Raw genomic sequence first — 72,089 nt, forward strand, 5'->3', positions numbered from 1 at the left:
GGGACAGAACTGAAACCTAACGAGATGGTGGTAATTGCTTCTCAAACACCAACTGCCCCTGAAGAGGACTTGATTGATTTAGGGTCGGGAAACTGGATGCGCCATCCCCAGTAAGTGAGCCGGGGGATGGCGGGTGGGTCCACTTAAGGAGGCTCACAGAGAATACTAAAGGAGACTTGTTGATTACCTTTCCGCTCGGTCCCCTTAAAACTCCAGTTACATTTCTAGTAGATACGGGTGCTCAGATCTCAGCACTCCAAGCGGAGGTTGCCAAGCGGAATGGCATAATTGCTGACAAAAAGCAGATCTGGGTTACAGATGTTTTCGGGGACTCTAAGCCACAGCTGACTGCTCGGGTGAAATGCTGGTTACCTGGGAATGAAACTGCAACAGAGGCTATGATGATCCTGGGAAATTTCCCCACAAATATCCTGGGACTTGACCTATTGAAGGGACAAGCCTGGGTGGATTCAAAAGGAAGGGAATGGAAATTTGGGTCCCCAACTGCCTCTATCAGACTTTTACAGCAAGCGCCTGCGCTTCCTCCTTCTAAAACTGTTAATGTGAAACCTTACGCCTTACCGTTAGGTGCCAGGGAGGGGATCGCTCCGGTAATAGCAGAGCTGCGGCAGCAAGGGATAATCGTTCCAACTCACTCACCCTATAATTCCCCAGTGTGGCCAGTCCGTAAACCTAACGGCAAGTGGCGACTGACAATTGACTATCGGCGATTAAATGCCAATACAGGTCCTCTAACAGCTGCAGTGCCTAACATAGCTGAACTGGTTGCAACCATACAGGAACAAGCCCACCAGATCTTAGCAACTATTGATGTGAAAGATATGTTCTTTATGGTCCCCATACAGGAGGCAGACAGAGATGGCTTTGCCTTTACATGGGAAGGCGTGCAATTTACTTTTACACGTCTCCCCCAGGGATACCGCCATTCGCCGACCATCGCTCATTATGCACTAGCACAGGAGCTTGCTCAAATCCCTCCAAGGGAAGGGGTCAGGATATATCAATATATTGACGATGTTCTGATCGGTGGCTCTGATGCTGCTGCAGTGGGACAGACCCAGTCAGGAAATCACCCTGCCCACCTACTAAACAACCAGGTGGATTACATTGGCCCTTTCCAGCGCTCCGAGGGAAAACGCTCTGTATTGGTGGGGGTGGAAATAGTGTCGGGCCTAACCCAAGCAGAAGCTGTATCTCGAGCAACTGCAGAAAATACGGTGAAGGGGTTAAAACGCTGGTTTAGCTGCTTGCCTAAGCCCAAATCGATCCAATCAGACAACGGTAGTCACTTTACTGCCGGGGTGGTTCAGGAGTGGGCTCGAGATGAAGGAATTCAGTGGATTTTCCATACTCCATACTATCCCCAAGCAAATGGGATTGTGGAACGCACCAATGGACTGTTAAAGCAGGCCCTAAAACCCCTCGAACCAGGATGGCCACAACGGGTGCCAGACGCAGTAATGAAGATAAACAGCCGGTGGGGAATTAATGGGTGCCCACGACTTACCGCGTTCTGTCCTAAGCCTCCGTCCATACTCGCTGGGAAAAAAGAGACTAAAGACCCTGCAAACCTGCTCCATTATCCTGGGCAACCTGTTCTAGTAGACTTGCCCACCGTGGGGCAAGTACCCCTAACCCTAAAAACTCCCATCAATATTTGTTCATGGGTGGCTACTGATGCCCATGGGAAAGAATTCTGTATCAACACCAGGTGGATTGTCCCTTCTTTCTAACCACCATTGTTTTGTCATGTATATATGTGTTTTACAGGGCATTGATCCTGGACAACAGGAGACCTATGTTACTTTTAGCACTTTCAATGGTTGTAGGCATTATTGGCTAGTTATTATTTGTAATCTGCTTACATTATTATATAATGTGTGGAATCATACCTGCTGAGTGTGGAATAAATCATTGCCAATCAATTACAATCAACAATCCAGGAAATTTTACAGGTACATTTAATGAGTTCACTTATTGGAAGGCTAACCTGGAGTTGTGCCTTAAGTTTCCTTATTGGGAATCACCTCCAAAATAAAGGAAGCCTGTGAGTCACCTGTGACTGCAAACTGGTGCTTGCAAATACCAAACAGATCACAGTGCTAGCTCATATAACTGGATGTGCTCCTGACAACACCACATCCACCAACAGCAAGATGAAGTAATCAAAGACTGGCTGGAGGGGTCTGATCCCACAAATTAAGCATTAATGAATTGTACCTGAATATTAAATTGTATTCCCATTTAAATCCTTATAGACCTGCTAATGGGATTGTGTAACCTCAAATAGTTTTAGAAAATTTAATTTAGCAATTATATGTACTAACAAGGTATGCCTTTAAGGAATTAAAGGTGCAGACCCAACAAGCATCTAAGATGGCATTGCAGAATCCGGCTAGCATTGCTGAAGGCACATGGACTGTGCGGTGTGCTGAGTCTAACTGAGGAAGAACGCTGCATCCCCATCCACAATGCCACCACCTCTATAGAGGAGACCCGTGCCATGATGAAGAAGATCACCAACAGGAAGTGAGAACTTTTTCGACCGATGGACTGGTTTGATGGATGGAACCCTGGGTCATGGGTCACATCACTGGGATCCTCAGGACTCACGGGGTGGGGAAGATGGCTTGTAAATATTAGTATTGTGATATTATGCAAATTTTTGCTTTTAATAGTATGCCTTGCAGCAATTAGCTATATGCTCTCTCACCTTCTGTCTTCCTTTTCCCTATACCTTTTGGGATCACAACGGTCAAAGAAGAACTTGGAGTGTTTGAGTCACGGGGTGGGATGTGAGAGACGAGAAACCAGGCCTGTGAGAAACTAAGAAAAACAGCCTGAGAAAGCAAAAGTTGAGGCTGATCAAAGAAATGCCTCAAACACTCGCAAGACAAAACTATGAGTCACAGGGTGCATTCTGTGGAGGTCGAAGCTGATAAGGCTGCCCCAATAACACAAGATGGGACTGGAGGAGGGAGCCCTGTGGAGACAGGACGGCTCTGCTCTGGGGCACCTGGCCAAAACTTCAAGGGCCATCTGTCCGGTGAATGACCTTTGCTTCATTATCCACGGAATGCATATTAAAGTTAACACCCCTCAATATGCTAATGAGGGCCAACATGATCATGCTAATTACATCATCCCATGAAACACCTTACCCCTCGCCGTACATGGGATACGTAGGTATGTGGGTCAACCTAGGGGACAGACCCAAGGAAAGGGTGTATAAATCAAGGGGGCAGGGCAGAGAAAGGGGGGGGCCCTGGAGATTGCAGTGAAGCGAAGAAGATGGATGCAAGTAAAAAATATGGATGCCTCCTGGAACCCTCGGCAGCAGGATCAGCGCAGAAACCCAGACCGGTGATCTGTATTTCCCCATTCCCTCTATCTCCCTCTTTTCCCTTTCCCATTAAGAAATGCAAGGCATATTGTATTGCTTGCCACAACTTGCTATATACTTAGCCAACTATCGTGTGCTCAATTAGTACATTGTGGGTAGTTAATAAATGTTTGGACTTGGAGACTTGTTGTCCGCTCCATTGGGGATTTGCGAATCTGAGTCACTTGTCTCCCTCATCTGAGCAGGACCTGACAAAGGGATGATCATTGTGTCTGTTTTGACAAATTAAATTACCATGCCTGTGTATTTGGATTAATATGTTTTCAGCTGGTGACAACATACAAAGCCTGGCTGACTATAGATGCCCCTGAAGACTGTGGCCTAGAAGAGAAACTTGTATTTCATGTTGCCAACATTCAGACAAGATAGCAGAGGGGTTGGTTATAGCCAGTGTTGCTAACTTTTTATCTTTTACTAAGGTGCCTCATCTGATACAAGGAAATGATCACCTGCTTTGCAACTTATTTACTTATAGCAACTTATAATGATTTCTGAATATTGCTTAATAATCCTGTTTGCCCTGACTGTTCTGCGGAAGCTTACCAAGGGCTGCTGCTACTGTGTTCATCAAAACAAAGCAGTTTTCTGTGGAAACCTACCAAGAACTACAGTGTTCAGCAAAAATAAGAAACATGTCCTTGGAAAGCAGATGTGCTCTAACTAGTTTAGTCTTGGTAATGAATACAATAGCCATATATGGACGGTAGAAATGGATACACTGGCACTTTTAGATAAGAGAGAATGAGTAAACCGGCTGAAAACACTCTTGTTATTCAAGAAGTTGGCCAAGAGAATCTGCGCATGCTCCGAGGAAAAGTACAAGGTGAGGAGGACTGTGAGCCTTCCTCCCAAAGCCCCCCCCCCAAAGACGCCCCCCAGGAGGCAATGCGCAGGTGCAAAGAGAACATAAACTGCTGACATCAGCCTCTAGAACTAACCCAGCCTTACTCATGCATATGTATGTTTGTGTTATGTAATCCAATGAATATGTATAGCCACACTCGATAAGTTTTTGGTAAAATGTGCTGTGGGTGTGCAAGCTTTGTGGAGAAATCCCCTTGCACCCTGGCCAGAGTAAACATACCTGCTTTAGAACTCTATTCGAGTTGTAGAGTCTGTTTCCGCAAGTCATAGCCAAATAAACCAGCAGCTCTGTTTGAGCTGTTAGGTGTTGCTCAGCCGTTTTCTTCAGCTGTGGGGACTTGGAGCTACAGGAACAGAACTGGGCACCATGGAAAGGAATGCTTAGACTTGCTGAGTAGTATTTCAGTGCAGTTTTTGATGCCCCTTAGTGATACTTATTTCAAGTACCAGTCAATTTAAATTCTAAAAGAAGAACACATGTGGCAAGTGAGGCACAGACTCTCCATTGAAGTGCAGAAGGAAAGTCCTTTATTATTAAAATGGTACATACTTATGCTCTCGCTACTTTAGCTCTTACTTCATGATAAGCAAATCAGCAACTAGACAGTCATCAGCCCTCTTTCCCAAAAACAGTTCCATACTTTCTCTGAGCTGACTTTTCTTCCAAGGCCTGCTTCTCCTCCAAGCATTGCTGCTTCTCTGGGCCGGTACAGAGCAGAGCTAGCACTTCTCCAAGCCAGTGCAGGACAGAGCTCCTGCCTGGCTCACGAAGCAGAGTTCTCCACCTTCGTCAAACTCCCCAGCTGATGTCAATTTGGCTCTTAAGTATTGAATCTCCCACAGCTGTGCAGAGCTGACACTCCCACAAACACGGTGTGTGTGCCCTGCATATAAGAATGGTTATGTAACAAAAGGATGTTGGTTCAATGAGGGAAGCTAAAGATAATCATGTGTGTTGATTCATGCTGGTAAAGAGCTGGGGGTGTAAGCAGTTCCAGGCTCCCCGTCAGTCAAGCTTCCAGAATATTTTGGCAGATTACATTAAGTAACATAATCACTTGCACAAAATACAGCAACATAACTTTCCAAAGCACATCTGGTAGAGGAAACATAGGCATTTTCCTTCAGCAATCAGAACACACCCATGTATTTGTTTTGATCTCACAGTTGTGCAATTTGGTATACTACTTATATAGAACTTGTTTAGCATAACTTGCTTGGCATTAGTAGCTAAATTTGCTGAAGCCTTAGGCCACAAGCTGTGAACATTCACCTAGATATGTTGAACTTTTACCTAGTCGAGTAAAAGAACATCTCAGAGAGGGTTCAAGCCAGAAGATAAGGAAGCTGCATTAACAGAAGCTGCAACCTTAAATAAGTGTCATGGTTTGAGCCCAGAGGGCAACTGAGAGCCATGAAGCCACTCACTCACTCTTTCCCCCTCAGGCATGGGAAGGAGAAAATGAAGCAAAAGGCTCAGGGATCGAGATAAGGACAAAGAGGGATGATTCACCAATTATGGTCACAGGCAAAAGACAGACTCGTTAGGAGAAGAAAAAGAACATCAATTTAATTCAAACACCACCACCAACAACGCTTAAGAGAGTAGGACAGTGAGAAGCATTATCGCATCTTAAAAACACCTTCTCCCCACCCCTCCCTTCTTCCCAGGCTCAGCTTTGCTCCCGATTTCTCTACCTCCTCCCTCCAAGCGGTGCAGGGAATGAGGGTTATGGTCCCACCACTCCTTCCTCCTCAAGGGGAAGACTCCTCACACTCTTCCCCTGCTCCAGTGTGGGGTCCCTCTCACAGGAGACAGTCCTCCACAGATTTCCTCTGACGTGAGTCCTTCCCACAGGCTGCAGTTCTTCACAAACTGCTCTGGTGTGGGTCCCTACTGCGGGTTGTAATCCTCCCAGCGCCAAACTATAACAGCACGGGCTCCCCTCAGAGTCCCAGCCTTCTTTGGGTGCAGCCACCTGCTCTGGCGTGGGGTCCTCCATGGTGTGCAGGTGAGCATCTGCTCCACCAGTGATCTCTGTGGGCAGCAGGGGCACAGCCTGCCCTCTCACCACAGGCTGCAGGGAAGACTCTGCTCCAGTGCTGCTGCTGCTCAGTGTTTGCATAGGTGTCTCCCTCACAACTCCTCCTCATAACTTCAACTCCCCCTCTCAGGTTCCCCTTCTTAAATACGTTATCACAGAGGTGCAGCCACCATTGCTAATTGGCTTGGCCTTGGCCAGAGGCAGGTCCGACTTGGAGCCAAGGGGGAGCTTCGAGAAGCTTCTCACAGTGGCCGCTGCTATAGCCCCTTCCCCTGCTACCAAAATCCCACCACACACAAACTGAACGCAATAAGAAAAGAAACAGCCCACCTAGAGACAATGAAGGGACCCAATGAAGAACAGGAAGACCCTAGACCCTGATATTACTACTGGTCTGAACTGTCACATGAGGGGTGGGGAATTTAGATTGTAAGGGTATGATTGCCCAGGGACTTCTTCGTTTGAGGTCCCTCTTCAGAGGCAACTAGCTCAAGCTGTAGCACTATTAATAAAAAGGACTTTATAGAAGAACCTCCTTTTGGCTCATTGATTCAGCAGAAACCTAGAGTCTAACCCTGTTATGGTGGCTGGCATGCATAATTTCCATAACACAGTAAGGGCAGACAAATAATGCTGTCGCTTTGTTACAACAGTAATTTGCACGGACTTGTTGGTTCATTTATGAAACTGGTGAATGCACAGATGAGGTCTTGAAGGGAAGTTCCTACAAGTATACTTGAAATTGCTAATGTACAGGGACCTGTAAAGTAGGACATTTAGTTTTAATGTTAACCATCACTTGTGTTTTACTAGCTTTTATTTTTCCCATATTTTACCGTAATGTAATGAAGTGCTAAGGCTTGGACAACAGGCCCAAGCCAGAGTTGACCTATAGATGAATCCTGTATATTTTATAACTGATAACCATTGTGCTAGTGGGCACTGTACTAAGTTATAACAACCCACCTATGCGGATGTAAAAAGTGCTAAAGCATTGAAATACTGCAGCCTGAACAACAGGCCCCGAGACGAAGCTGCTAACTTAGCATGTAGTCATTAACAAAGTACGGAAGCTCACTAGGGAAAGATGCGGCCTAGAATATAATCAGTAGTGAGGACAAAATGCTGAGAGAATGTATCCAACTTCCCTTGTTTAGCCTTGTTCAAGGCTGAGAACTCACATATTTGGCTTTGTTAGAAACTCCCTTGGTTCCCCCCCCCGAGCCCTGGCCAGGCTTTGGGTGGAATCCAACAGGAGAATGAAACCAGAAACTTTCCGCTCAAAACAAAGGTGCCAGCTATTCTGGCTTGTCGATCTCTGGTATATAAGGCTGGGCCTGTTTGCAGTGACTTTGGAAGCCTCACCTACGGGTGGACGCACCGCGTAGGATTTCCCACTTGCCGGGACAGGCTCTCCAAATCCTCGCTGTAACCGGGGCTGCCCAGCGACTGCGGATCTGGGTGATGATGATAATATATGCAAGTGGTGATGTATTTCTCTTAATTACTATTCTCTCTCTCTCTCATGTAGTAATGATTTGATGCATTACCCTGTATTTTCCTGTTTGTTGCTTTAAGTGCACTATTCTGCCTTTTCTTCCTGCATGTTTTCTGTATTACGCTGTTACATTATTGGGTTATCACCAGTAAAATACGCCTGCTCTTTTCACTCTGGTGTCCGAGTTTAATTGGTATCCTTAATCAGCAAAACATGTATATAATTTCATTTATACTTTTTTCTAACTACCCTCTGTAGTTGTTACCCAGTTACCCACTTGTAAGATGTTTTGAAACCTGTAACTCCTTGCCTAGTGGAGATAAGGCAGGCCTTGGACAGTCTGAAAAACTCCCTGAGTACATCCCTAATAGCAGGAACCTAAAGAAAACAAGTGTCTAAGACGACGCCAGTGTCAAGATAAGCGACTGGAAGCTGGTCTAAACTAACCTCCTTGGAACAAACAGGAGCTGAAGGACGGATGAGGTAACTCCATGACCATGTGTGACACGGGAAACCTAAAGTTCAACTAACGACAGTGTGAGGAAGGCTATGTGGACCCCTAAGGTGGGGAGAAGACCCTCACTCTCTTTTTACTACGCATGCTCAGACTATGTAAATGAATTCTGAGAACCCATTAGCATAAGACTGCCTTTTCTAAGCAATCTGATGCATATGTATGCTTTTTGTGTATATTAGTCAGAGAGTTTTGTTAGTAAGTGCAGCACTTGTGGTGGAGCGATCCCCAGCGCTGCCAATAAAGAATCCCTGCTGAACAGTTATACTCAATTCTGGCTGTTGAGTGAAGCTCTTTGTTTCAGTCTGTGAAAATCGACAGTGTTTAATCACAGAATCACAGAATTGTCTAGGTTGGAAAAGACCTTGAAGATCATCCAGTCCAACCATCAACCCAACATTAACAGTTCCCAACTACACCATATCCCTCAGCGCTATGTCAACCTGACCCTTAAACACCTCCAGGGATGGGGACTCCACCACCTCCCTGGGCAGCCCATTCCAATGCCCAACAACCCGTTCTGGAAAGAAATGCTTCCTAATATCTAGTCTAAACCTTCCCTGGCGCAACTTGAGGCCATTACCTCTTGTCCTATCGCTTGCTACTTGGTTAAACAGGCTCATCCCCACCTCTCTGCAACCTCCTTTCAGGGAGTTGTAGAGGGCGATGAGGTCTCCCCTCAGCCTCCTCTTCTCCAGACTAAACAACCCCAGTTCCCTCAGCCGTTCCTCATAAGACCTGTGCTCCAGACCCTGCACCAGCTTCCTTGCCCTTCTCTGGACACGCTCGAGTCATTCAATGGCCTTTTTGGAGTGAGGGGCCCAAAACTGAACCCACTCATCGAGGTGCGGCCTCACCAGGGCCGAGTATAGGGGCAAGATTCCTTCCCTGTCCCTGCTGGCCACACGATTGCTGATACAAGCCAGGATACCATTGGCCTTCTTGGCCACCTGGGCACACTGCTGGCTCCTGTTCAGCCGGCTGTCAATCAACCCCCCCAGGTCCCTCTCTGACTGGCAGCTCTCCAGCCACTCCTCCCCAAGCCTGTAGCGCTGCTGGGGGTTGTTGTGGCCCAAGGGCAGCACCCGGCATTTGGCCTTATTGAAACTCCCCCAGTTGGCCTCAGCCCATCGCTCCAGCCTGGCCAGGTCTCTCTGCAGAGCCTCCCTACCCTCGAGCAGATCAACACTCCCACCCAACTTGGTGTCGTCTGCAAACTGACTGAGGGTGCACTCGATCCCCTCGTCTAGGTCATCAATAAAGATGTTAAACAGGAGTGGCCCCAAAACCGAGCCCTGGGGGACACCACTCGTGACCGGCCTCCAACCGGATTTAACTCCGTTCACCACAACTCTTTGGGCCCGGCCATCCGGCCAGTTTTTTACCCAGCAAAGCGTGTGCCCATCCAAGCCTCGAGCAGCCAGTTTCACCAGGAGAATGCTGTGGGAAACAGTGTCAAAGGCCTTACTGAAGTCGAGGTAAACTACCTCCACAGCCTTTCCCTCATCCAATAAGCAGGTCCCCCTGTCGTAGAAGGAGATCAGGTTTGTCAAGCAGGACCTGCCTTTCATAAACCCATGCTGACTGGGCCTGAGCATCTGGTTGTCCCGCATGTGTTGTGTGATGGTACTCTGGATGAGCTGCTCCATCAGCTTCCCGGGCACCGACGTCAAGCTGACAGGCCTGTAATTTCCCGGATCATCCTTCCAACCCTTCTTATAGATGGGCGTCACATTGGCCAGTTTCCAATCTGTCGGGACCTCCCCGGTCAGCCAGGACTGCTGGTAAATGCTGGAAAGCGGCTTGGCGAGCACCCCAGCCAGCTCCTTCAGCACCCTTGGGTGTATCCCATCCGGTCCCATAGACTTGTGTGTGTCTATGTGATGCAGCAGGTCACTGACTGTCTCCTCCTGGATTGTGGGGGGATCGTTCTCCCAGTCTCTGTTTTCTGGCTGAGGAGGCTGGATTCCCTCAATACAGCTAGTCTTGCTATTAAAGACTGAGGCAAAGAAGGCATTAAGCACCTGTGGCAGGTGCATCCGCCCAATGAAAGCAGAGCTTCTTGGCTGCTGAAGTGTAGCAGCCTCTGGCTGTCTTTGTTCTCAGGGCCTCGCGGTAGTTGGGCCTTTGGCCAATGGGAGCCGCTACTGACTACAGGTCAGATTCGGCCTGGGTATAAATGGAGTCCCCTGGGGGAGCCATTTTGAGCTTGTCCCCTGGAGCAGTATGCTGTGTTTGAGGACTTTCCCCTTAGGTCAGGATGCTGCCCAAGGAAACTTCTTGAGGTGCTGTTTTGCTGATTAAGGATACCAATTAAACTCGGACACCAGAGTGAAAAGAGTAGGCGTACTTTACTAGTGATAACCAAGTAATGTAACAGCGTAATACAGAGAACATGCAGTAAGAATAAGCAGAACAGTGCACTTAAAGCAACAAACAGAGTAATGCATCAAATCATTACTACACGAGAGAGAGAGAGAGAGAAGAGTAATTAAGAGAAATACATCACCACTTGCATATATAATCATCATCATCCAGACCCGCAGGCGCTGGGCAGCCCCGGTTACAGCGAGGATTTGGAGAGCCTGTCCCGGCACGTGGGAAATCCTACGCGGTGCGTCCACCCGTAGGTGAGGCATCCAAAGTCGCTGTGAGCGGGTCCAGCCTTATATACCAGAGATCGACAAGCCAGAATAGCTGGCACCTTTGTTTTGAGCGGAAAGTTTCTGGTTTCATTCTCCTGTTGGATTCCACCCAAAGCCTGGCCAGGGCTCGGGGGGGAGACCAAGGGAGTTTCTAACAAGGCCAAATACTTGGGTTCTCAGCCTTGAAGAAGGCTGCGAAAGGAAAGTCGGATACATTCTCTCCTCTCTACTGATTATATTTTGTCTTTCACTAGCGAGTTTACATATTTTATTAATGACTACATGCTAAGTTAGCAGCTTCAGCTTGGGGCCTGTTGTTCAGGCTGCAGTATTTCAATGCTTTAGCACTTTTTACACCAGCATAAGTGGGTTGTTATAACTTAGTACAATACCTACTAGCACAATGGTTATCAGTTATAAAATATACAGGATTCATCTATAGGTCAACTCAGGCTTGGGCCTGTTTTCCAAGCCTTAGCACTTCATTCGGTCCTTTGACCTATAGGTGTATCATGGCTCTCAAACCATTTCTATGATTAGTGACATTAGTTTTCATCCATCAGTTGATGTCCCGACCCACTATCAGGGAGGTTTCTTAAATGATCCTAGGAGTGAACTTAAGACACAAATGAGGTTAGATGCCATACATCCTCGTAAGCTCTATTTCCCATAACAAGCAATAATAGCGATAGGACAGAGAGAAGAAGAAAAAGTCAGAATACCTAAGCAAGCAAACGGAAAAGATACAGCAAGATCATTTACCACCACCACGAATCCAGTGACATTCCGTTGTCTCAGTCTCAGTACAGGTTATAAGGTTGCTCTAAGCTCCGCCAAGAGAGAGATGATGTCGAAATCCCGAAATTTCAGCTCTGAGTCCTGAGAGAGGAGTACGCAGTCCTTTTATTGTCCCAGTCCCCACAATTCCTCCAAAGAGTGTGCCCATTTCCACGGAGGTCATTGTACGTGCCACCCTGTGTTCTTCCACGTTCACAGGCCCAGGTGTTCACGGTGGTCTTCACTTGGCTCGCGTGCAAGCGCAGTTTGACAGGCACTGCCAAGGGTGGCATTGTTCTGGCTTCAGGCAAATATGGTGGTTTCTTCAGGGACAGTTCATCTCCTTCAGAGTGTACTCCTCCGTGGTGACAGGATGTTGAGGCCAGGTAGTGGTAGTGGAGCAGCAGCAATGGCGAGACAAGCACAGTCTAACACAGTCTTTTACACCATCCCGTGGCTCGACAGCGCTGTCCTCGTGGTGGCACGAAGGATAGATATATAAAGAGAGAGAGAAAGGATAGAAATAGCACGCAACATGATAACTAATAACATTTCTAATGGATATATAAATTTTCCATTAATAAACATGTAACTAATAATATCTTTAACAAATATGAATATCTTCAGTTAACAAGCATATATCTGACAACATCCCCAACAAATATGTCATGCTCAAAATTAACTAACTCTACAAAACCAAAACATTTTATAAGGCTATATAGTAAATTGGGATCACCACTAACATGTGATCCATTATTTTTCCGCGGTTCTGGCAATGTACCACTGAGTGTTTGTGGCCCTGGCAATCCACGCGGTCTGCTGCCCTGCTCTGCCGAAGTTGGGGTCAGCATACGCAGCAGGAAAATTGGTTTCCACGCCCCCTTATCCCAAAGCACATGCGTCATCTGGGCCTAGAAACGTCAATCCCAGATTTAAACAAAGGTAAATGAGCAATAACACTACAAATAACAAATAAAACAATATTAACACTGACAATGGTTAACAACATTTTAACCAAACATATAATAAAGGTAACAGTAACAACAACCGTGTCAATTAATAATATTTTAACTAAACATATTTAACCAAAATGTGTCTGAGGCTGGGCCTAAGGATGTGCTCCCGGTCCTTGGGGATTGGGGGAAGACGGTGGTTGTCTGCATGAATAAGCACAATTATAAGGCAGTTTACATGGACACTGACAAGATGAACACATACATACCACAAGAGAAAATATAGCAAGAGCTAACAGAGCAACCTCCACAAAATTAAGTATCAAAAGGGGATAAATTCTGGTTGTTGTTGTCAATTGTGGAGCTGAAGATGGTCTGGCTCACTGGAGCTGGGGTCTGCCTACGCAGCAGGAAAATGGATTTCCACGCCCCAGCCCAGAGTGCATGTGTAGTTTAGGCCTCGGTATTTCCATCTCGCCTTCATGGGCCCAGTAATGACCTTTTAAAGCCCAGGCCCCATTAGCAAAGGGACCTTCCCCTGATTTGGTGTCTGTTGTTTGCTCATAATACTGGTAACAGAATGACATAAAACCCCAAATTTGCTTTCCTCCCATTCTTGGTTAACATTTAGGAAGCTGGAGCTTCCCCCTGAATCAAGGGAGAGAGAACGGTCACCCAAAGCAATTTTGCAATGCTAGACAATACATCCTAAAAACATTAATAAGACAACATCAACACTATACAAAAATTTAAATTCACATAAGGATCCCCCGTCGTGACTCAGAATATCTTTCTCCAGGGGGTTTTACCTGCAAGAAAAAGGAAAGAAAAGCTTCTCGGTTCATTTTGAGAACCGGAAGTGGGTTATAATTAGAAAGATGGGATAATCCACCTTGTATTAATTTTGTGCTCCTTTCCATGAGCATCTTTGGCTTTCCAGGTGTACTTGCTTATTGGGGTATCCAATACCAATGGTACTGCTCCCACCGTGGGGAGTTCGACTAAGACAGGTTGTCCTGGCAAAGGAGATGGATTTCTGGGGTGGTCAGGGCCATGTGGGGCTGGCATGATGGTTGGAGCTTTTGGATAGAATGCTGTGATCTTTGGGCATCCATTTACTGACACATTTAACTCCACTTCTCCCTACTGCAGAGGCCATAAATCAAAAGCCTTTTGAATGGTTTCTTTAGCTAATTCAAAAGCAGCTTGCTGTTCATTTCCCCATTCAAATTCATATTTTTTCCTTGTCACCTTGTACCAAGGGGTTAAATTTTATCCCAAATGGGGAATATGTTGCTTCCAGAAGCCGAATAGCCCAATAAATCTTTGAGCTTCTTTTTGTCTTGCGGTACAGCAAAATCTAAAAAAATTTTTCTTTTGTTGGGCTTTAAACAGTATTTCTCGATGCCCACAGTGCCACTGAATTCCTAGAAACTTCACTGTCTGAGATGGTCCTTGGATTTTTTCAGGGTTAATTTCCCAAGCCTTCTGTTTCATGTGATCTACCACTAATTCAAGAGCTTGTTGTACCTCCTCCTCATCATTTCTTTGAATCAAAACCTCATCTATATAGTGACTTAATTGTGTGTGAGGAGGCAGCTGTATTTCATCTAAGTGTTCAGCTACAATTCTATGACAGACAGTGGGGCTATGCAACCACCCTTGTGGTAGTCTGGTAAAAGTGTATTGCCGGCCCTGCCATGTGAAGGCAGATAGATCCCAATGCTCTTCTGCAATCGGGATGGTAAGAAATGCATTAGCCAAATCTATTACAGCGTACCCAGTTCCTGGATGTTTCTGAACTTCTTCTATTAAAGTGACAGTGTCTGGCACAGCTGCTGCAAGCGGTGCAGTATGTTTGTTCAGTTCTCTAAAATCCACCGTCATTCTTCAGGATCCATCACTCTTCCTGACAGGCCAGATCGGATTGTTCCATGCTGTCGTGGTCGGCTTTAAAGCTCCTACATCTAATAAATCTCTAATTGTCTGTGATATCTCTTCATGTCCTCCCGGAATTCTATACTGCTTCATTGTGACTAACTTAGTTGCAGCTGGGATCTGCACAGGAGGCATTTTTACTTGACCGACGGTAACAGGTCTGGCACTAATACAGGGTTTAACTCCAAATTGATACTGACCATCAGAAAGATTTAAAGTTAGTCTTTTTAGAATCTCTATACCTTTTATATATCCAAGAACGGGGACAATCATGACTGAATATAATCATTTTGGGAGGTTTCTTATTTTCATTTCTATTTGTGTTTGTACAGCTTTAATCTATTTTCCTCCTAAACCTGTAATAATTACAAGTTGTCCTTTAAATTTCTTGGGATTCCAATATATTAAGGAGGCCTCCGCTCCAGTGTCAATCAGCGCATTTACAGTTTGTGGGGACTGCGTGTTCTAAAAAAAAAATTTAAGCTCCACATGGGGTTGTCAGTCCTTCTGCACCCACTACCCTGGAGCTTGGCCATTAATTCATTTGTACTGATCATAATATTGATTCACTTCCTCTGCCTCGTGCAAAGGGTACAAGTCAGAAAATGGTGCCTAATCGTCTTTCACCCCCGGAAGTGGTGATCCACTTATGGGGGGGGGGGGGGGGGGAAGGGGGCCTTCCGTGGGCAGATGCAGGGTCCCGTTGAGGTTCGAGAAGGGGCGCCGTAGGCTGAGTTGTCCCTGGATTCTTAGTTTTAGAACTCTGCACTCTCTTGCTAGGTTTATTCAGCCCTCTCTGTGTATATATTCACCACAGCCCGTTAGTTGGAACACTGTTGATTTTTTTTTTTTTTTTTTCCCCACGAGACATGCTGTCTTTTAGCAAAGCCATAAACATTTCCTTACGAGAAATCCTACTTTCACTGTCTTTAGGGCTGTCTCGAGTATCTCGATTCCCTGCACTCCTTCGGGGGTCCCACTCCCCAAGGTCACCCTACTGCTGTATTATCTATCGCATCAAAAAGGGGACCTCCTATCTCAGTAATCAAAAGAGTCATGATAACATTTTTACAGTAGTACCGCATCTCACACACTCACACACACTCTTAGATTAAACACATCGATCTGATATTACCACACAAGGAGCTCCCTTACACCATTTACACAAACAACACAGAATTACACTTATAACCACAAGTACCACTAGGACAATTATGACAAACGACAAATCCAAATTTAACACCATACGTACAATAAACAAGTTCCAAGTCTCAGAGTCAATATCGGTGCCAATGGTCAAAGTTCACAACAAATCCAGCCCTCTCCTTTTTCTATACTTATATTGTGCTACTCGCACTGTGGCTTTCTCTGCCACTGTCTGATAAGTATCCAGCTTATCAGCAAGCAACTTATTCCAGCATTGCAACATCACTATTTGACTCTGTAAATCACATATCTGTCGCTCCATCTGGGAGCGCTCCAACAACAGCCTCTCTTTACTCTGGTGTTTTCTATATGCAGTTAACGAAATCCATCCCCGTTTACTTGAATTTGTAGTCTCTTTTCCTTTTCCAATAGGTATCCTTTTCATATAATTTAGAACATCTAATGGTTCGGCTTCATGCAGCCAGCTCTCCCATTGTTCACACGGTCCTCCGACCTGAGCCCACTCCTGGGCCCAGGAACTACAGGGAGGATTTTTCAAACCGGGAGTATCTGGTGGACTTGACAAATCTCCTTTGAACTTAAATAATGGCATTTTTTTGTTGGATCCCACTTCTGACACCAATTTATGTTTTGCTGATTAAGGATACCAATTAAACTCGGACACCAAAGTGAAAAGAGCAGGCGTATTTTACTAGTGATAACCAAATAATGTAACAGCGTAATACAGAGAACATGCAGTAAGAAGCAGCAGAACAGTGCACTTAAAGCAACAAACAGAGTAATGCATCAAATCATTACTACACGAGAGAGAGAGAGAATAGTAATTAAGAGAAATACATCACCACTTGCATATATAATCATCATTATCCAGACCCGCAGCCTCTGGGCAGCCCCGGTTACAGCGAGGATTTGGAGAGCCTGTCCCGGCACGTGGGAAATCCTACGCGGTGCGTCCACCCGTAGGTGAGGCTTCCAAAGTCGCTGTGAGCGGGCCCAGCCTTATATACCAGAGATCGACAAGCCAGAATAGCTGGCACCTTTGTTTTGAGCGGAAAGTTTCTGGTTTCATCCTCCTGTTGGATTCCACCCAAAGTCTGGCCAGGGCTCGGGGGGGAACCAAGGGAGTTTCTAACAAGGCCAAATACTTGGGTTCTCAGCCTTGAAGAAGGCTGTGAAAGGAAAGTCGGATACATTCTCTCCTCACTACTGATTATATTTTGTCTTTCACTAGCGAGTTTACATATTTTATTAATGACTACATGCTAAGTTAGCAGCTTCAGCTTGGGGCCTGTTGTTCAGGCTGCAGTATTTCAATGCTTTAGCACTTTTTACACCAGCATAAGTGGGTTGTTATAACTTAGTACAATACCTACTAGCACAATGGTTATCAGTTATAAAATATACAGGACTCATCTATAGGTCAATTCAGGCTTGGGCCTGTTTTCCAAGCCTTAGCACTTCAGGTGCCTTGAGTTGGGATGCCTCATGAGCAGGTCCTCGAGGTTGAGAGCCCTCACTTATCAGGCGAGTGATAAAGCATTTTGGGTTGCCGTTAAACCCTAGGGAGTGAGGCTTTGTTCAGCGTTTTGGGTTGCCATTAAACCATATAGAGTTCTTTGTTATGCATTTTGGGTTGCTGTTAAACCCTAAAAAGTTGTTCTGTTCTCCTCTCACAGACATTTGAACCTGTAATTTATTGGGAGCTAGTTAACTGTGTTAATAATTAATTTTTTATTTTTAGTGGTTAGTTGTTTATTTGAGAGCCTCTGTAACAGCACCTCAGCCTTTTCCTCATCACTTGTTACCATGTTTCCTCCTGCATCTAGCAGGGGATGGAGACTCTCCCTGGTCTTTCTTTTGCTGTTGACATACTTATAGAAACATTTCTTGTTGTCCTCGATTGCTGAAGCCAGATTAATTTCCAGCTGGGCTTTGGACCTCCTGATTTCCACCCTGCATAGCCTCACAGCCTCTTTGTAATCACTGTGAGTGGCTAGTCCCTTCTTCCAAAGGCTGTAAACTCTCCTTTTCTCCCTGAGTTCCAGCCAAAGCCCCCTGTTCAGCCAGGGTGGTCTTCTCTGTTGCCGGCTTCTCTTACAGCACCTGTGGACTGCCTGCTCCTGAGCCATTAAGACTTCCTTCTTAAAGAGTGCCCAGCCTTCCTGGACCCCTATACCCTTCAGGACCGTCTCCCAAGGGATCCTGTCAAGCAGGTGCCTAAACAAGACAAAATCAGCCCTTTTGAAGTCCAGGATGTCAGCTCTGCTGCCCCCTCTCCTGGCCTCTCTAAGAATAGAGAACTCTATTATTTCATGATTGCTGTGCCCTAGTCATCCTCCGACCGCCACATCCTCCACCAGTCCTTCTCTGTTCACAAAGAGGAGATCCAGCAGGGCACCTTCTCTGGTCAGTTCACTCACCAGCTGCATCAGGAAATTCTCTCTCACACATTCCAGGAATCTCCGGGACTGGTCCCGCTCTGCTGTGCTGTATTTCCAGCAGATGTCTGGGAAGTTCAAGTCTCCCACAAGAACAAGGGCAAGCCATCGTGAGATTTCTCCTAAGTGCCTATAGAATATTTCATCCACCTCTCTGTCCTGGGTGGGTGGCCTATAGTAGACTCCTACTACAACATCTGCCCTGTTGGCCTTCCCCCTGATTCTAACACAAAGACACTCCACCCTGTCTTCACTACACTTGTACTCAAAGCAATCGTAACAGTCCCTAACATACAGGGCCACCCCACCACCTCTCCTTCCTTGTCTGTCCCTTCTAAAGAGCTTGTAGCCCTCAACAGGCGCACTCCAGTCATGGGAGACATCCCACTGTGTTTCTGTAATAGCCACGACATCATCATTTTCCTGTTTCATCACGGCTTCAAGCTCCTCCTGTTTGTTACCCATGCTGTGTGCATTGGTATACATGCACTTCAGATGGGCTGATGTTTTCCCCCCTTCCCCCTTCAGATCTAGTTTAAAGCTCAGTCAATGAGCCCAGCTAACTCCTGCCCCAAGATCCTCTTCCCCCTCTGGGACAGGTGCATTCCATCTAATGCCAAAAGGTCTGGTGCCCTGTATACTAACACATGATTGAAAAATCCAAAGCCCTGCTGGTAACACCAGTCTTAGAGCCACAAGTTCATCTGTTGAGTTCTCCGGTATTCTTCTTCATCCATCCCCACAACTGAAGGGCTGGAGGAGAACACTAGTTGTGCCCCCGACCCTTTAACCAATTTCCCCAAGGCCCTGAAATCTCTCTTCATTGCTTTAGGACTTCTCCTCGTAATATCGTCACTACCTACCTGAAAAACCAAGAGAGGGTAGTAGTCCTTACCTTAATAGTGAATTTAATTGCATTTTTGTTTCATGTTCGGCAGAACAGCCGAGGACACCTCCCCGCCCCCACACCGCCCTCCGGCGGGGCGCCAGACGGCGGCCGCGAACTGCTTCCCCCAGTCAACCGTCCTGCCGGGCAGTGTGACCGCCCGCCGCCGCCGGGGTCCCGGCGCAGCCCTAGGCCGGGACTGCACGAAGTGACCGCTGGAGCCGCCAGTTCCCGCAGCTGCGCCACACCGCGCGGACTTCGCCTGCTCCTCTATAGGGAGCACCGGCGTCACGGGGATGTGCTAGCCCTGGGGGAGGCAGCCTGCCCGTCCACTCCGCTCCTAGGCCCACCCCAGCTGAGGCTCATCACGGCGGCACCGTCCACCCTCAACAACCAGTCTCCGCCCGCAGCCGTGCATTGACACTGACATACACACACGCACACCCCCACCCACCCAGACTACAACTCCCAGAATGCACCGAGTAGTCGAACCGCGCCCCCCGTCACCTGCGCTCCCTGTCGTGCGAAAGGTGACTTTGTTGTCATTTCCGCTGTGTAGTGCAGGCCGGGAGTGTGAGTCGCGATTGCCTAGCGCCTGTCTCGCTTTTCAAAGTGTTGGGGAGCAGGAAGCGGTAACGGCGGAGTGAACGCGGCAGGGCGAGAGGCTCCTCGCGGTGAGTACCTAGCGAAACCACCTTCCCCCCTCCGCAGAGCGCTGCGCCACTAAGGTACACCCCAGCCGGGAATTGAAAAGGGATTGATTTAATGCGCGCTTTGATGACGTAAAAGCGACTAATGAGGCGGCGGTGCTGTTACACGCATAGTTTGGGCTGGCATTGTTAGGGTCCTCTACTTGGGAGTGCTCCCGTGGGATACTCGCGCCTGCTGGCGGTCATTCGCGCTGCTCTTAGAATACCCCTGTCTGGCGGGCACTCGGCGCTGGCTAGGCCTTCTGCCTTCTTCCGCTCCTGGGACTCGGCGGGCGCTCATTGGCTCTTCCGCCTGGGGCGGGCTCTGCCGCCACCTTCTGATTGGCGGATGTCGTGCTGATTGCCATCAGTGCCTGCTTGGCGTGTCTAGCTGTGGTTGGGGTGTGTGGGCTTGAAGCTCGGAGGCGGGGCCGCGAGGTGCTTGGACCTGGCCTGGACTGGGCTCTGAGAGCTCTGCAGAGTCTTGGACTGGCGGGGACTGCACGGGGCACCGATGGCAGCTCGTTCGTGGTGTTGTCTCGCAGCCGCTATGGGCAGTGAGGTCTCTCCCGCCCCTTGGCGCTGCGGCACCTGGTGCGTGACCTGCTCGGCTCGGTAGGGCATGAGTGCCTGGGTCGTATCTGCCTCAGTAGGAGTGAGGCCTTGTCTGTGGCTGAGGGGGGACCGGGGAGCTGGCTTGCATCCTTGCTCTGCGGTTGTTATTTTTGAATAAAAATATATGGGAAAGTGCGCAAGAAGTTCACATGTATGTGTTACCTTAAAGCAACCACTGCTGTTATCCACCAAACACCCCTTGTTCTCCTTTCCTGAGGTGGCCACAATGAGGTAGCAGTGGTTTGGCCAGCACTCAGTCTACTGATCCGTGTTGTTTGAATTGCCATAACTCTGCTCTGCCTGCCTGCATTTGTGTATGATTCATATAGGCAAAGAAAACAAATGTCTAGTGTATAAAATAAGAGGAGTTCCTGTTGAAGTCCAGGAGTATGGAAATAATAAGATGGCTTCATTGAGATAGATTTATAAGAACAGATCTGCAAATTGCATGCATATTGTGTGAGATGCATCCAGTGTCAGAAGTTGATAAGGTTAAGTCAGTAGTCAACTGGGTCTTCCAAGAAAATCCAGGTAAATAACTGAATTAGTCTAGTTTCCATCACTCATATATATGGGCCTGCATGTAAGTGTCAACTTGGATCATTTCTGTCTGCCTTCCTTGGCTTCTTGTTTTTTCTCTCTGAGGACTGTGCCTTTCACTTCTTGCTCCAAAGTAGTCATGTTCTCATTGAACATATGCTGTTCTGTTGGGCTTTCTTCTACAATATCAGGGTTTAAAATGACAATATTCAATTAATGCTGCAACTGTATTTAGATATGTGATAAATTCACATATTTTTACTAGTTTTGTGTTAATTCAGGACAATAAATTACCTATCATAAGTTTTTGTTTTCTTATTCATGACTTCCAGTGTTCTGAGAAAGTCTGAATCTTGTTAAAACTTTGATTTGGGGAGACTTGCTCTGTTATTTTGAGTGGGGTTTTTTTGTAAGATCTTCCTACAAACCCAATCGCACACAAATATGCACCAGAAGTTAGGGAGTACCTGCTATCTAGTTTCTTCTAGCGCTCTGAAGATACCTGCTTCTTTGCCACGTCAGAATTTTCCATCTTTATGTTCAATGCTTGGTTCGATACTAGCTGCTCTCCTGACTTTCTTCATTTTGTCCATAGTAAGTATAACAATATAGTGAAGAGTATGTCTCAAATTCCTTTAAGACTCATTCAAGCCTAATAACTGTCTTCTCTCAGAAACCATATGTTCTTCAAAGTGAGTTAGACTATGAAAAGAAACAAAGTTTCTGCATTAATGTGACTTTGAAATGATTTTGCCTTTTCTGTGGCATTCTCAGTGTGAGAACTGTGTGAATGTGGGAGTTGAAGATGAGTGCTGCTGCACAGATCTGAAGCCATTTTGCCTGAAGTTTATTTGTGAAATGCTTTAATTGAAGCACTTGGACTCTCTCCAGAGATTATTTTGCATAAGCAGCACACTAACATCAGTGTCTCATCCACAGGCACAGAATTCTGCTAAACCTCTTCAGGTTTGAGAACCTCTGCAACCCACCCCCAGCTATGTTTGTTGTATAAGTAAGGGAGAAGGAGCCATCAGATTACAAGCCTACATGTCTCCTTCAAAAGGTTGGCAAATAATATATTACCTTGCAGGGGGAGAAGCATAAGAAGGCTGGGTGAATAAGCAGCTCTTTGTTCTTGGGTGTGACTGCACATTAAATCTCTGACAACTCCTATGTACTCAGAAGCTGAAAAGTACTGCTCTATTACATCCTTATTGAAAGGAAGTAAACATCTTGTGTCCACTAGATACAAAATATGACTTAAGTATTGAAGATTTTCAGAACTGTTCTTCTACCAAGTGGATTGGTAGAATTGCAAGAAGTAACTTCATAAGGATTCTGACATTATACTGCTGAGATGTTGTAGAATAGTTAGCTGTGGAGATGTTACATCCCTGCAGTATTTGCTTTGAGGGAGGTAGGTCCCTGCTGAATCTGTAGAATAAAGAAATGCACTTACCCAGACTGTTTTTTCATGTGTATAAATAAGGCCATACTCCACTTCATTAACCCTAATGTTTCCTACCTGTCAGCTAAAATCAGGTAAGCCTGTTACCAAGACACTTTGGTATTTCTATTAGTTTTGTAATCCCTGAAAAGTGCTAGTTAGTTTGTGTTTGTATACTAACCTGACTGTGTGTAGTATTTGCTAAGTGGCACGGTATTCTTACTGTCCTACCACATCTTTTGCAGACTAGTCCTTTTGCCATGGAAGCTGAAGAAATGATGGAATGTATCCAGGAATTCCCTGAACACTATAAAGTTATTTTGGATAAACTGAATGAACAACGTGAGCAGGACCAGTTTACAGATATCACTCTGATTGTTGATGGTATGTATAGGCCTGAGAACTAGTTGGTATACAGAGAATTCTGAAAGCTGTGCTGGGAAGCTGTTGGGTTTGTCACAAGTCAGCTGTCAAACTGGGCTGCTAACAAATTCTTGCTTCTGTATTGGTGTGCAAGTTGCTTGCAGAGTTTCATTTAAAATTTTGGGCTGAACAGAGTCTCCAGCAGTGATTAATAATTTTGCTTCTCCTTTTCCAGACAAGGGGCTAAATATTTTCAGATAGAAGCCCACTTTGAAACTGCTGTATTATATTTAATGTGTTGTCTAAGGATTTCCAAAACATTGTAAAAAACATCTTTCCCTATCTTGAGCTGACTGTTTGCATGCAGAGAACTTATACAAATATTGGTTCGCTGTTTAAAAAAAAAAAAAAAACAAACAAAAAAACCAAACCAAAACCCACAAAAACCCCAAACAAACAGCTTGAAACAAGATTGCTTTCTTGCTTCTCTGGTATCTGCCTAGTATTTTAATATATTGTTAAAATAGGGTAGAACAACTCACTTCTTATGTCTTTAGAACACATAGAGTATTAGTTTAAAAGGAAGATGGATATATAAGTGCTTATTATTGTGGGGATTCGGAAGGAGTCCCTGCAAGAAAATGGACATGTGAACAATCCTGCATATGAGCAAGACTGGCAAAGTCTCAGCTTTGGCAAGGATGTGATGAGGGAATGACCCTGGAAGAATGAGGAAGAACCCAGGAAGTTAAACAACTTCAGGGTGTGGGTCTGGGCAGAGAAGAAGTTTGTACAATGTCGATGTGGCAGTTCTCAGCCAATCAGAAGAGAGCTTAAGGAGCATGTGCAAAGCTAACTGTCCAATCAGAAAGAATTATACCATGTGATTTTATCTTGTGATTTTCACCTGCAGTATAAAAGACTTGTCCACCATATTAAAGTTGGCATTGCTTAATCACCGTGTGATCATACACATGTCTGTATCTCCCATATTTGGCGACCAATGTGGGCTGCGATCAGATTAGCACAAGTCCAAAAAGGACTCGGTGACGTGCAACTAACTACGGGAAAGCCGGTCGAAATTTATCCAGACGCTGCCCCGGTGTCTGAAGGTGAGAATCAGCGCACTGTAACTTTAAGGCTCCGCAGGACGGCAGCCAGGGATCCGCGAGAGGCGGCGGCCGGGGAGGAATGGGGTCTACGCTTACCAGAGACGAGCAAGCAGTAGTGAAACTCCTCCAACTGATCCTCTCTGTGAGAGGGATAAAATATGACAAGTCCGCGTTAGAAGGCTTGTTAAAGTGGAACCGAGAGAAGGGACTTGTCCCCAGTCCAGGGCTTGCATTTCAAGCGGCTACCTGGGAAGCCATAGGGAAACAGCTACGGGACTCGGTTAGTGATGGAGGAAAGTCGGCAAAAGAAGTGAGCGGTTACACCACGCTATGGAAATTAATCCGAGAGACACTACAGGGGATGAGTAGTGAGCGCGCGGCTGAGGCGTCTGCCGCTGCAGCTCTCGGACCAGCCCCTAATCTTGATATATCAGCCACGCCGCCGCTGCCCCGACCACCGCCGGAAGGACGGACCGGCCCCTTCCCCCCCCCTCAGCCCCCTCGCCCCGGAGCGACGAGGGAGGGGGGTGCTCTACGCTGCTTGCGGCTCCCGCCACGCTGGGTCAGCCGAAAAATCCGTTTGCCTCATCGATTGTGCCGCCGGGACTGCGGCGAGCAACAGGGGCTGGAAACAGCGGAAGTGTATCTGATGCCAACCGGAAAGGGACTGAGGAGAGACCGAAAGAGTCAAAGGACTCCAGTAGTGGGCGGGACGCAGATAAGAGCATGGGGCAGAGCAAGTCCGCAGAGGAGACGGCCACTGTCAGACTCCTGCTGCATATACTCTCTATGAGAGGGATAACTCATAATGACACTTCTGTACGAAGGTTACTTAAATGGTGCAGAAACCACGGCTATCAGCGACCACTTGGAAGTTGGTTTCGGACACTCTTAAAGCGCGGAGTTGGCAGCGGCGGCTCCGGGCCTCCACGAGCCCCCCCGCCGCGGAGCGACTGCCTGCGGCCATCTGGCACCGCGCGATCGTCCGTCCCGCCTCCCCCGAACACCAAAAGCGGCAGTTTTTACAGAAGGTGCTGACACTGGGATGCGGAGTCCCTTGTCCAAATGCTATAAGATGTGTGTATTCAACTTTCTTTCTTTAGCAATATTAAGAAGCAAGACCTCAAGTGTTTAACCTTATTAGAAACTCCCTTGGTTTTCCCCCTTGAGTGGTGGCCAGGCTCTGGGTGGAACCCAACAGGAGGATGAGAGCAGATGTTTCCGCTCAAAGAAAGTTGCCAGTTATTTTGGCCTGCTGATTTAGATATATGAGGCTGGACCTGCTTGCAGCGATGTTGGATGCCTCACCTACGGATGGACGCATCGCGTAGGGTTTCCGGTTTGCGAGGAAGGGCACTCTAAATTCTCGCTGCATCCAGGGTTCCCCAGCAATTGCGGATCTGAATGTTAGTACCCCCATTATAGGGTGGTTGAAGAAATTGTTAAAAGGAGCAATCATTGTAATTATTGTGATTATTGTGCTTGCTATTATTTTGCCATGTTTCATTTCTTGTGTTAGACAATCGCTACGAAAAGGCTTACAAGGAGTTTGGATTGCTCAAAAACAAAAAGAGGGATATGTGGGGATTCGGAAGGAGTCCCTGCAAGAAAATGGACGTGTGAGCAATCCTGCATATGAGCAAGACTGGCAAAGCCTCAGCTTCTGCGAGGATGTGATGAGGGAATGACCCTGGAAGAATGAGGAAGAACCCAGGAAGTTAAACAACTTCAGGGTGTGGGTCTGGGCAGAGAAGAAGTTTGTACAACGTCGATGTGGCAGTTCTCAGCCAATCAGAAGAGAGCTTAAGGAGCATGTGCAAAGCTAACTGTCCAATCAGAAAGAATTATACCATGTGATTGTATCTTGTGATTTTCACCTGCAGTATAAAAGACTTGTCCACCATATTAAACTTGGCATTGCATAATCACAGTGTGATCATATGCATGTCTGTATCTCCCATATATTATCTCATTAGAAAAGGCGATCTCTGATAGATCACTTAAGATTGCTTCTTATCCAAAACATATCTTAGAAGGCAGTGTCTACTAGGACAGACCTAGCTAAAGAAGAATCACCTGATCCTTAAAAGGATAGCAATAACTCACTTGAAGGAAAAGGGTCCTACAGAGCCTGGATTAGAAAAAAGTAAGCAAATGAAGAAAAAATTACTCTTCTGGAATCACTGTAGTTTCACTGATAACACTTGCACAAAACTTATCCTGAATGTTTGTTCCTGCTCTAGTATTACCAAATCCATGTGTTGAGCTCAAAACTGTTTTCTTGTGTGGCTGTGTAGTTCTAATCCATGTTGCTTCCCTTACCTCTGTCTCACGGAGCCTTATGAATGTTCATGCCTGTGCCAGGGAGAAGGCAACACAGTGATGGGGAATGCACAGTCTGGAAAATGGGAAGAACAGAGCAGAACTACTCCTGTTCTGCAGGGGTCTTTATGCTGGCAGAAGTGATGATAAAGTACATCTGTATGTAAGAGCAGCAAAAACCAAGGAGAGCCTGGATAAAACCTGAGAGCTGAGCCCAAGACATACAGGAAAAAGTTTGCACAGGAATTTCCCATAACTTAAATATCTGAAAAGAGAAACACTCTGGAGTGAGTCTTCCAGCTGATTGAGTTGCAGAGCTTCAACAAGGTCAGTGATGTCAGCAAGGGTCTGCATGACATGGGACAGGCTAGCTGCAGTGGTATCCCATGTTACAAGGACTATATCCCATAGTTACAAGTGACTATATGCTGCTGAAATAGATTTGTAGACTGGGTGGTTCTGCAGCCATTCTCCTCTCTGCATCTGCACTTATTTTGCACTATGAGTTAGGAAGGTGTTATCCTAAACCAAAATTTTTGTCTCTCTTTGTAGGTCACCATTTCAAAGCTCATAAGGCTGTTCTTGCTGCCTGTAGCCAGTTCTTCTACAAATTCTTCCAAGATTTCACTCAGGAGCCCTTGGTGGAGATTGAAGGTAGTCTGATGCAAATAACTTTTAGAGTTGTGTGCCCAAGCTCAAAATGAATGTAGTATCCTTGGTATGGGCTTAAATGCATGCTTGGTCATATCAATTAGCTTTCTAGATCTTAGCTCTTGAGTTCTGAGGTAGCGTTGTGGTTTAATCCTGGCTGGCAACTAAACACCACACAGCCAGACTCGCTCCTTATTCCTCCCTAGTGAGATGGGGGGATAGTTGGAAGAGTAAAAGTGAGAAAGACTCATGGGTTGAGATAAAAACAGTTTCATAATTAAAAAGAAATAATTTTTTTTTTAATGGTAAGGAAAAGAGGGGGGAAAAAGTAACAGAGAGGGGAATAAAACTCAAGAAAGACAAGTGATGCAAGTGAAAACAGTTGCTCACCACCAACTGACTGATACCCAGCCAGTCCCCAAGTGGTGGTCCCTCTGCCTGCCTCCCCCCAGTTTTATTGCTGAGCATGACGTCATATGGTCTGGAACATCCCTTTGGTCAGTTGGGGTCAGCTGTCCTGGCTATGTCCCCTCCCAACTTTTGTGCACCCCCACCCTGCTCACTGGTGGGGTGGGGGTGAGAGGCAGAAAAGGCCTTGACTGTGTGTAAGCACTGCTCAGCAGTAACAAAAACATCCCTGTGTTCTCAACACTGTTTTCAGCACAAATTCAAAACATAGCCCTGTACTAGCTACTATGAAAAAAATTTAACTCTATCCCAGCCAAAACCAGTACAAGTAGCTATTGCCACTGGAAAAAACATCCCCTGAAAAAAAATTAAAAGGAAAAAGATGTTTTGACTGGGGTGCAAGAACAGGATAGATGTGGAGCAATACTTGCCTGGTAGGCAAGGAGCAAGTTCCTGGAGCAATACTTCAGCTTCTGGTAACTTGCTTCTCAGAGGTCTCTTGAGACAGAGATCATATTTTTATGTTTAAATTTTATACTTTTTATTATTCTATACAAGCAGCTTTTTGTACATCTTATTCTTCCTTTTATCTTTGCCATGGCATGACTCTGTAGTTGTTCCAGATTCACATGTTTCTATAGTAGACTTTTTATTCCACTGTGAGCCTTTCAAGGGTGGTATCTTCATGAAACTGGCTGTCAAAGTACTGTGAGCAGGCAAGTGTGTAAGACTAAAGAATTGCTAAAAGAGGCTGTTTTTCTTGCTTGTAAACAGGTGTAAGTAACATGGCATTTCGTCACCTAATTGAGTTCACCTATACAGCAAAACTAATGGTCCAAGGTGAGGAAGAAACAAATGATGTTTGGAAAGCAGCTGAGTATCTACAGATGTTAGAAGCGATCAAAGCACTTGAAATCAGGTAAACACATAAGCCTCTTCTTCCCAACACTGAAATATAGAGTCTGAAGAATCCTTTTACAGGAGCTGGCTGCCAGTGTTTTGCAGTGCTGTTCTTTTATCCTGGAACCTCCTAAACTTGTGTGGGACCATATACTCTTCTACTATAAGATATGGGTCAGAATTATGAAGGCTAAAAGATGAATGTCACAGTTTTTGGGCTGGAACTTGATGATAAGTGACATAGCTGGTAAATGTTGCAGATATTGTAGGGCTGTGACTTTGTGGTAACTAATACCAGGTCTCTGCTATCTGACTGCCCATGCCTAATTGAGAGCTGGGTGCCCAGTGATGATGTCTCTCAGGTAATTGGACCACATTAACAAGTTTGTGCTGGTATCTTGATTTCATGCAGTTTTCTGCTTTCAAGAGAATAGGCAGTGATTTTAAAACTCCTTGGTGCAAAACTAATCTCTCAAACTTCTTGAATAAATGTAATTGTTATAATTGGTTTTATAGGGGATCAGTATTTAAGCAAATGTTGCTGTGGCACCTTTTATCCAGTACGAGGAACTGTACTCTGTTACCAAACTCCCTGAGAAAAGCAGGTGCCATTCCCATCATGCTGCTTTTCTTCCCCTTCCTTCCCTTTCACAAAGTGCTGTCATGTTCTCATTCCTTCTGTATGTTACACTATTCATCTATCATGAAGCAGAGGGAGGGGCAAGAAATGCCTCCCAGCATTATGGTTATCCTTGCTTTCTCTTCTAGACCTGCTGTGAAAGGTCTTTGTGTTCAGGCTAAGGAAAGACTGTTGCTTCCTCTTTATCTCCCCATAGACACACTAGCTAGGGAGAGTGGTGTTGACCCCGAGTTCTTCGAGTAGGCAAACAAACAAACAAAACCTCCATGATGCGGTACACTGGAAACTTGGTTTTCAACATCAGTGTTGATTTTTCTTTTTTTTTTTTTTTTTGAATCGACTTATTCTGTGGATTGGTAGCAGAGCTGAATAAGTATGTGTTTGGGTTGGTTTCTTTTAATAGGAAAGATGGGATTGTGCATTTCTAGTCCTACTCCAACCCCACCAACACCCTTTTTTTTAACATTATTAAGATTAAGCATGGTATCGCCAAAAGAACTTTTTCATTCAGGAAAAAAAGGAGACCTTTGCTGTCTGCTTGAGAAATTTAAGAGACTTGAAACTGAAAAAGTATATTCTAATTGGTATCACTTGAAGTCTGTGTACACCATTAGAGCTGTTGAACCAGGATTCAGATCAGTCCATCAAGCTAAACTGTCCAGCCTGCAATTATTTCCCACTATTGTATAATGTTATGCAGTTTGTTGGTTATGCATCACTAGTAAACACTGTAATTCTTATGTTACGAGGAAATAAATGTTTTACTTAACACACACATGTGCAAGCCAGTCTATTCTTAGAGTTATTCCTATTGTTCATAGATCTTTGAAATTATTTTTTTTAGTGGGGTTTTTTTTGGTTAGAAAATCAAACTTGAGTAGCACTGTTAGTCTCTTTTCTCCTCCATAGTAGGAGGGTGAAGAATTGCAATACAGTGCCTCTGAGCTTTGACTGAAAGGGGTAAGCTTCAGAAAGTTCAGCTAAAGTAGAGATTATTATAGAACTAACCATTTGTGTAATGCATCAGAGTTGTACATCACATAATCTAGACTAGAAAGAAAACAACCAGCTGTTATTTCTTGAAGTACAGTGTGTTGTATGTGTGTATCCCCCATTCAAAGTTTCACACCTGAGCCACACAATGTGCTCAAGGATGGTAGTCTCCTCTTTGCTGAGCAGATTATTATTTTGGTATGTGATCCTGGAGCTCTGCAGAATGTGCAAAGTAACTGTCACCACCTAAACATCAGAAATCCCGACTAGATAAAATTAAGTTTATCTGCTCAGTCTTCCTGTATCTGAATATAGTAAGGTGTAATTTAATAAGGTGTATCCTGCATTAGGTCATTAGCTACACATCTCTGCCATATGACATAGATACTAGAGAAAAACCTTATCTCTCCTATTATTAGAAAACCTGAAATTGATAAGGGAGTAGGTTACATAAAAGGATTCATCAGGCTGCAAAGGAAGGTAAAAGCACAAATTACTTTTATCGGTCTGATTTGAGGGGAAGAGAGCCACTCATTTTTGAAACTGATAACCAGTATTAAAACCTCCAGCATGTAAGTGCTTTGGATAATCACGAGGGTGTAACTTGAAAGCATTGGCCTACTCAGCTTTGTCTGTGTTTGAGATGGGATATCCCTGACACCTTGGAAGAAGAGGGTTGTGTGTTTACGGTGCAAGGAGAAGAGGAACAGAGCTGGGGGTTTTGTTTAAGCCCAGAAGACTAAATTAGAATACTCTTTCCACATCCCAGGGGCTTTTTTTTTTTTAATCTCAGCTGTTAGCTGTGTGCTTTCCTGAAGTACAAGATGTTATAATCATTGTGTGAAGTCACAGCTGTAGTGTTTTCTAACAAGCTGTAAGTGCTGCAGGCAATTGCATGCACTCCAGAGCTTAAGAGGAAGGACTTGAATCTTATTTCTGAGTAGGCAGGCCAAATAATTCCTTTGGGAGAGTTTTCTTTCCAAGTACAGAATTTCACAAGTTTCTTAGCTAAACCTATTTCATTAGGCTAACTGGCCTTTCTTCTTGATAGGTGGTGTGTATTGTTCAAGCAAAGCTATTTAAAACACTTTAGTAACCTTATGTCAAAGGCTCCACAGCTTTAACTGTACTATTCTACAGCTCTAAAGAGTATAGATTAAGGACAAATTAGCTTCTGAAATGCATGCAGGTTATGTGGTTGTTCATCATTCAGCTGCTTTGTGAAACAGCTAGTGAGTGTTTAATGCAGAAGCTCAGTATCAGGCAGGAATTGTTATGTCAGTGCTTATGGATCTTAACTATGTTTATGCAAATGCTTTGCAGGAACAAAGAAAATTCATCACCCTTAGAATCAAATCAAACGCAAGGTAAAAATAAACCAAAAAAGAGGAAGATAGCTGAAACCTCTAATGTTATCACAGAAACACTGCCATCTGCAGAATCGGAGCCTGTTGAAATTGAGGTTGAGATTGCTGAGGGGACAATTGAAGTGGAAGATGACGGCATAGAAACACTTGAAGTAGCTTCTGCAGAGCAATCTATAAAGTACATACAGACAACAGGTACATCAGATGAATCTGCTTTGGCTCTTTTGGCAGATATCACCAGTAAGTATCGTCAGGGAGAGACAAAATGCCAGAGCCAAGAAGAAGGTGATAGTGCAACTGATCCCTCATGCAAACAGGTAGAAGGTATTGAAATTGTGGAACTTCAGCTGTCACATGTGAAGAACTTATTCCACTGTGAGAAATGTAACCGTTCGTTTAAATTGTTTTACCATTTTAAGGAACACATGAAAACACACTCTACTGAGAGTTACAAGTGTGACACATGCAATAAAAGGTACCTACGAGAGAGTGCTTTGAAACAGCACCTCACCTGTTACCACCTTGATGAAGGTGGTGCCAGCAAGAAGCAAAGACCTGGCAAAAAAATACATATATGCCAGTACTGTGATAAGCAGTTTGACCACTTTGGACATTTTAAAGAACACCTCCGGAAGCACACAGGTAAGAGCACTGCTATGGTCCTGTACTTGTGGCTTTGGCTCTAGCATTTTGGGTTTTTGCATGTTTTGGGGAAATAGAGAATGTGCTGAAGAGAACACGAGTCCTGAATACTAGAAATACTTGGCTTCTAGTTACAACTAAAATGCTGGGGTTTTTTGTTTGTTTGTTTGTTTTCCATTGATATATATGAGGGATTGAGGTGGTTAAAAATAGGCACCTAAAACTAGAAAGTGCTAATGAAGCTTCTCTCTCAGGTCTATTAAATCTTAAAGAGTTTTTCAAAATCATTTCTTAAAGCATTTCTTCTGATACCATAAAAGTCGGTCAGAGAAGAACTCTCTAAAACTCAGAGTGTTAGAAAGCAGGCATTCTTTATTTCAGCGCTGGGTGCATGGGGGATCTCTCCACCAAACATGCACACCTTAAGCCAGTGAAACCCCGACTTAAATGCAGGTATCTCATACATATTCATGAGGTCTTACAATACAAACATACATATTCATAATGATGTGTAAATAGTCCTAGAATTTTCTGTATTAACAGTCTCTTCCATCTTGTCTGAGACGTGATGTGTATCCTTGAGATTGATGTCATCCGCTTATCAACATTGTCATGCTTTCCTCCATCTTATCGAAACGTGATCTGATGCGCATCCTTGAGCGGTGCCATCTTCCTTGGTTCTCGGTTTGATGTGTGATGCATATCCTTGAATGGGGAGTCATCCTCTGGGTTGAAAATCACAGGTGCCCCTTGTCTGCAGGGGGGTGGGTGCAGGTGTCCTCCATCTCTGGGTATGCAGGTGTCCTCCATCTCCGGGTGTCAGAGGCCCCAGTCCTTTGTCCTTGTTTTACAATTCAGAAATGCCTTGCTTTTACAGCTCAGACATGCCTTGCTTTTACAGGTTAAAGGAATTTTAGCTTAAAGTACAATTTAAGTTTACTATAGCTAACTATTTTACAGTTATGCTTAACTTTCTTAATATACCTATATCACTTCTTCAAACGTACCAAACTGACAAGCTACTCTTATTTTCACAATTCTACTAGTAAATGTTTCTGTTGAAATATGATCTGAACCATGAGCTTCTCAGTGGAATACACAGTTTAAAGGGTTTCTTTAACAGAACTTCTGAGCAAATTCCTATTAATGCATTAGGCATAAAATACCCTTGTAACAACTCTCTCTTGTACCATCTTGTTTGAAAGTTTCATCCTTGCTCTTGACATCTGTCACGGATGAAAGTATTAACACGGTAATGGTTTTAGCAGCAAATCAAGATTTATTAATGACTAGCAGCACTTAATCATTAGCCAATTTAAAGATTTACAAAATAATTCAGTAAAATATGTTACAATTAAAATAGTGACTTAACTACAGATTTGAAGATGACAAGATTCACTCTAATTTACTATACAGTACCTTAAATCAATATATACATGCATGCATATTCACAAACACAAAACATACAGGCAAAAATACTTGGATCCACTAAAATAAGTATGTACCCACACTAGTGAAAATAACACATTGGCAGGTAGAGAGGTGAGTGAAAGAGAAGCTAGCCCAAAGTTAAAATTTCCCTTTTCTCGAGTTTGGAGTAAATACAATGCATTGTCATTCCTTAATGGGTGATAATTGAGACTTGAGTAGGTTGACTTCACCCTGGCCTCTTGTCAGAGCAGAGGGTACCTCGAGGAGTTGATACCTGAGAGGTGTCCCAGCTCAGGAGAGATGCTGGTCACAGGCCTGCTGTGATCCAGGAGAGCTCAAAGGGTCTCACTTGGGGTCGCAATATATAGGGTCCAAGATAATTGACTTCCATCAGGTACTTTTCCACTTCAGCCCAGCTCGAGTGATGAAATATTTTGGTGTTTTCCACCAGTTGCATGGGCCCAGAACTTGCTGGACGTGCAGTTCTGTTATTGTTTTCCTTCAACCACATCCCGGGTACAGATGTACTGAGCTGTCAGGAGGTGATGGACTGTTATAACCACTTCAAAGGAGAGCAGGAGCCAGACTCGTCAAAGGGGTGCCTTAACGCTCTGGTTCCCAACCATTAGTAGTCTTTACCTCCACAGGTTGGTATGACCCAGAAGAGGGTTGGAATCACACCAAGCACTTGCACAGCAAGTAGAGAGTGTGGGGGATGGTAGAATTGCACCACCACATCTCATGTATGATTTCATTTTCTTTGTTAATTAACACAGCAAAACACTTCTAGTGACTATAGTAACTTTTACTGTAAAATCTGCCTCTGAAATCTGGATAGTATCTTTTGAGTACAAAATGACTTGTGCTCCTTCTGTATAATATGGGAGGTTGAGATGCTATTCATCTTGCTGAAAAGTCTGTACTATCTGAATGTATAACTGAGCGTTATATAGATAGCTCTCTGAATGTAAAATATGTGTTGTTCTGATCTTGTTTAATATGTCAGTCATGAGTTATCAGTAAGAATTTAATGGAGGGTAGCAGTCCTATTTTGTGGCTTGTTGTTGCTAAAGCCTTTTAATTGGAACTTTGCATCTCTGTATGGGACTGCTGAGTATTGATGTTATGACACTGTACCCAGTCTACTCCCAATAGCCCCTTAAAAGTTGCATTTATAAAAAGTCTTTGGCAAATCCTTGTCCCCAATGAAATAGGGAGTGTTTCTCCATTATAACTGTGTGAGCCAGCACAGTCAGGATGCAGGAACAACCACAAAACCACAGATGAAGTGCAAAGAGTAAATTTATTCTTGTTACCTCATGACCTGGGGGATCTCCACAGCAGCACCCGGGCAGAGGCATGCAAGCGGGGATGCAGGCACTGCAGAGCTCGGTCCTTGCTGGCCAGAAAGAGGAGAAAGAAAAGAGCTTGAACCTGCTGCTTTCACCTGTATATATCGGGGATTTTCGCAGGCGTACTTTTCCACTGTGCTTTGATCTTTCCCACAGCAGGGCAGGAATCTCAAGGATGTTTGATAAGGTGCCTCTGAGCTTCTCACAGGCCTGTGTTATCTAAACACAGACATTTGACCTGTCAAGCACACAGAGCTAAGCAACAATTAGTGTGATGTATTTGGGCATGTTTACAGTCCTCCTCACTAATCTTCCATTATATTCCCACAATGACCAATCTAAATACAAGCTACTTAACAAAAGTCTTTTTAGAGAAAAGTTTGTGGTGGATTGACAGAGTAACCCAAATATCACAATATGTTGGTTGCTGTTGTGACAAAGGATTTTGGGTATGAAGCAACTTAGCATATCACAGGAGATGCAGAGTACTTTCCATGTGTTATACTTGTATCAATAAATATTTAGAATCTAATGACTTCCAATTCAGTGTTTTGAAAGCCTTAAGCTTAAAATTAAACCAGATACTACCATTTAACTGTGGTTTCCTAAGGTCAGTGGAAAAACTCCCATTGAGCCCAAGGCTAAGTTCTTAATTCTGTATAGCACTGGTTGAATACGAAAATGCAATTAAAAGACAAGAGAGAAAATGTCCTACAAAGTATTTGATCCTGTTGCTGCTTAATCACAACACCAGCAATAACATGAAAGTAGCAATTGGAGCAGAAATAGAGACCTTATCAGGATTGGTAATTCTTTTTGATGCAGGAATTTGACATTACCAATGGCTATTATCTTTGTCTCAGTAAAAGAAAAGGAGATCTATGGAGTTTTTCTCACACATGTACGGTGCCTTAAGCAGCTTCTGAATCTCTGGGGAAAAAACTCAAAATTGTCTTGTATGTCATGTAACTGAACATACTAACAAAGTCATCTCCAGAACTTATAAAGAGGGAAGTTTTTTGGCCTGATCTAATGATTCTCTTTTTTTTTTTTTTTTTTCTTTTCCCTTTATGAGAATGAGATTTCACTTGCCAATCATAAGTAATTCATAGGACAGAAATTCTGCAAGGCTGCACTTAAATAATGTATACCTGTTGAGTTCAGTAGCTCTACTTTGTCTTACATAAGAGCAATTTCCTCATACAGAAATGAAGCTATTGCTCTCATTGTGTTTGTCTAATCCTGGTATTTTGCAAAGCTTATATCCCCTAGCAGAAAGAAATACTGAACAGCTTTGGTTCCCTCTGATTTTATGGGGAATTTTGACTGCTGAATATTTCTCAAAGTTAGGCCTTCTTGATTATTTTCTTTCTTTTTTTTCCTTTTATGGAGAGTATGTGTGTGCTCACATGAGCAAAGATGGAAGTGAAGGAGTTGTGATATGCTCTAAGCAGCCAAATTAATCAGTCCTTGTCTGAAAACCCTGTAACTGAAGTAATTTTGCATGCAGATTATACAAACTTCTTAGGAAAGATGAATCAAGATCTTTGCCATTCTTAATAAATCTAAAATATGTTTTACAGGAAGTGTATTTTGAACTGCAAATAACATCTTCCATAGGAGTGAATAAATGGACTCTATTTACATACCTTTAATAAATGATCCCAAGAAGTTCATTTGATAAATACCTGCCTTTGTGTTTGTGGGGGAAAAAAACCCAAAACCAACAACAAAAAGACCCCAAACAAAAAACCCCAAGTAGGCTTACTATTTCTCTCTAAACCCAATCTAAATAATGATATGGCAGCTTTATGGTTATGGTTGAATTCCCTGGTATTTCTTACATAATTAGACAAAATTCACTGTGTTGTTAATGTCTTTGGGTTAAAAAATATTTATTTTGGGCAATCTCATTCCTGTGGCTGTAGGATTTTAAAGGACCAGCACAATATTGGACTATCTTGGCTCAGAATTTCTGTCCTGTGAGTTACTTATGGTTGGCAAGTGAAATCTCACCTGTTCTCATAAATGGAAAAAAGATAGTTTTTAGATCAGGCCAGAACCCTCCCTCTTTACAAAATCTTACTTAGATGAGACTAAACTTGTAGTTTGATGACACCTGGGGGAAGGGAAGCAAGTTGCCACCTTTAGCAGAGGAGTTTATCCCCCAGCTTGTCAGTGTATTTCTCAAGCTAGAGGCAGACTGACACGCTCTCTGTGTCTTCCATCACTGCTGTGACCAGTGTAGCCAAGGTCACAGCATTGATTTGCACTGTGCAAGCAGTCATACAATGTCTTTTGGCCTTTGGATATTGCCACTGTTGTCTTTGAATTGTCACTTTCAGATACTTTTGACAGAATACATTGAAGATTATTGAAGAATTTGAGTAAGAACAGAATAAATCTGTCCTTGACTGGGCAGTGCCTTGCTCCAAGTAACTCCTTTAAATGTGACCAGATTGCAGGGCAGGTGAAAGTCTGTGGTGTGAGTTTTGTTTGGTAGTATTCTCTTGGCTCACCAATGTATTTGGTTGCTCGTGCAAAGTCCATGATTTTTGATCTACAAGACTGATGGCAGTTCAGCATCCTCTGTATTACCTGTACAACAGTTTCTAAAACCAGAGCCTTTTATAACCATTAAGGGGAATATTCCCACCATTTAACATTTTTCTGTGGTCTTTAGGTGTATAAGCGAGAATTATAGGTTACTTGTGGATTTCTCTTGAAAAGCTAGTTAGGCACTTCTGAAAATACAGGTTTATTGACTTTCCATCTCAGTAGTCAATAACTACTGCATTCATGAAAAGCTAGGCTTTTAAACTTAATCTAGCTAGAATAGATTCTTGTGTTACTCACTGAAATGTCTCAGCTTCTTTTGGAGTTCATTAAGTAGTTTGTTTCAGTAGTTCTGTTGATATCGGTACCTCCACAGATTAATTATCAGACTTTCAGAAGAAATACACTGTTCCTAATTTTTTGTGCTTCAATTTCCTTGAATTTCATTGCATTTGTGCTTGATGAAATTAGTAAACAGAGACACCAGTTGTTCTTTGTTACTACTTGATGAAGGTAATAACAATATACTACTTTGGATGAAAGTAGTTGTTCTTGGAAATAAAACTTTGTATTATTTAAATACTTCCTCCTTTAATATGTCACTTTGTATATGCTAATGTTGAGTCTTTAATTGTTAATATTATCAGATGAAAAGAGAGAAATAGTTGCTATTTCTTTAAGACATTTTGTCAGAATAGTAATCTAACTTTCATAAAAACCTAAATGCACCTTAAATGGCACTGGGAATTATGTTATACTGTTGGGTTTTTTTATTTTTTTATTTTTTTTATAAATGAGAATTATGACTCCACATTAGGTTTTTGCCCTTTTATTTACATAAATAAAGTTTACATAGAATGTCTTTCTCTTCTGTAGAACAATCTAGTTGGCCACGTCTTTACAGTGTATTTATCAACCTACACAAAAGGGAGAGGGGAAGAAGGGAGACCTGACTGAAAACTGCCTGGTTTTATATGCTTACAAATCCACGTGTCTGTCTTAATAGGTGAAAAACCATTTGAATGTCCAAACTGCCATGAACGTTTTGCTAGGAATAGCACACTCAAATGTCACCTGACGGCCTGTCAGTCTGGAGCTGGAGCTAAAAAGGGAAGAAAGAAGCTGTACGAATGTCAGGTGAGTAACGGAAGTAGCAGAGTCTGAGGCTATATACCTCCTTCCTGCGTTAAGGGAGTGTGGGAGTACTGAGCAGGAAAGGCAACAAGAGTGGGCGAGTGGGCTTATGTCTCCAAGAGCTACTTTTAGTAAAATAAATTATAATGATTGCATTCAACCACAACATGAGGGTAAATTCTTATATCTAAATAGTTCTATTTAAAATAGGGAATTACTGATATGGAGCTTCATAATACTTTGTTAATCAGAGTTTCTTGTGGATAGGTAAGTGTTCATTTGCATCTTGCTGATCTTTCTGCTTCCTTTTCAAGGTTCTTGATGTGCTGACCTAGGCCTTTCCTGCTTGCGAGCATGTTTCACTAAAGTCCAAAATACAAAGTATTATTTAATTTACTATTTTATTATCCTCCTCTTTAATACCAAGATATTGGCTTTGTCTGGAAAGTCATTCCAATTTATGATGATAATCTGTAATGTCTTTTAAGCAAATATAAATGCTGTAGATGGATAGCTAGGGTACTTGGTCACTATATGTAGCTGACATTTGACAAGCTGTTTGGAAGAATGTTACTTAGCTTTTAAATGTTGATTCTGAAAAGCTAAAAAATATGAAATATGAGGTTGGTTGTAGCATTTTTATTTGCCATTTTGCTGTTCCACTGCTGTGACAGTCACAAATAAAAACACACTTCCCCCTCTCCCCCCCTTAAGGCTCTCGCCTTATTCAGTTCACAGAATGGCTGTGGTTTGAGGTTAAGCTGGGTTGTGTAGTAAAGAAAACTGCTGGATGTTGGCTTTATTTGTTCCAAAAAACCAGAGTGATCATATTCACAGAAAGCAGCGAATACTGGCAGGAGATGAATGAATTCTGTGTGCTGCTAATCAAATCATTTAATCAGAAGTTTTACCGATGTTGTTGCATCATTTAGTTGTTGTTCTAGTCTGGTTAATTCTTGGGAGCATACCTTTGTCTTAAAGATAAGTGTTTTGAACATGAAAACTACTGTATAACACAAAATTGTACCTAGTAGCTTTATTGAAGATACTGTTTTGTCTTTGTGACCCTTTGGTTTAATTGCTTCACCTCATAGCTTTCTCTGTAACAGATATTGTGAATGTGAGTTAGTGTTATTTCAGCCTGCAGCAACTACAGCAATTATTGGATAAATTTTTCTTGAATTTTTTTCTCTTTGGAAATAAATTAGACTAGTGTTCAATAAATAAAATCTTGGCTCACTGAACAAAGAGGGGAAAACAAAATTGTGCTTGCTTGATGAGCACTTTTGGTGCTCTTCATTGTATGCCTTGAGTATTGAATTAGGCTCCATGTGGCAAGAACAGTAATTATGTGCTTGGGCATTATTAATAGTCATTACTTTTATGTATGACTAAGTAATTTTGAGTGCTTATCTAGAAGATTAGTATTTTAAGAAGTGTGTGTTCAACTTCTTTCTAAAGCGTGAGCCAGGGGGTGGGGACAGATGACAAAAAAAGCATGTCAGTAGCATCAAAAACATGGCTTTAAGACTAAAACAGCAAAATGGGAATATTCAGCTCCATTACACAAACCTGTTCCTTGAGTTAATTCCTGTCAGATACTCCATCATCCTTCTGTGCTGTTGCTGAAAATTGAGCAGATGGAACATTTTGTTTCAAAAATATTTGCCAACAGTGAAGGGGTGCCAACGGTGAAATGCGTGTTCTTTGCTTCTTTCTGCAGCCAAGAACACTTGCATGGAGAAAGACTCCTGAGCCTGTTTCTTTACTCCGAGCCTGACTCTACCCTACTCTTCTCTCTCCTACCCTGGCACCTCATTCATTTCCGCAGTCTTTGTATGTTGTTTTTGGGCTACTTACCTCAGTGCCAGTTGAAGGGAAGGAAGTGTACTTAAGTGCTTTGTGAAAATAGTACATCTGCAGTCAAAGCAGTACTTTTAGCTGGAAGAGACTTAAAGGGATAGAGTTTTAAGAGATTTTTATCTGCTGAAATCACTCAAGTATTTTTTTTGAAATGGCAAATTGGGGGAGTTTAGTCTAGCCAGGTGAATCTTACAATGCCATGAAAAAATGAAAGCTGATAAGGAAACATTGGCTAGTAGTACTGCATCTAGAACTTCAGTAAAAGGACAGTTTATATTACACTTTCATCATAAGATATTATTACATAAATAGCTAGCACCAGACATTTATTGGGGTATTGGGGTATGTGAATTTCACATAAGGTTAAAGTAAGAAAACTTTCAAATGCTGTATTGACTCATAAATCTTTACAGAAACATAGAATGATTTGGGTTGGAAGGGGCCTTAAAGATGATGTAGTTCCAACCCCCCTGCTGTGGGCAGGGACACCTCCACTAGCCCAGGTTGCTCAAAGCCCCGTCCAACCTGGCCTTGAACCCTTCCAGGGAGGGGGCAGCCACAACTTCTCTGGGCAACCTGTGCCAGTGTCTCACCACCCTCACAGGAAAGAATTTCTTATATCTAATCTAAATCTATCCTCTTTCAGTTTAAAAATGTTACCCCTTGTCCTCATGTTTCTTGTAGGCCCCCTTTAAATACTGGAAGGCCACTATAAGGTTTCCATGGAGCTTACTCTTCTCTGGGCTACACCACCCCAACTCTCTCAGCCTGTCCTCATAGGGGAGGTGCTCCAGCCCCTTCGTGGCCTCCTCTGGACCCACTTGAACAGGTCCATGTTGGTGCCCCCAGAGCTGGACACAGTACTCCAGGTGGGGTCTCACAAGAGTTGAGTAGAGGGGGAGAAGCCCCTCCCTCGACCTGCTGGCCACACTTCTCTTGATGCAGCCCAGGACACAGTTGGCTTTCTGGGCTGTGAGCGCACATTGCTGGCTCAGAGTCAGTTTTTCATCCACTAATACCCCCAAGACCTTCTCTGCAGGGCTGCTCTCAACCCACTCCTCACCCAGCCTGGATTTGTGCTTGGGATTGCCCAGACCCACGTACAGGACCTTGCACTTGGCCTTGTTGAACTTCATGAGGTTTGCACGGGCCCACCTCTCAAGCCTGTCCAGGTCCCTCTGGATGGCGTCCCTTCCCTCCAGTGTGTCGACCGCACCACACAGCTCGGTGTCATTGGCAAACTTGCTAAAGGGTGCACTCAATCCCACTGTTCATGTCCCTGACAAAGATGTTAAACAGCACTGGTCCCAATACCGACCCCTGAAGAACGCCACTCGTCACTGCTCTCCAGTTGGACGTTGAGCCTTTGACCACAACTCTTTGAGTGCGATCATCCAGCCTATTCCTCATCCACCAAGTGGTCCATCTGTCAAATCCACGTCTCTCCAATTTAGAGACAAAGATGTTCTGCGGGACAGTGTCAAATGTTTTGCACAAGTCCAGGTAGATGACGTCAGTTGCTCTTCCCTTATCCACCAGTGCTGTAAACCTGTGGTAGAAGGCCACCAAATTTGTCAGGCATGATTTGCCCTTAGTGAAGCCATGTTGGCTGTCACCAATCACCTCCTTATTTTCCATGTGCCCTAGCATAGTTTCCAGGAGGATCCGCTCCATGATCTTGCCAGGCACAGAGGTGAGAGTGACTGGCCTGTAGTTCCCCAGGTCTTCTTTTTTTCCCTTTTTAAAAATGGGGGTTATGTTTCCGCTTTTCCAGTCAGCAGGAACTTCACTGCCACGACTTCTCAAATGTGATGGATAGTGGCTTAGCCACTTCATCCACCAGTTCCCTCGGGACCCGCGGATGCATCTCATCAGGTCCCATGGACTTGTGCCCTTTCAGGTTCCTTAGATGGTCTCCAACCTGACCTTCTCTTAAAGTGGGTGATTCTTCATTTTCCCAGTCCCCGCCTTTACCTTCTGTGTCTTGGACGGTGTGGCTGGAGCCCTTGCCGGTGAAGACAAGGGCAAAAATGCAAAGAAGTCGAGTATGTCAGCCTTCTCCATATCCTGGGTAACCAGGTCTCCTGTTTCCTTCTGGAGAGGGCCCACATTTTCCCTAGTCTTCCTTTTATCACTGACATACCTATAGAAGCTTTTTTGTTCCTCTTGATGTCCCTGGCCAGTTTTAATTCTATCAGGGCTTTTGGTCTTCCTAACCTTAATTTGTTTTTAACCTACCTAATTTTGTAGGTATTGTGTATGCACAACTCAAAATGGCACACTGTTTCTTAAAAATCAGTAAATACCAGGTCTTCTGTTCATCTGAAGCAGACTTCTTAGCTTTTACCTCTAAAGTACATGTTGGGTTTTTTTAATCCAAGTAGCAAGAAGCTATACTATGTGAAGCTGTTACGTGAAATAGGCACTATACTTTGTTGTATTTCTGTTGGCACTGTTTAACATACTGTATCTTTTGTTTCAGGTCTGTAACAGTGTGTTTAACAGCTGGGATCAATTTAAAGATCATTTGGTAATACACACCGGTGACAAACCCAATCACTGTACCTTATGTGATTTGTGGTTTATGCAAGGCAGTGAGCTGAGAAGGCATCTCAAAGACATGCACAGTATTTCAGAACGAATAGTGACAGAAGAGATTCTTCCAGTGGAAGCTGTGGAAGCTGAACCAGTAACATCAATGACTATTATAGAACAAGTGGAGCAAGTCCATGTCCTACCAGTAATTCAGGTACAAGTGGATCCTGCACAGGTAACTGTGGAACAGATGCACCAGAATCTCATACAGGACAGTCAAGTGAAAGGCACACAGATAGAGGAACTGCAAGAACAGGTGCAAATTAGTTACTTGGAATTTGAACACATTCAGACTGAACAACATGCTGAAGTTCATGTGGAGCAGTTACATGTTGAGCATGTAAATCAAATAGAGATGGAAGAAGTACAGGCAGAACTTATAGATGGAACAGACCTGGAACAAGTAGAATATGAAAGTGTTGATCAAGGAGAAGCAGAAAAAAAGGAAACTAGTCAAGTAGATGATGCAGATAAGGAAGATCATGAACAAGCTGAAGACTTTAAACCTCAACAGTTCATGGACACACAGAATGAATTTAGGGGGGAGGGTGAGGGAGGAAACGGATTCCACATGGAGGCAGCAGGACACTCTAAAAGGGATGCTTTAAATTAGGAAAAGCTCAGTAGAATCTGGGGTAAACATGAGCTGGAAGAAAGCTACCAGCAGACTCTTCATTTATAAATGGTCATTTTTGAAAATTAATATTTTTGAACATAAATATAGAGAAGATTTGTCTATATGGTATCAGGTTCCTGTTTTTTTTAAATGAAATTTTCACACTTGACACAAAGATGTTGTAAAAGCCATAGGTATGAGTACTAAAATGTGGACTGAAAGGTAGGAGCATAAATATTTTTAATTAATATTAGACAATAAAACAATACCGGCCATGAAATATTGCATTATTTGATTCATCCAATAAATTAGGAACAACTGAGTGACTGGCAATTACAGTGCCAGATCCCAGTGGTGAGAATCAATCTAATTTTAATAAGATTAATAGCTCATTACTGTAAAGTTAAGTTTGTTTAGAACATACTTTCCTAGCTCTATGTTTAAGGATGCTAAGGGCTTCTAATTATCAGTTATTGCCTTGAGATTAGAGTTGCCTCCATACTTCTGAAAAACTTTCTTTTCAAAGCCTTAACTAAAGGGAGGAATTTTTGCAAGGACGTTCCCTAATGCTCTTGGTAATACTGTAGATCTTAGTTAAAATCAGGCTTTTCTATTCAGTCTTCTCAAATGCAGAATTACTTCCTGGGTTTTGTGCTTTTATTTAGTCTCATTCAAAATGATTCTTGTGTTTCATCGTAGTGTAGCCTTTGAGAAACTGTTGCAAAACAAATATGGATCTCAATTAAAATTTCAAACAATTTGATTAATGTAACTTGCATTCTTTTTTTATGATGCTTTGTGTTTTTTGAGATTCAAGTAATATGTGATGAGATTCTGTGCAGAGTGAAGAATGTGGCCCAATGTTAAGCATAAAAGTAGAAGTTGGCTATTGTATTTGTACCTGGCTTCTGATAAGAAGCCTGTCTTTTGATAACACATGGGGGACAGGCCTGCTTGCTTAGCTGCATAACTAATTTTTTAGGTATTTGTGCATATAGACACAAGGTCTGTATCTGTGGAATTAAAGGAACAATCTAGCTGTGTGTCTAACCACTGAAACTAACTTTTAGGTAATTTAAGGCCCAATGTAAACTGAGAAGGTATGGGGGATTGGTGACAGGGCCATGGTTTGGTAAGCACAGTTGGGCTGGTTTTTTGTTCTGTTTGATCTCCCCTTTTCAACAACAGCTTGCAAATTTGGTAGGAGAGAAACGATGATCTGTTGTTGTGTCCACTGCTGCTGAGCCAGGGTGGGAGTGTGGCAGGGGCACGAGCAATCCCCTTCTCACTCTGAGGGACAGGGTGTCACGGTCCACTCGGTGGACTCATGATGGTTCCTTTGCTACGATCTCGAAAGTGCAAAATTAAGGTGACCAACACCAAAGGGGATAGCAGTAATCAAACAGTGAAACTTTATTGTGTTGCCCATGAAGCGGCACACGATAGTTAGAGATGGGTGAGAGAAAGGAGAAAAGTAAAGTTAAGTTTAGAGAGAGGAGGGAGAGAGGTTATAGCTACCACCGCTGATCTCACGACGTCCTAACGGTCCCGGGTCCAGCTGATGCTGCGTCATTGATCGTTGTGGTCCTTGGTGGGGAAGCTTCCAATTTTCGTTGTCCAGAAGTCATCTTTTATGCTCAGTAACACACCTTGCTCCTCCTCTGCCTCAGGGGTCTCCGCCCTTCTCAGAATTCAATTATCATATCTCCGCCCTTCTCGAGCGAGGCCATCACGCGTGCGCAGGGAGGAGTGTCCGAGGTGTGGTCAGTCTTGGAGGCGGGTAGCCTTCGACCAGGAGGTGTGTTTTGGTATTATAATGAAGCAAAGTTCGTCTAAAGTTCATGAATTCTTCATCGATGTTATGGCAACAGTTGTGATCCATCTCTTTTGACAGTGGCTATGCAATTATCTCTAACAGCTCCGGCTAGGCCCAGGTACCGAGCAATAGCACAGCACTCTGTACTGCACGGCTCAGGCACCGAAGAACAGCACTGCACTGCCTGCACCACCCGGGTCAGTGCTCAGGAGAACAGCACTGCACTGCCTGCACCACCCAGGTCAGTGCTCAGGAGAACAGCACTGCACTGCCTGCACCACCCGGGTCAGTGCTCAGGAGAACAGCACTGCACTGCCTGCACCACACAGTTCTGCATTCAGGAGCCTTTGCACCACATTCCACTCCGGGGATCGGCAACTGTGTTCCAAACAGGCCGTTGTTGGGTACCTCACTGTCCATGTCCCCGACGACAATGTTGAGACAATGCTGATCTTCTGACCGACTCTTACACAGGGTGAAAGGTTCTCCTCAAGTAATAACTCCACTGGAAAGCATTTCCCTTTGCGACCCCCTCTTCCCTCAAATTTCCTTCCCAAATGTCTAAAGCCCAAATTGCTTCCACTGGTGGAGTCCCTCATGCCTCCTTACTGCAACATATGATACTGGGGGAGGGATGATTGACTCAGAGTCAGAAGTTCTGGTTGCTCTCTTTAATGGCCACCTTGCCATCCTCTTTTTGCCCCAAATGTCTGTGTAGACACACAGACCTCTACAAACTTTATATACCTATGCACCATTGGAGGAATTCTTCCCTCTAAATAAGTATATACTGCTGGTCCCCAGAGGGCCCTGTGTTGTGCAGGTACTGGTCTGTAGCTTGCCATGGGGTGGCATGCAGCTGCACTTGTTGCCTGGGCTATGTGGTGGGCCATGTCATGTGGGATGAATGCTTGAATTTATGCTGAATGAAACTAATCCTCCAAAGCAGCGGGGTCTAGGCAGTGAGAAACTTAAAAGTGGGTATGAACAAAAACCTGTGAGGTATGTCTGTATACAAAATAAAAAGTGAGAATTAAATTGAGATTGAGGTTAGGGGTAGACTTGTAGATTTATATATAATATTCATGAGAGGCCACAAGCTATTTCTGAAAGAAGGGCAGAGAGGGGAAAGGGAGCTGGTTAGTATAAGAAAGGATTAGCTGCTTTTTTTGAAAACAGGTGCCAAACCATGTTTCATCTGCAGTCTTAGGAGGGGATTGTGCAGCCTCTGCTTTGTTTTACAGCTGCAGTGGAACTTTTAATTAGCTAATGGTGCAGAATATGGTACTCTTACAGGAGGAATTCTGTGACTCATTATTTCAAATAAGAAAACATTTAAATAGATGTTTAATTTGGTTGCTTATTTTTAAGGACTGAAGTATCTCTTCTATAGCAACTATTGTGAAAACATAACATGCAGTTAAATTTTTTTTTTTAATTTCTAACAACTTTGTTCTTAGACTGTAGTGTTTGCTGCTAGCAAATAATTTAAAAATTAAGGCAACATGTTTATAATGAAAATACAAATAATTTGTAGCTTGTCAAACATTTGCCAGCTCAGGCAGGTATAACAGAAGCTGGAGACCTTTCTTGACTCACCAGCTCAGATCTAGTCCAGCTTCAGCTATGGGTGGACCCAACTTTGGGAGTGTCCCTGTGTTTGTATTGTTGCCACGGCTATGCGTGCAGTGTGAGAAATGCTCGCACAGCTCCCTGATACTTTCTGCCTGCTGAGTTTTTTTCCCCTAACTGGAGCTCTGACATCTATAAATGGCTCTGCTGGGGTTTATATTTCCGATTCCTTTAAATAAGGGCTGGTGGTCTTTTCAGGAAATAATTTGTATCATTAAAAGAACTTGAACGAGGAAGGGAGGTACAGCCTGTAGCTCCTAGGGTGCGTGTCTCAAACGTAGGGGCACGAGGACCTGGAGTGGGTAAGGGGAGTGCGGGGGTCTGTGCCTGGCAGATGATAGGCGGTCGCGGGATCGCAGCCCGCCATGGCCGGAGCTCTCCAAGGTTTTGCAGCAAAGGCGGCGGCGGCCCCTCAGCAAGGGCGTCGGGAGTCGCGCGGGCAAATGGCGGGCTGCCTGACGGCAACAAATGGCGGGCGGTTGGCAGGGGCTGAGGTCCGCGATCCGGGGTGGGCCGCCTCTGCCCGGGGTTGGTCTGCTGGGAGGCGGGAAGGGGCGGCGAGGCTCTATCGAGCCGGGGCTGGAGACGGCGGGGGGGAGCCGGTTTTCAGGTACGGCGGTGGGAGCGCGGCTACAGTGGCGGCTGGCTGTGTTCCCCTGTTTGGGCGGAGATCGGGCACTGCCTCAGCCGAGCGCCCCGGGGCGGTCCTCGCCGGAATCCGCTGGCCGATCGCTGCGAGAAGCGGAGGCTGAGCTTTTGCCAAGGTCTGATGGGTTGACCCTGGCTGGACTCCAGATGCCCACCAAAGTCGCTCTATCACTCCCCCTCCTCAGCTGGACAGGGAAGAGAAAATATAATGAAACGCTTGTGGGTTGAGATAAGGACAGGGAGATCACTCAGCAATTACCATCACAGGCAAACCAGACTTGACAATTAATTTCATTTATTACCAATCAAATCAGAGTAGGATAATGAGAAATAAAAACTAAATCTTAAAACACCTTCCACCCACCACTCACTTCTTCCCAGGCTCAGCTTTTCTCCCGATTTCTCTACCTTCTCCCTGACAGCAGCGCAGGGGGCAGGGGATGGGGGTTGTGGTCAGTTCATCACACTTTGTCTCTGCTGCTCCTTCCTCCACAGGGGCAGGACTCCTCACAGTCTTCCCCTGCTCCAGCGTGGGGTCCCTCCCATGGGAGACAGTCCTCCATGAACTGCTCCAATGTGGGTCCTTCCCACGGGCTGCAGCTCTTCACAAACTGCTCCAGCATGGACCCTTTCCATGGGGTGCAGTCCTTCAGGCACAGACTGCTCCAGTGTGGGTCCCCCACGGGGTCACAAGTGCTGCCAGCAAACCTGCTCCAGCGTGGGCTCCTCTCTCCACGGGTCCACGTGTCCTGCCAGGAGCCTGCTCCAGCACGGGCTCTCCACGGGGTCACAGCCTCCTTCGGGCACATTCCCCTGCTCTGGCGTGGGGTCCTCTTTGGGCTGCAGGTGGAGATCTGCTCCACCGTTACCCTCCCCGGGCTGCAGGTGGAGATCTGCTCCACCGTTACCCTCCCCGGGCTGCAGGTGGAGATCTGCTCCACCGTTACCCTCCCTGGGCTGCAGGGGCACGGCTGCCTCACCATGGGCTGCACCAGGGGCTGCAGGGGAATCTCTGCTCTGGCACCTGGAGCACCTCCTCCCCCTCCTTCTTCACTGACCTTGGGGTCTGCAGAGTTGTTTCTCTCACATATTCTCACTCCTCTCTCCCAGCTGCTGTTTTCGCTGCAGGGTTTTTTTTTTCCCAGAGGCACTACCACCATTGCTGATGGGCTTGGCCTTGGCTAGTGGTGGGTCCATCTTGGAGCCAGCTGGCATTGGCTATGTCGGACATGGGGGAAGCTTCTGGCAGCTTCTCACAGAAGCCACCCCTGTAGCCCCCCTGCTACCAAAACCTTGCCGTGCAAACCCAATACACAAGGAGCCCAAGCTTGCATTCCTGTGGCATTGGTGGGGCTGTAGGAAGACTCCCACTGATGTTAAGAAGCCTTGCCTCAAGTCTGTGCTTATGCCACTGGAGGAGTTTTAATAATTTCAATAATATTTTGTCACTGCTGTTTTAATTTGTATGTTAATTTGCCTAGAGAAAGTATACTGGCTAAAAGGAATAATATTTTTGGTAAAGTTACTGGCATAAGATCCCACATTTTTCTAATGTTGACTTTTCTTTAAAATATTATAAACAAAGTGTTTCCAATTGCTCCCTACAGCTGGAGGTGTAACTCTGTGTATGATATCCTTTGCTGAGAATGTAATCTGATTCATTAAAATGCTGTTATATCCTGGTGCCTTGCTCTGAAAAAGGAACGAAGAATCCCACCTGCTTTCAGGGGCCATGCTGCAAGAGTGGTGCTTCATGGGTGGACTTGCCTGGGGGGCTCACAGATGAATTACACAGAGGTGAGAGGACAAGAGGGTTTTTTGCTGTTAAAATTGAGTAAACAAGAGACAGTGGCAATGTGGGTGGTTTTTAATTGTTATTTAAATGCAGATTATTTGAAAGACACGTGTATTTTATCTGACACCCTCTTCTTATGCTAGGGCTAATTGGAGCCTAAAGCCAAAATATTTTCAGTCTAAGAAATTCCTTACAGTGTTTAACATAAGAAGTGTATGAATAATTCCATGGAAGAAGCCAGGACATGCTTCAGTGTTTTCTGGATTGGGGTATTATTCCTTAGATAGTGTAATCTGTTCATATAGCTTTAGAGTGGCTGACCCAGTTGTTGATAAACAGAACAGCATGTGTCACAAGAAATTTGTAGTTTCAGGGCTTTCTCCTTTAAGAATGTAGACTGATATTTCAGCTGATTCACACCAAGTAGATTTGTTGAAGTCATGGGTGCATATATGTTAGAGTGTGTTTAGATTGTCCCTCTTCACAGTTAAGGAGGAAAATACAGTAAACTAAAAACTAGTACTTATTTTCAGAGAGAAGGGTGTTTGTGCACATGTATGTAAAAAAAACAGAATTAAAAAAGTATCATTCTATCAAAAAGGGTCCTAAACTATATATATAGCCATGTCTTTATTCCCTATTACATCTCTGTTACTAACATTACCAGAGAGAAAGAATAATTTTTTTCTATTTTTTTCCTTCTTGCCACTTTTTTAAACTATTTTTTCTTGGAGTAGGTAATTTTTAAAATATTTTCTCAGATTTAAAACAGTTCCAGGGGCTGAGCAACCCCATTGCTATAAACGACAGGGAATAATTTGGTTGAGTTTATTTTTCCTGACCACTTAAATATTATCATCCATCTTCTAGTGCCTTTAATTCAACTGATACTTCTTTTCTAAATAGTATCTTATCCCACAAATAGATGCAAGGACTTAAGGTTTTTAGTTAGTTCTACACAGTTGGTCTGTTTGGGAATCAGGAACTAAAGATACCTGAATACGCTGGTTTTACTATTCTTATAGTTGCTTGTTTGGGATCTTTTGAGATTGTTGTTTTAAAAATTGCAGATTCTAGGGTATTTTTTAGAATGTTGTCCAGCTGTGGGGTCCTTAGCTTTGTCCTATGAAAATACTCAAAATTATTTAGTAAACTAACACAGGGCCTGCACTATTGCAAATATAAATAATTTATTATAGTATGTTCTGATCTAGTAATTCTGTTTTGAAGGCAATTAAGTTGCACCGGAAAAGAATTGGTTGCTCATATTGTAGTGAAATTGCACTAAATTGATCAATTAGCCCTTTGCTAAAAAGGTTTTTTCTTTGGGTCCTGTAGGTTGAACTTTGTGGGAGGATTTTCTGGGCTTCACCACTGGGAAAATGGGATGCTCTTGGAAGCGGATGCGTTGCAAATTCCCACTCCACAAGTTACAGAGCACTGACCCAAGTAGATACGACATTGTGGCAGCTGTAGTGCTTTGCCTGGGGGAAGCACAAATGACTGAGGTGATTGTAAGATATATGTTCAAAAGGTGCTTTGGGGGGGGGGGGATTTGGGTTTGATTATTTTTTTTTTTTTTTGGAGGCAATGTTACACTGAGGTGGGGAACACAACAAATGAGAGCACACAAATTTGAACCATACTGACAAGTGATGGGATTAGCTCCTTACAGCTGGAAACACCACACAACTTTTGCATGGGCAGTCTTGGCTTCTGGCGTTATTCCAGAGCCCCATAAATCGGAAGTGCTTTCTTTTCTTCCTGATTTTTACTGTGAGGTGGGGAATAAACACCATCCTTTGAAACTCTCATCTAACAATGAGAAAATCTCCAGCATGGCTCTTCTGTGTGTTTGGATAAAACTAGTCCTTCGTGCGTAGATAGCTCTCTTTTAGGACACTTGGCAAATATTAATTAGCTCAGCCTCTGACTGTTCCTATAAAGCAAGTAAATGGATTTTTTTTTTTTTAAATTTTCTGTACTTTATTGTGATTACACAGATTAAATAATATTACAAGCAGGCAGTAGTGGAACTGTGGAACTGAAAACACTGTCCAGCTTCCTGACTTTCTTTCCTGAAGCATGAAAACAAAGACTTTTCTCCCCATAGCAAGGAAAACAAGTTATTGAGAAAGATAACTCCAAAATAGAAATCAGTGTGTCTCTTGCTCGAAATATGAGATGACTCTACCTAATGTGGGAAGCATAGGATAATAACAACTTTATTATTTTTTTTAAATAAATACATATTTGCACACTCAGTACTCTTGAAAATTAATTAAAAACCACTAATATTTTCTAAGAACATTTTTGATAACATCCAAGGATGTTTCATTGCTTCCAGCATTCATTCATAAATTGAGCTTCTCTTTCCTTCTGTTTGTGAACTGGTATTTTAAGATGCAGAGAGAGTTAGAGATTATATCAATCTAGATATCTGCAATGAAATCACTGTAAGTATGTCTTTGCTAGTGATAAATTTTGTTAATGCTGCATGGAGACAGATCTGCTGGGAGAGGATTAGTGGGATACATTTTCTACTGGAAGCATGTTAATCTGTGCAGTTTAATCCAGTTTCCAAATTAGATCATCAATAATATTGAGCTGCTAGATAACAGCTAGTTTAAATGCTCTCCATTCCTTCTCTTAAAGTAGTGCCCAGAGTCTAACTGATACACATCCAGTCTTCTAGGAAAGACACAGTGTTAAACCATGGAGCAATTTGTTGCTGTAATAGCAGTGTATGACTTGGCTCAGTGTCCCAAGGCTGGTATCTTTCAGGTGTTTATAGTAAGTCATTGTTCTCAGTCTAAATTATGACGTCATCTATGTTTCAGAGATTGCATCAAAAGTTTAAGGACTCTTTAGTCCCTCATTAAGATAGTCTGGTTATTACACTGTACGAGTGCTGATACTATCATTACTTTTAAAGCTTTTGTTGCAAAATGAGAAAGTATTTAATCTGGAAGGAAGTTAGAAACTGAATATTGCCTGCAAGGCGATTAGAGTGTGCTCGATAACTTGTCTGGCACTGAACAGTTCAAGAGAACTACTCCTGGTTTGAATTGATCCTCAGTTATGTATTCCTCTCTTATCAAGTTGAAATTGATATGTTATTACTTCCATAGTTTTTTCCTATAGTTTACTGAGGTGTACTCATAAACTTCAGTGTTTGTGAAAGCTTTCATGAAGTCAAGGTGTGGGAATATAATGGAAGATTGGTGAGGAGGATTGTAAACACGCTGTCCTGGTTTAGCTAGGATAGGGTTAAGTTTCCCCAGCAGTGGGGGGAAGCTCTAGCCGGGTTATTCAATACCAGGCTGACATCACCTCCTGGTGCCCAAGCGCAGGAGAATCGGTGTGTGTGTTTTGAGATCACTCTGCTCTCACTGCTGTATCGGTATATTTCTTGCTCTGTTCGTTGTTATTACTGTTATTGCTATTGTTGTTGTTTGTTGTGTTGCTGTTGCTCTGTTGTATTAAACCTCTCCTTATCTCAGCCCCGGGGCTTTGTATTTCACTCCCTTTGTGGGGGAGGGGCAGCGGCCGCGTGGTCTCAGACCCCGGCAGGGGCTAAACCACCACAACTTTTGGCGCCCAACGTGGGGCACGAGAGGGCTGAGATAAGGACAAAAGGAGAAGGTGTGTTAGAGCAATCTGTTAGGTGCAGTTTTTCTGGGTTTTTTTTGTATTGTTTGATAAGGAACGTTTGCAATGCCGGCCAATTCGCTTGTGTGGTGGGGCTGGATTAATCCCTATATCTACTGTGCATTCCCAGTGCTGGTGTTTGTTCTCGGTGGAAAATGTGTCAAGGGTTTTATTTTGCTGTACTGGCTACTGTCTGCTTATAATGGGCTCGTATCGCTGCTTGTAGGGGTGAACCGGTAGCTGTTTGCTGCCTGGTCTTTTGTTTGGGGTCTCACCCCCTCTGTGGGTGAGCCAGGGGAAGAGATCCTCTCGGTTTTTGAGAGTTTCAGCTATCCCTGGAGCACCCAGGCCAGTGTGCTTGCGGCTCTGTGCTTTCTGAATGTCTGCCAGATCTTGTTTTGGGTCATGCGGTACTTCTCCAACAACAGCACCACCCGGAAACCTGCCCCGGGGGCAGATAGTTATAAACGGCAAGGTGTGTGGGAGAAGATGGGCAAGTGCCTGAGTCAGTGGTCACCCCCAATGCTTTGGGATTTCACTCCCGAACAAGTGCAGAGTCCTGATAAACTGGTGGAGGGTTTGGAAAAGGTGTGCTGCCAATCTGACAAACCCCGGGAGACACAAATCCTTGCGATGTGCTGGGGGCTTGCCCATGCTTACCGTGTCATCTTTAACGCTGTTCACTGCCCTCAAGGGGGAGAAAGGGCTGCAGGGTCTGAGAGTGAACTTACTGGTACAGCAGCTGGGCCAGGGGGACAGGCAGTGCCAGTACCAGTCGCCTCCACCAGCACAGCAGCTGAGCCACAGGGACAAGCAGTACCAATATCAGTCGCCCCGATACGGAAAACCAAATATACCAAAAAATCCCCTCGCAGTGTACAGGGTGGTGATGAACCAGGCCCATCACGAGAGCAGGAGGAAGAGCCGGAGGTAACCATCCGATCTCTATCCCTGAGTGAGTTGCAAGATATGCGGAAGGATTTCGGCCGCCTTCCAGGTGAGCAAATTTGCACCTGGCTGCTCCGGTGCTGGGATAGTGGAGCTGCTGGTTTGGAATTGGAGGGGAGAGAGGCCAAGCAGCTGGGACCTTTAGCCAAGCAGGCTGGTATTGACAAGGCAATAGGGAAACAGGCTCAAACCCTCAGCCTTTGGAGGCGACTCCTGCTCGCTGTGAGGGAGAGGTACCCCTACAAGGATGATGCTCTATGTCGGTTAGGCAAGTGGACCGACATGGAGAAAGGCATTCAGAACCTCAGGGAATTGGCTGTGTTTGACATGGTTTATGGTGATCTGAATGATGAGCGGTCACCAATGGATCCAGATCAGGCCCCTTGCACACAGCTGATGTGGCAGAAGTTCCTGCAAAGTGGACCAGAGGCACATTCCAAAGCATTAGCAGTAGCGTCCTGGTGGCGAGACACCCAGACTCAAACAGTGGACGAAGTGATTGGCCAGCTCCGGCAATATGAGGGAAATCTCCCTTCCTCCCAACATGCCTGGGTTTCAGCTGTAGAGGAACTGTCTCAGAGGCTCCAGAAAGTGGAAGAGGACATGTCCTACGTTCCACCTGCACGAGCCGATGTCTCAGCCATTAGAAGCAGGCGCTTCCCCACCCAAGAGAAGGGCAGTGGAAGACACACACCACAGGGCACCCTGTGGTTCTTCCTCCGCGACCATGGGGAAATCATGAGAAGGTGGCATGGACAGCCCACTTCCGCCCTAGCTGCACGAGTACAGCAGCTGAAAGGGAAGACCACCATGAAAGGGGAGTCTTCCAAGAGAGACACAGCTCCAGTGTCCAGTCGGAAATCCCCCAGACAGAATAGAATGGCCAACAGTATGCTTGACCCTCTTGAGGGGACCAGGAAGTCATTCCTGCAGGAGTCACTCTGGCTTTGATGAGAAACAGGCCTTGGGAGAAAGATAAGAAGCTGCTGAGCTGTGCCAAGGTGGCAGAGGAAAACAACGGCCAGCTGCAACACTGAGCTGTGGGAAAGTACTGAACTGTGAGAAGTTACCGCCGCGTGAACAGCGCGTGAATGAGAGGGTGATTGGTCTGCACAGCGCGTGTTAGAGTGGTCTGATGCTGATAGGAGAAAAGGTTGATAACTGTCTGATTGCTGATTTGCTAATTATGAAGTAAGAGCTTTGGCGAGAGCATAAGTATGTACTATTGGAAAAATAAACAGCTTTGCTTGTTATAACTCTCATAGAGTTGTGCAGGTCCGATATCCTCCCGCAACAAATGGTGACCCCGATGTCCCAGGACGGAGTGCAGAAGACGCCGCGGGAGGATCCCCGATTGGAGGTACTGTCTGCAGCGGGGTGTGACAGGGAGGATGGAAAACAGTCGATCGACGGAAACTCACCCGGGAGAGGTGATCAATCGGGGGCAGCATGGGGCAGAACATGTCCGCAGAGGAGACGGCCACTGTCAGACTCCTGCTGCATATACTCTCTATGAGAGGGATAATTTATAACGAAACTTCTGTACGAAGGTTACTTAAATGGTGCAGAAACCACGGCCATCCTGCCGATACCCTCACAGCCTTTGAACCAGCAAAATGGGCTGAAAGAGGTGAACAGTTGTGGGAAGCTATTTCCAAGGGGGATCAGCATGCCAGTGAGCTCGCGACCACTTGGAAGTTGGTTTCGGACACTTAAAGCGCGGAGTTGGCGGCAGTGGCCTGGGGCCTCCTCAAGCCCCCCCGCCACGGAGCGACTGCCTGCGGCCATCTGGCACTGCGCGATCGTCCGTCCCACCTCCCCCGAACACCAAAAGCGGCAGTTTTTACAGAAGGTGCTGACACTGGGATGCGGAGTCCCTTGTCCATTCTAAAAGGACTAACTTTAAACCTCTCTGATGGTCAGTACACTAAAGGCCTTGATTTAAAAACAAAGAAGGGGGAATTTTCTGGACGCACCACATAATCAACTGGCAATGGCTTTATATATTCTTAATGGTGTTTTGATGTTTGTAGTATTTGTCATTTGATGTTGTGTGAGTAATAAGTGTAAGGGCCCCTTTGTGTGGGTGTGGGACTGTTCTGCGGGTGTGAGACGCAGCCCAGCTGCAGCTGCGGAGTGCGGAGTTCTCTGACCCGCAGTTCCGTTATCCCGCGAGGGAAGCGGCCGCAGAGGAACGAAGCGCAGGGCAGACTCTGTACCAGTGGGGGGTAGTGCAGGACGAGGGAACATTCCTTAGTACAGAGCGCCCTAGTGCCCGCCCGCTGGGTCACTGGTGCTGCCTGTTTGTTCAGGCTCAGTGTTTGAAGTGTCACAGGTGAAATATCTCCTCTAGCGGGAGGCAGTAACTCTGTGTTCATTGTTGTCTTGAATTTAGGTGCGTACTCTGTGGGGAGAGCGCACCCTTGTACCATCTGCCTGAGGGGATATTGTCAGAAGATCATCTACAACCTTACAGGGGTTGTTCGTTTTACCAGGGGTCATAGATGCCGATTATGAAGGGGAAATCAGAATTATGGCCTGGACCCCGGTACCCCCGTGTTCAGTAACAAAAGGGTCAAAAATTGCTCAGCTGGTTTATTTTACTGCGCCTCCCCCTTATAGTATGCCGAGAAGCCGGGGTGACTCAGGATTTGGGTCAGCAGGTACTCCTCAAATATTTTGGGCTCAGACAGTGACACAAGGTCGACCTCTGGTAAAATGTGCCCTCACCAAAGCAGAAGAATCTGTTGCACTGACAGGCATATTACATACTGGCGCGGATGTGACCGTAATATCTGTGAGCAGGTTGGCTGTTAGCTCGGGTAACGCGAGTGCTTTTCAGGGTTGGTGGTCATGCTGTAACATTTCAAAGCAAATAACTCATTCATGTAAGGGGCCCAGAAAACCAGGTAGCAAATATTCCTCCATTTATATCGGAAACCCCTCTTACATCATGGGGTCGTGACTGTATGGCTCAATGGGGAACTCCAATTGGATCAAATTTGTCTTAAGGGCCACTGCAGCACAGCCCACCCCTAAACCCACCCTGAGACTAACCTGGAAAACAGAATCACCTGTGTGGGTGGGTCAGTGGCCCTCACCAATGGAACAGTTGTGCCACCTTAATGATTTAGTTCAGGAACAATTAAGTGCAGGACATCTCGTACCCACCACCAGTCCTTGGAACTCCCCGGTGTTTGTTATTTTAAAGAAAAGTGGTAAATGGTGACTTTTACATGATCTCTGACACATTCATGATGCCATGGAGGGTATGGGTACGTTACAGCCAGGCATGCCCTCCCCAACAGTGATTCCCTGAAACTGGCATCTTATAATAATTGATCTAAAGGATTGAAATTTTTTACCATTGTTGCTGTTAGCTCTGCCTCTTTGAACCTGCCTCTCCACGTGTCAGTGGCGCTCAGGTCGCAGAGACTAACACTGCAACACCGCAATTAGCCTGCCTCATTAAACCTGCCAATCCACATATCAGTGGCGCTCAGATCGCAGACTAATGCTGCAGGAGGTTAAGACCTTCACGGGGACATCAGTACAAACACCAATATGATGGATACAAAATGTCCGTTTATTAAACTGTGTATCTCACCTATATACGTTCACCAAGCACCTCCTTCGTGGGCGTGCCCTTAACATTACAAGCCTATCCATCACCTTACCTCGTAACAAGGGAGGGCTACAGCTATTCCTTCCGTACATCGCGAGATCTTCTGAACGCCACTCCCTACATACCATTCCCTTGCATCTGGATGATGCACCCAAATTTGCCTTCTCTGTTCCCAGTATTAATGTCAGTGAACCTGCAAGATGGTACCACTGGGTTGTTTTGCCACAAGGCATGAAAAACAGCCCCACGATGTGTCAGTGGTTTGTTGCAAAGGCTTTGAGCCCTGTTAGAACGCAGGTCCCCCAGGCTGTTATCTATCATTATATGGATGACATCCTTAGAGCAGCAGAAACACAGGAGATCATGGAAAAGGCTCTTGCTTTACCCAAAGACTCAGTATCTCAAATGGGGTGACAAATAGCACCTGAAAAGGTACAGAGGTCATCACCGTGGCAGTACCTGGGGTGGAGAATTTGTGAACAGACTAATGTCCCACAACAGGTTGAACTTAAAACTGATGTTAAGACTTTAAATGATTGACAGAAACTGTTGGGAGCCATAAATTGGATACGGCCGTTGTTGGGCCTAACTAATGATGATCTGCATAGCTTGTTTGATATTTTGTGAGGAGATCCTTCACTGACATCACCCAGAGTACTTACAGAGAAAGTGAAACAAGATCTCCACCGTGTGGCTAACGCCATCTCAGAAAGACAGACATCGCGATGTGTGCCCGGCCATCCGTATCAACTGATATTATTTAACTCTCCAGGGCAGCCCTATGCTCTGCTGTTTCAGTGGGATGAAACACTTAGTGACCCTCTTGTTATTGTTAAATGGATTGTTTTGTTTTGTTTTGTTTTTTGTTTTGTCACACCAAATGCACAAGATGGTCACTACTCGTCCAGAAATGTTTGCCAGACTGATCATGAAAGGTAGGCAGCGCCTACTATTACTTGCTGGTCAGGAACCTGTGTGTATCATTGTTCCGGTTACTATGCACATGTTACAGTGGCTAATACAAATGTCTTTGAGCAAGCTCGGCTTTCACATGCATTTTTCCACCAAAATGCCAGGGCAATACAAAACCAGTTTTCTTTATCAAGGCGTCAGGCTAAAGACATCATTGCCACTTGCCCTGAATACCAGAGGACTCCCTCTCTTCAACAGCTAGTGGTGTCAACCCTCGGGGACTCACTCCTCAGAATTATGGCAATCTGACGTCACTCACTTCGCTGCACTTGGAACGTTAAAATGTGTACATGTGTCTGTTGATACCTTTTCTGGAGCAGTGTCTGCATCCTGCCATGGAGTGGGGAGTCAAGCATTGCCCAGCATTCCCCACTCACTGACCGGACAGGCCATTGTGGAGCGTACGCATGGCACGCTAAAGCGTCTGTTACAACAACAAAAAGGGGGAGATGGAGGGGATCAATCTACACCTCACGAAAGGCTAAATAAGGCATTATAGGTCATGAACTTTTTAAACATTTCCCCTGCCTCACAGGTGCCACCAATATTGCGTCACTTCTCATCAGATACCAGATCAAGAAGAGGTCCAGGGCAAGGCTCAAGTGTTAGCAAAAACCTGGAGAGTGGTAACTGGGCAGGACCAGATCCTTTAATAACCTGGGGAAGAGGTTATGTTGTGTCTCCACAGGTCACGGTCCTCGGTGGTTACCGGCAAGGTGTGTGTGACCACACCCGAGGCGTGAGAGGCAGCTTTTGGTGGACACTCAGGAGCCGGCTGTGGGTGCTGTGGATGCCCCTGTGCCGACAGTTTGTGGTCTCTTCGACTGATCATTTAAGCAGAATGGATGGGCAATGCTTGCTGCTGCAATAGGACCAAATACACTATCTCTGTCCTTAATCACACTGCAGTTGCCAACTCTTTTAAGAGAAAATGCTGACAGTAATTGCAACTCCTTGATGACATATAGAAGCTTATTAGTCACCAGTGAAAGATGTAGCTTAGATAAAATGTAGTTCTTAATAAGGATGAAATGCTATAAGATGTGTGTATTCAACTTTCTTTCTTTAGCAATATTAAGAAGCAAGACCTCAAGTGTTTAACCTTATTAGAAACTCCCTTGGTTTTCCCCCTTGAGTGGTGGCCAGGCTCTGGGTGGAACCCAACAGGAGGATGAGAGCAGATGTTTCCGCTCAAAGAAAGTTGCCAGTTATTTTGGCCTGCTGATTTAGATATATGAGGCTGGACCTGCTTGCAGCGATGTTGGATGCCTCACCTACGGATGGACGCATCGCGTAGGATTTCCGGTTTGCGAGGAAGGGCACTCTAAATTCTCGCTGCATCCAGGGTTCCCCAGCAATTGCGGATCTGAATGTTAGTACCCCATTAAGTAAGTGTGCTATTCTGTATCTTCCTTATTTTGTAGCACTTAGTCATATGCTTTATGGCAGTGATGAGAGTGCTTGTGTGAAGAAGACGTGTGCTGAATCTGATTTTGTGTGCATCAGTGGTCAGTGTGTGCCTAACAGATGGCAGTGTGATGGGGATCCGGACTGCGAGGGTGGGTCTGACGAGAGTGCTGAACTGTGCCATATGAGAACATGCCGGGTAAATGAAATCAGCTGTGGTCCTCAGTCAACCCAGTGTATCCCAGTGTCCTGGAAATGTGATGGTGAAAAAGACTGTCCTACTCTTTTCAACTAGTGACTGTAACTGCTGTTTTATTTTTAGCCTTTTGTAGAATTGTTTTAGGTATGCTGTGTTTTTTGAAGTTTTTCTAAACCTTAATTGATAAAGCTCTGAAACAAGTCTTGCAGGTGCAGCTGTAAAACAAAGAAGGGGGAGATGTGGGAGGCATTGGCCTGTCAGCCTTGCACAGCCTCTGAATCAGCAGCTAGGCTTTGATGAGAAACAGGCCTTGGGAGAAAGATAAGAAGCTGCTGAGCTGTGCCAAGGTGGCAGAGGAAAACAACGGCCAGCTGCAACACTGAACTGTGGGAAAGTGCTGAGCTGTGAGAAGTTACCACTGCGTGAACAGCACGTGAACGAGAGGGTGATTGGTCTGCACAGCGCGTGTTAGAGTGGTCTGATGCTGATAGGAGAAAAGGTTGATAGCTGTCTGATTGCTGATTTGCTAATTATGAAGTAAGAGCTTTGGCGAGAGCATAAGTATGTACTATTGGAAAAATAAACAGCTTTGCTTGTTATAACTCTCATAGAGTTGTGCAGGTCCGATATCCTCCCGCAACAAGTACCCAAGATACAAGGGGCTTCTGGGCCAGTTACAATGGGATGTTTTTCCCACTTGTCCCCGGTCAAGCTAACCTCGGCCTCCAGTACTGACAGTTCTTGACATCCGCCTGTCACTCCTGAGATCCAGATAGGTTCTGCCCCTCTATAACTTGATGGCATTAATGTACACTGTGCCCCGGTGTCGATTAAAGCCTGGTACTTCTGTGGATTTGATGTGCCAGGCCATCGAATCCACACTGTCCAATACACCCGATCATCCCTTTCCTCCTCCTGGCTGGAGGCAGGGGCCCTCTATTCCTGTTCTTGGTCAGAGTATTCACTGTCTGACCCTTGCCGTGCCAGGCCGGAGACTCCTTCATCAGGGCCAAGGGAGGTGATCTCAGTCTTCCTGTATCTGGGAGATCGCTGATTACTTTCTTGTGGTTTCACACCAGCTACATTAACAACCTTCTTGGATGTCTTCTTCTTGGCAGGGGTCTTTCCTCGCAATTAATTCATGTACACGAGCTTCCAACTTGAAGGTGGGTTGACCATCCCACTTCCTCATGTCCTCCCCCTGGTCACGCAGGAAGAACCAAAGTTCGCCACGTGTCATGCGCCTGGGTTTCCCTTTCCCTCTGACTGGGGCGGAAGAGAACCGATTTCTTGGGGTGCTCCTGACATCCAGGGCGCTCGCCCGTAGAGATGAGGAGGTACCAAGACTCTCTTCAAAGTTCTGAAGCCAGGAAGAGACTGCCTCCACAGTTGGCGTACATCTTAGTCCTTCTCCCACATCCATTTCTGGATAGTACATCGCAGCCAAGCCGGCAGAATACGAGGATGGCGCACCTTTAATCACCTTCCTCCACATGGCCCGTGTGCACAGGACATCCTCTGGATTTTTAGGGGCTTCATCATTATCTGGATCACTATAGATGACTTCCAGCACTGCTAGTTCTCTCAGGTACTGGACACCTTCATCCGCAGTAGCCCACTTCCCTGGGGAGTTGTCCGTAAGATCTTCCTTGAAAGGATATCTTGCTTTAACACTTGAAAGGAGCCGTCTCCACAGACTGCAAATTGCTGTCTCTTTTCCAATTCCCCTTTCAATTCCTCGATCTCTAGCAAGGGAACCCAGCTGTTGGGCTTCCTTATCTTCCAGCTGCTGAGCATCAGCCCCATTATCCCAGCATCGAAGCAGCCAGGCAGCAATCCGCTCACCCGGCTGGCGGCGATAGTCTTTCCGCAGATCTCGCAGTTCTGATGACGTCAGGGACCGGGTAGTTTCTGCCTCCTGTTTGAGTTCTGTTATTCCCTCTTCTGACCCCTTTGCTGAAGGACCCGCTTCTTCCTCCTCTTTTTCGTCCCTTATTAATCGAGGGTATGGCCCTGTTGTTCTCCTTGTCCACTGTTTCTTTTTTACTACTGGGGCAATCTCTGCTGTTGTTGTTTTTGTTTGAGTTCCCATCTCCACCACAGTCCTTTGAGAGCACTGAACTGCAGCTCGATAAGCACAGGCCAGGCCCCAGTACAGCGCTGGGAGTTGCTGATTTTCACTGGGATAGGCAAGGCACCCTTCTATCAGGTGTTGTGTCAATTTTGCGGGGTTGCTTGCCTGTTCAGGGGTAAGATCCCAGGCTACAGGAGGTGATAACCGTCCTAGGAATCTGCCCAAATCCTTCCACTCCCCCTGCCACCCAGGGACAGGCCGCCTCAGGGCACATTTTGGTATTGACTCACCCAAAATTTGCTTTCTCTTACACCAAATACATAACGAGCTCCACACAGCCCACAACAGGCGAACAGCATTAATGAACAGTATCAAAGAGCTAACATAAGGGTGAATAAGTACCTCGGGAGCCTGCAGAATAAAACCACTCATGATGTTCCCAATTTCTTCCAGCATGTTCCCGAGCTTAGCAAAATCAAGATAAGCAGAGCAATCAACAAACCCGTGACCAGCACAAGAGCTTGTCGCTTACTAACTGCTATAGCTATAGCACAATTAATATAAAACTGCCGTTGTCCTGCCCCACGTTGGGCGCCAAAAAAGACTGTGGTGGTTTGACCTTGGCTAAATGCCAGGTACCCACCAAGTCGCTCTATCACTTCCCCCCCCTTCCCCCTTCTTTTTTTTCTCAACAGGGCAAAGAGGGGAAAGAAAATAAGATAGGGAAAAAAACCCAACCCTTGTGGGTAAAACAAAAGCAGTTTTAATATAAGCAAAGCGAAGCAAAGGTCCGCGCGCGGAAGCAAAAAAAGCAAACAGATTTATTCTCTACTTCCCATGAACAGGCGATGTCGGGCCTTCTCAGGAAGCAGGGCTCCCATACGCGGAGGGGTTGCCTCGGAGGACCAAGGGTGACCCCACCCCTTCCTCCTTTCTCCCAGCTTTATACTGAGCAGACGTCAGATGGTCTGGAATATCCCTTTGGTCAGTTGGGGTCAGCTGTCCTGGTTGTGTCCCCTCCCAAGATCTTGCCCACCCCGTCCCACTGTGGGGGGGGGAAATGTCGGAAAGAGCCTTGGTGCTGTGTAAGCACCACTCAGCAGTAGCCACACCACCAGGGTGCTATCAACACCTGTGGAATTGCTGGAGAACAACGAACATGTTATGAGCGATCCAGACCAAGGGGCCTCACTGTAACAACAGGCTGCAGCTGTGTTCAAGGACATAAGCAAGGCCGAGATAGATTGAGAAACTACATTCCTGGGCAAAAGATAAAGAAGTTGGACTGTCGAAAACAGGATGCCTACCTAGTGGGAGAGCAGCGCGTGGCCACCACACCGGGACCAATCATAGAGGGCAGAAGGACGCGTGAACAAGTAGCTTTAGCCTATTAGCAATAAGATAGCGGCGCGTGAAGCCTGTGATAGTGTATAAATTGCTGTGTAGCCTTTAATAAAGTGGCATCAACTTGATCACATTGGTCATTTAAGTTGTGTCTGGGACTTCCGCGTCAGCAAGTGGCGCCCAAACAGGGACCTGCAAGAGCCTTATCGGAAGTATGCAGGACTCAAACCCTGGGGAATCGGGACCCTCCCGTCGGTGCTCGCCCGAGCAAGAGAAGACGGCCCAGAGGGGGCAGAAGCAGCCGTAGCAGGCGCTGCCCCGGCGCCCGGGAAGACGCGCGCGCAATCGCCGGGAATCTCGCCCTGATCAGGTGAGCGGCTGGGGAGGAGATGGGGTCCGTGCTAAGCAAAGATGAAGCGGCAGTGGTTAAGCTCCTCCAACATATACTCTCTAAGAGAGGATTATCTTATGATGAGGGGAACCTGAGGAGGGTGCTGTTGTGGGCTCGGCAGCACGATTTATGAAAAGATCGGTGCGGCACTGTGGGACGACATTAGCTCAGGCTCTAAAGACAGTGGGAAACTCTCCACCGTGTGGAGATTGGTCCTAGACACTCTGACAGAACTGAAAGCAGAACGGCAGACCCCCACCTCCGCTTTCGCTGCCTGGTCAGCAGAGGCAGAACGCGCTGGCGCTCAGGATTCCGCTACTGCTGGGACGTTCGTGGGATCCCTGTTCCCCAAGGCAGCTCCTAAAAGGAGGGACGGGGACGCCTCACGCGCAGCACCCGTGCGGCAGGGAAATCAAGGGCAAAAATCAACAGATTTACCACCGCTTGAGTCCCCTCCTCAAGCTCAAAGGAACCATCCCCGGAGCGCCCCACCCAACCCCACGCCCGCCGCCGCCTCGCCAGAGGACGGTGCCGACCCAGCCCTGCCCCCGTCCTCGCCCTCGTCACCGCGATCGGTGCATGGACAATCTTGTGATGGTTTACAAGATCCACGCTTGTGAGAACTAACGAGAAAACTAGAGCAACTTGAAATGCGAATGAAGGAAGCGGCTCAGCCTATTCCTACGGCACCACCGCCGCCCCCTCTTCCGATTAACCCCTTTTTTCCCAACACTGGGGGGGGGTGGTCGGGAGGAAACAGTGGCAATCGGGCCACGGCCATCGTCGGCTCAAATGGGAGGGGGGGCACTGGGAGGCGCGGGTGGTAATGGTAATCCAGCACATTGATGGTGGGGAGTTATTCGGGATGCAATAATAGAGGGGCAGTTTAACGAGCTGGGACCAATGATGTTTCCGGTAACAGTAACCCCACAAGGCAAGGAGTGGGAGGCCTGAGACTGGAAAGTGATTAAGGAGGCAAAATTAGCAGTAACACAATATGGGTTGAAATCACCATATACTAATTCAGTAATTTAGCAGATTTTCACAGCACATTTATTAACTCTGTATGACGTGCGCATGATTGTACAAACCTTACTAACAGCTTCCCAACAATTGCAATTTTTCCAACGCTGGCAAGTGGCCTGCGAGGCTGCGGCAGCCACACCCCGTCAGCGAGGAGACCCTCTACATGGGGTGCAAGCTTAGATGCTGATGGGTGCAGGCCCTTTTGCCAACCCAGATTGGCAAGCAGGGTTTCAACCGGAAGTGTTACGCTTAACCCAAGAATTAGCCCTAAAAACGGTTTTAGCTGTACACGATGAAAAGGCGGCGCCAGCATTTACAGGAGTAAGACAGGGGCCCACGGAGCCCTGTCCAAAATTTATTGCTAGACTACATGCCGCTATTAATGGTAATCCTGATTTAAATGATGAAATGAAAGTTAAATCTCTTGATGTGCTTGCTTATGATAATGCTAATGAGAAAACTAAGAAAGTCTTAAGCCTCCTACCGCGAGAATCTACTGCAGGTCAGCTGCTGGAGGCAGCAGAGCGAATGCTTGACCAGGAGAAAGCTGCCTCTATGGCTGCTGCGGTGGGAGCTGCAGTAACACCAATTGTCAGAGGCAAGCAGAATAAAGGGAAGCGAGATAAGAAGTGTTTTAATTGTGGGAAACTGGGTCATTTTAAAGCAGAATGTCAACAAAAATGGTGTGAGCACTGTCAAACAGATAGCCATTATGCTCGTGTGTGTCGGAAGAGGGGAAACAGGAGGCAGAGCGCGCCCCGCCCTCGCGCGACAACACAAGTCCAGGGTGCTTGGACCGCTGCTCCGCTGCCACCTCCGGAAGCGCAGGGGTGGACTTGGCAACAGCAGTAGCTATTACACTTACAGACACTACAATACATCTGGTTGATTCTAATCTGGTGGGACCTCTGGGTCATGGTTTAAGTGCCTTATTAATTGGACGTTCCTCAGCATCTAAAAAAGGTATTTTTGTCATCCCAGGACTTATTGATGCTGACTTTGAGGGAACAATTAAAATCATGGTATACACACTTACTCCTCCTTTGACTATCATGGAGGGATCGAAAATTGCTCAGCTAATTCCATTTGAATCAAAAGTGCCTAATGCAGAACAAAAGAAGAGAGGTGAAAAAGGCTTTGGGTCCACCGGACAACCAGATGTTTTGTTAGCCATGGACATTAGTCGGGGGAAGCCAGAGGAGCAGATGGAGATGAGACACCCTAATGGACAGACGAGTAAATTACGAATGCTCATTGACACTGGAGCAGATGTCACAATTGTACCACTTTATCTATGGCCTAGTCAGTGGCCTTTACTGCCTGCTAATACAGGAATTCTAGGGGTTGGAGGAACTCAAGTCACATCCATCAGCAGAGACACAATAGCATTTATGTTTCCGGATGGCAAGGTAGTAACCACACGTCCCTATGTGATGCACTCACCTGTGGCACTGGTGGGCAGAGATCTGCTCAGTCAAATGGGAGCTCGATTGATTACTTCGCCTTTTTAGGCGCGGCCACGGTAGAGCAGCCAATCCTAAAATTAACCTGGAAAACTGATGATCCCATATGGATTGACCAGTGGCCGCTGAAACTGGACCGGCTGCAAATTATTAATGATTTGGTACAGGAACAGCTAGATGCCGGACATATCCTGCCTTCAACTAGCCCATGGAACACGCCGATTTTTACAATTCAGAAAAAGTCTGGGAAATGGCGTCTGTTACATGATTTGAGAGCGATTAATGCGGTTATCTGTGACATGGGCACCTTACAACCTGGTTTGCCTTCCCCAGTAATGTTACCTGAAGGCTGGGATCTGGTAGTTATCGATCTAAAAGACTGCTTCTTTACAATCCCCTTACATCCAGAGGATGCTGAAAGGTTTGCCTTTACAGTGCCATCGATTAATAAGGCCAAACCAGCAAAGAGGTATCATTGGGTGGTGCTACCACAAGGGATGAAAAATTCACCCACGATCTGTCAGTCTTTCGTCGCGTGGGCTCTGGAACCCATCCAAAAACAGTATCCTCATTTACTCATTTATCATTACATGGATGAGATCTTAGTGGCAGGAAAACAACTGGACTGTGAGACAATATTGGGCCAGCTAACATGCAGTCTCAGGGAGAGGGGATTAGAGATAGCACCAGAGAAAATTCAGAAACAGGGACCATGGCTGTATCTGGGCTGGATTATTACAAACGCAGTGATTCGCCCTCAAAAGGTTAAAATCAACACAAAAATAGAAACATTGTCTGATGCGCAGAGATTAATTGGGGATATCCAGTGGGTTCGTAATATCTGTGGAATTACGAACGATGATCTGAAACCTTTGATGCCACTCCTGGGCACGTCTGTACAAGCTCAGGAGCGCCGTCAACTGGATGAGGATCAACAGCAAGCTTTACAAGTAATTAGCAATAAAATCATGACAACTTATACTCACAGGTGACTGGATGATAAAGCTCTTTCTTTTATGATAGTTAACTCTGGGGGTAAACGTGAACACCCATTGGGGCTTATTATTCAGTTGAGTGAAACAAAACCAAATTTACGAATTTTAGAATGGATTTTTCTCCCTTTCCAGCCCAGAAACACAGTAGTTACACGTCCTGAATTATTTTCACAGCTTGTCATAAAAGGGAGGCAGCGAATTTTAGACATCTCAGGCATCGAACCAGCAGTCATCTATATACCTGTATCTCAGTTTTATTTAGATTGGTTATTAACCGCTTCAACTGCCTTTCAAATAGCAATTGCTGATTTTTTAGGTACTATCACCAATAGTTATCCATCAGCCAAGCTTTTGTCATTATTATGCCATCAGCGGTTTGTACATTTACCCTTGCGATCAGAGGTTCCAGTAGAAGGGATAACTGTCTTCACTGATGCTGGACAAAAATCTCGAAGGGCTGCAGTCACCTGGAAGGAAGGGGACACCTGGGAACATCAAATACTCCCTGGAGTGCCTGGTGACTCTTTACAGACTTTAGAACTTCGAGCTGTTATCTGGACATTTCAATGCTGGTCTCAAGAACCTCTCAATATAGTATCAGACTCATTGTATGTTGTGGGAACAGTACAACGTCTGGAAAACAGCATGGTGAAACCTGTACGAAATCCTGTGTTACATACTTTGTTGTTACAATTGCTGATGCTTTTGAACCAACGTCAGGATGAATATTTTATTATGCACATCCGCAGTCATCAACAATGTGGAGGCCTTGCGTTGGGAAACGCCTGGGCCGATCAGCTTGTCGCTCCAGCCTGGACGGGCCCTGCTGTTAACACCTTTGAACAGGCCAGGCTGTCACACCAGTTTTTTCACCAGTCGGCAAAAATGTTAGCCAGACAATTTCACATTCCTGTGGCTGATGCTAGAGGAATTGTGCAATCCTGTCCTGACTGCCAGAAGATAGGAGTCGGCCTCGGTTTGGGGGTGAACCCTCGAGGACTCCAACCTCTACAACTCTGGCAAATGGACGTGACCCATATCCCAGAATTTGGCAGGCTTAAATATGTGCATGTCTCTAGTGATACCTTTTCTCTAGCGCTCTGGGCAACAGCACAAACAGGAGAAACAGCACAGCATGTCATTAAACATATGCATGCTGCAATCATGGCACTGGGTGTGCCCGCACAGATCAAAACCGATAATGGTCTGGTCTACACTTCTCGAAAATTTACTCATTTTTGTCAACTCTGGGGTATATGTCACATCACAGGTATACCACATTCCCCCATGGGGCAAGCCATAGTGGAGAGAGCGCATCAAACCTTGAAAGTGCTTTTGCAAAAACAAAAAGGGGGAGAGGTCTTGGCTGCTGCAGAACCACTTGCAAAAGCGGTGTATGTGTTAAAGTACTTACGGTTCACAGGTGATAGAGATGAACCACCAGTAATAATACATAGTTTGGGTTTGAAATCTGGTATAAACCAATGTGACAATAATGTTGTTGTTCAATACAGGGATGTCGTTACAGGAGAATGGAAAGGACCTGCAGAACTAAGAATGACCAGTCGTGGATATGCTTGTGTTGTTACAGATACCGGCGTCAGATGGGTACCGAGTCGATGGGTGCAGCCCTGGAAAGGGGAAGTCAGGAAGAACGACACAGAGCACTAGGCTCACTCACAGGTCCTAGGCAGGGGTTTATGCTTGTGTCTCTACAGGTAACAATTCGTCTACGTAGGCCCCTGCGAACTGGATGAAGCACCCTGTGTTTTGAGGCACTTCAGAGACACCAACATCGACTGCACCTGGTTCTGACCTCGTTGCTAACAGTGCTACATCCAGCAAACAGAGAAGCCTTTTGTCTTTTACCGGGTTTGCAGTCATTTTGCGCGGCTGTTCGAATACAACCACTTACCACAGATCAGACAGAGGGACACGACATAGCTTGTAGGGGGCTTGGTTTGAATTGCCGACCCTCGGTTTTAATCGATTTTATACTGAAGCAAGTTGGTTGTCTGACTTGGTAGACGAGCCAACATATCAGTAATCTGCTAATAATACAGAAAGGCAGGCTTAAGTTTTTAGAAAGCAGCAGTAGTTTTTTTAAAGTTTTAGGCTTAATTGAAAACCTTGGACAAAGGGTTTTAGCAGAAATTAGCTCTGAAGCTTTGTAGACGTTTGGCTTTGCAGTGTGTTAATTAGAACAATAAGATAGTAGATAAGAGTTGTGGTGTTGGGAAAAACAGTCCACGAAGCTGGCAGGTGTACCAGGACAACTGAAAAAGGGAGGTGAAATGATGACAACACATCAAACGTGGATATTGTGGGTCACGTTTGTTTTGACTTGTTTCATATTAGGTAGTGAAGGGATTTTTGACATTGAACCCAGAGCAAACATTTGGGTAACCTGGGCAAACACATCTGGGATAAAGGATTTCTGTTTGAGTCTGCAACAAGCAAATGATCCTTTTAGAACCTGTTTAATTGGCATTCCATTGCGGGAAAATGAAACTGATTTTGAAGGATATTGGAAACAACAGAGAGTGAACCTGATTGGCAGTCAAAATGATGATAGTTGTTTCATTTCAAATTGGCCTTCCATGCGTAATGCAGCTTGGCAAAAGACAGTCATTGAGAATCTAAATCAGTTAACTTTACCCTTGCAAGAACTGGATTTGTTGGCCAGTGTTACACCTGTTGAGTATGTTGATGTTACCGGGATGCAGAACTGCCATAATGTGGTTCCCCAGCTGCAGCCAGTGAATGGCACAGGAGTGGTTTGGTTTGGTGACCCATGACATATTTGGTTGGCGCAGAATGGATGCCAAGATTTGTTTGTAGGTTACCAAAATGTAACAGGGCATTCTCCTTGGAATGGTTTGAAAACAGGAGGGTTATCAGTAAAAACCACAGGGGGCTTTAAACTTCCACCCGGAATGTTTCTGATTTGTGGGGATAGAGCATGGCCTGATATTCCTATACGACCTATCGGTGGTCCTTGCTACCTTGGACGACTAACATTGTTTGCTCCCCACATGAGAGAATTGCTAAATCCCAGTCAGAGGCGAAGATCACGCAGATCTATTCGAAACTTTGATGAAACATGCAACGATGAGGTACAGCTGCCATCATTAGCCACAATTATAGTCACATCCTTTTTCCTCCCAGGAGGAATGGCTGCCATAAATGCAAAAAATATACATCGATTAGCTTGTTGGGGTGAAAAACGGTTTAATTTGACTTCGCAAATGATAAGCGCGTTACTCACTGATGTTGATAGTGTTAGCCATGCTACTTTACAAAATCGAGCTGCTATAGATTTTTATTATTAGCACATGGACACGGATGTGAAGACTTTGAAGGGATGTGTTGCTTTAATTTGTCTGACCGTTCACAGAGCATACACCAGCAATTAGCAAAACTGCGTGAGAATATGAAACATATTACTGAAGGACATGACCCCTTTTCTGATTGGCTCACTAGACTCGGGATGGGGGGTTGGTTGCAGACATTGGTCAAAGGAGTATTGATAGTGCTAATAGTTTTATTAATTTTGATGTTGCTTCTTCCCTGTCTGTTTCAGTGTTTGCGATGGATGTTGAATGGTTTAATTGAGCAAATGTTTAAGAAAGGAGAAGTCTGGATCGCTCAAAAACAAAAAGGGGGATTTGTGGAATGGCTGGAAAACAACGGACATATCATGAGCGATCCAGACCGAGAGGCTTCACTGTAACAGCAAGCTGCAGCTGTGTTCAAGGACATAAACAAGGCTGAGATAGATTCAGAAACTACATTCCTGGGCAAAAGATAAAGAAGTTGGACTGTTGAAAACAGGGGGTCTACCTAGTGGGAGAGCAGCGCGTGGCCACCACACCGGGACCAATCATAGAGGGCAGAAGGACGCGTGAACAAGTAGCTTTAGCCTATTAGCAATAAGATAGCGGCGCGTGAAGCTTGTGATAGTGTATAAATTGCTGTGTAGCCTTTAATAAAGTGGCATCAACTTGATCACATTGATCGTCTAAGTTGTGTCCGGGACTTCTGCGTCAACAAATTAGTTTCCTTCAGTTTTGATTATGGTTTGTATTATAACAGATTGTGTTATTGTACAAGTACTGAAGTCCATGTTAATAGTAGAATATGTTTTTTTTAAGCTTTGATTGTATAATCATCTAGGGATGACAACCCACAACGAGTATGGAGACTCACCAGGACCGCACTCCCTTTTAACCTTGGAGGCAAGAGGTGACTGCACCACCACTTCAAGGAAACCAGCTGAATCATGACTGTGGTCATGGGGTGAATTGTGTGGCAGGTGCACCCGCCCAATGAAAATGGGGCCTCTTGGCTGTGCAAATGTAGCGGCCATTGATTTATTTTTTTCATGACCTTGTTCCTGGGGCTTTATGGTAATTGGGGCCCTCAGCCAATAAGGGCTGATATTGACCACAGATCACACGCAGCTCAGGTATAAATGGAGTCCCTTGGGGGAGCCATTTTGAGCCAGTCCCCCCCTGGAGCAGTGTGCTGTGGACAAGGACTCTCCCCTGGGGTTAGGATGCCATCCAAGGAAATTCCTTGAGGTTTCTCCTATGGGTTGAGATGCTGCCTAAAGAAATTCCTCAAGATTGAGAGCCCTCACTTTTAGGTGAGCAACTGAGCATTTTGGATTGTTGTTAAATCCTAGGAGTCTGTGTAGTAATAGTTTTTGTTCTCTT

General features: G+C 45.1%; 1 protein-coding gene across 3 annotated transcripts; it reads left to right on the forward strand.

The window, feature by feature from the left end:
- The first annotated feature begins 22,700 nt into the window (after positions 1 to 22,700).
- LOC141917770 (zinc finger protein 131-like) lies at positions 22,701 to 44,148 on the forward strand. 3 transcript variants are annotated; one of them, XM_074811247.1, is made up of 8 exons: positions 24,852 to 24,992; positions 25,435 to 26,061; positions 26,280 to 26,564; positions 26,790 to 26,891; positions 28,071 to 28,215; positions 31,153 to 31,838; positions 38,184 to 38,314; positions 42,657 to 44,148. In XM_074811247.1, the coding sequence occupies exons 5-8, from the start codon at positions 28,082 to 28,084 to the stop codon at positions 43,380 to 43,382; spliced, it is 1,677 nt and encodes a 558-aa protein (XP_074667348.1). In that variant the 5' UTR covers positions 24,852 to 24,992; positions 25,435 to 26,061; positions 26,280 to 26,564; positions 26,790 to 26,891; positions 28,071 to 28,081; the 3' UTR covers positions 43,383 to 44,148. The 3 variants fall into 3 exon arrangements, with proteins under 3 accessions (XP_074667347.1, XP_074667349.1, XP_074667348.1); XM_074811248.1 differs by lacking the exons at positions 24,852 to 24,992; positions 25,435 to 26,061 and adding an exon at positions 22,731 to 22,824; XM_074811246.1 differs by lacking the exons at positions 24,852 to 24,992; positions 25,435 to 26,061; positions 26,280 to 26,564 and adding an exon at positions 22,701 to 22,824.
- The last annotated feature ends 27,941 nt before the right edge of the window (positions 44,149 to 72,089 follow it).

Source organism: Strix aluco, chromosome W (genome assembly GCF_031877795.1).
Source record: "Strix aluco isolate bStrAlu1 chromosome W, bStrAlu1.hap1, whole genome shotgun sequence".
NCBI lineage: Eukaryota > Metazoa > Chordata > Aves > Strigiformes > Strigidae > Strix > Strix aluco.

Bases quoted from the DNA above. Each gene is read 5' to 3' on its own strand.
- LOC141917770 (XM_074811246.1), top strand. From the start codon at position 22,701: ATGGAAGCTGAAGAAATGATGGAATGTATCCAGGAATTCCCTGAACAC. The intron at 22,825-26,789 runs GTATGTATAGGC...CTCTCTTTGTAG, and splicing joins TATCACTCTGATTGTTGATG to GTCACCATTTCAAAGCTCAT. The intron at 28,216-31,152 runs GTAAACACATAA...AATGCTTTGCAG, and splicing joins ATCAAAGCACTTGAAATCAG to GAACAAAGAAAATTCATCAC.